This window comes from Ranitomeya variabilis, chromosome 2 (assembly GCF_051348905.1).
Source record: "Ranitomeya variabilis isolate aRanVar5 chromosome 2, aRanVar5.hap1, whole genome shotgun sequence".
NCBI lineage: Eukaryota > Metazoa > Chordata > Amphibia > Anura > Dendrobatidae > Ranitomeya > Ranitomeya variabilis.
The window spans coordinates 424,190,055-424,262,143 of record NC_135233.1 but is presented as its reverse complement, the minus strand read 5'-3'; the positions used below and the strand labels follow the sequence as shown (position 1 = coordinate 424,262,143).

General features: G+C 48.3%; 1 protein-coding gene and 1 long non-coding RNA gene across 2 annotated transcripts; one reads left to right on the top strand and one right to left on the bottom strand.

The window, feature by feature from the left end:
• Nucleotides 1-13,145: 13,145 nt before the first annotated feature.
• On the bottom strand, nucleotides 13,146-42,067 carry OLFML1 (olfactomedin like 1). The gene is made up of 3 exons (XM_077286654.1): nucleotides 41,774-42,067; nucleotides 30,624-30,912; nucleotides 13,146-14,064 (listed from the first exon to the last, which is right to left on the bottom strand). Exons 1-3 carry the CDS (start codon nucleotides 41,936-41,938, stop codon nucleotides 13,280-13,282), a joined length of 1,239 nt encoding a protein of 412 aa, XP_077142769.1. The 5' UTR covers nucleotides 41,939-42,067; the 3' UTR covers nucleotides 13,146-13,279.
• On the top strand, nucleotides 31,510-66,390 carry LOC143806352 (uncharacterized). Its single transcript, XR_013221439.1, has 3 exons — nucleotides 31,510-31,608; nucleotides 41,404-41,490; nucleotides 65,262-66,390. It is a non-coding gene; the product is annotated as an uncharacterized LOC143806352 (long non-coding RNA).
• Nucleotides 66,391-72,089: the final 5,699 nt, after the last annotated feature.

Here is a 72,089-nt window from a genome sequence, read left to right as displayed (position 1 = left end):
CACGCAATCTTCGATCCACCCAAGATATCCTTCTCTCCTCCACACTTATTCGTTCCTCACACAACCACCTCCAAGGTTTCTCCTGAATATCCCCCTGGAATTCCACGACTCAACATATCCAACTATACATCACACTCGTATCCTTCAGACGGAACCTGAAAACCCATCTCTTCAGAAAAGCTTACAACCTGCAATAACCATTCTGCCTCACCACCACCCGAGCTGCCGCCTCACCACCGTCTCGCCCATCATTGCCCATTTCACCACCTCCAGCATTTCCTCCCCCCAGTCCCATCATTGCCCTTTTCACCACATCCATCGTTTCCTCCTCTACCACCATCCCCATCATTGCCCATTCAACCACTTCCATCATTTCCTCCTCCCCCACCATCCCCATCATTGCTCTCTCCCTGTCCGCCCCATCATTGCCCTCTCCTCTCCCACCATTGCTCTTTCCCCGTCAGCCCCATCATTGCCCTCTCCTCCTCCACCATCCCCACCATTGCTCTCTCCCCATCAGCCCCATCATTGCCCTCTCCTCCTCCACCATCCCCATCATTGCTCTCTCCCGTCTGCCCCATCATTGCCCTCTCCTCCCCCACCATCCTTATCATTGCTCTCTCCACGTCAGCCCCATCATTGCCCTCTCCTCCTCCACCATCCTGACCATTGCTCTCTCTCCATCAGCCCCATCATTGACCTCTCCTCCTCCACCATCCCCATCATTGCTCTCTCCCGTCAGCCCCATCATTGCCCTCTCCTCCCCCACCATCCCCATCATTGCTTTCTCCCCGTCAGCCCCATCATTGCCCTCTCCTCCACCACCAACCCATCATTGCTCTCTCCCGTCAGCCCCATCATTGCCCTCTCTTCCTCCACCATCCCCATCATTGCCCTCTCCCCAGCAGCCCCATCATTGTCCTCTCCTCCCCACCATTGCTCTCTCCCCCCCACCATTGCTTTCTCCCCGTCAGCCCCATCATTGCCCTCTCCTCCTCCACCATCCCCATCATTGCCCTCTCCCCGTCAGCCCCATCATTGCCCTCTCCTCCCCGCCCCATCATTGCCCTCTCCTCCTCCACTATCCCCATCATTGCCCTCTCCTCCCCCACTATCCCCATCATTGCCCTCTCCTCCCCCTACAAACACACACACACCATTTACTTTTCTGCACATTCCCCTGAAGTGCAGCACACACAGACACACACACACACACTCCTCTCACCTCTCCTCGGGCTCTGCCGCAGCATCTCCATCGCCTTCCTCTGACACAGCCGGCCGCTGAATGATGACGTCATCCAGCGGAGCATCTGTGTGAGAGGAAGTGCGGGCAGGAAGACAGATAGCTGCAGCTCTGCTGCTATTTTGTCTTGTAGGCAGCGGAGCTGCAGGGATCTCTCCCTGCCCACCACAGCCACCCTGCAGGGCCCCCTCTACATCTCTGCAAATGTTGGGAGCCGGCGCTCTGCAGCTTCTCTGTGACGGCTGTCAGCTTGACAGTTGGCATAGAGAACAGCTGACTCCCAGACCGGGTGCGGCAGAATGCAGCCGCCGGGGGAGACACTGCGGACCACCACAGTAGGCGGCCCGACTGCGCCGCCCTGCCAGCTGCACCCGGGGCACATGCCCCGGCTGCCCCTCCTAGATACGCCACTGATCAGAGCACCCCTATCATCAGTGCTGTAAGATGAGAATGCCTCATTATCAGTGCCATCAGAGGGCCCCATCATCAGTGCTGTAAGATAAGAATGCCTCACTATCAGCGCCATCAGAGGGCCCCCATCATCAGTGCCATAAGAATGCCTCATTATCAGTGCCATCATATTGTATGGGGGAACAAAGGGGAGTTTATTCTACCGGGGCATAAGTACTGAATGAGGACACAATGTAATATTGTAAAGGAGCTATAGGAGCACAATGTAGGTGCTATTACGGTATGGAGGCATAGAGGGGGCACTATATACAACTGTGCGACTGTAAGGGATGAACTGTTAGTTATGGGGGGCACAAATCTAGTATATGGCAATGGGGGTAGAATTATTACTGTCAAGGGTACTATACAGTTTGTTCAGAGGTGAGTGAGAAGTGGAGACGGGAGAATCGACATGCCGGACGGTGGTCCATTAGCCTGGTCAGTACTTCGAGACCCCTGGCTGGGAGACCTGCAGATCTTTTTACCTCCTGACTTCTGGGTTCCTCTTGATTTGCCAGGGCTGGTGCGGCGTCATCATTGTGTCGTGATGCTCATATGGCGTCTTGTCAGCCTAGGTACTCAAGTAAGAGCAGGGAATGCCAGGAGGAAAGCGGTCACAGACTACTGACCTGCAAAATGGAGCGGGTTCCCGAGAATCAATTCTCCCATCTCTAGTGAGAAGAATACTGAAAAAGAAAGATTTGTGTCTGCAGAAACAAGAAGAAGTTGTCATGGTGTTCTGGGCTGGACGGAGAAGAGCAGGGAAAATTAAGTGCTATGATCAGAGAGAACCAGTCACTGGATTTATCTGTAGAATATACACCTATATGGTTTACAACTGGTGTCTGCCATTATATGGTCACTGTATGCCAGTAATGTCGGTGTTAGTACGGTGGTCTTTATTAATGATATGTGGTCACGATGAGGCGGTATTCTGTGTTCCTTATATAGCTGTAGTGTTGGCAGTACTGGTCTCAGTACCCGGGGTTTTGTACAGAATGGCGGTATTTGTTACTTGTAGGGTATTATCTGATGTCGGTGTTAGTCCGGTGGTCTTTACTAATGATCAGTAGGTTGGTGGTAATATGTGGTCACGATGAGGCGGTATTCTGTGTTTCTTATATAGCTGTAGTGTTGGCAGTACTGGTCTTAGTACCCAGGGTTGTGTACAGTATGGCGGTATTTGTTACTTGTAGGGTATTACCTGATGAATCTATAACTCTGTTGTATTTATATATACTGTGTTATTTTTTGAGGGAGCGAGAACTTTTCTTTACAGACCCAAAACAAAGCCTCAGGGTCTGACACATGCAAGCACCAATCTGGTGGAGTGGCATTTCAAGAAGTGGTCCTGGGGCCCATTGAATATGGGAGGGATGGAGCGCCGAAGGAATATACTAATGTATCACAGTGACAAGCACGCTGCTCAAGTCACCTGACCGCTGCAGCCAATCACAGGCCACAGAGGTGCAGCGGCTGGTGGATCGGTAACACTGTCGCTTCCTGTCTCTGCTTCAATCATCTTCTTGCGCAGGCGCAGTAGCTCCACACTCACTTCCGGTCACATGACCGGACGGCGCGACTTGAAAAGGGCTCCTCCTCCGGTGCAGTATACACACGCTGCACCACCGCGCCTCTGCTCCGCAGGACCACTGCGCCACCAATCCCAGTAAGTACCGTGTTATCGCTCACTGGAACTCTAGCGATATCACATGCAATATGCTCACCCTGACCATTCTACCTACCATAGCACAGCTGACATAGGCAGGACAACGCTTCCCTGGCTTGCTGCTCCTATTCCTCGCAGTACGCATATACTGCACTAGCACGCCGTTACGCCTGCAGGACTACTGCGCCACCAATCTCTGTAAGTACTGCTTTGTACATCCACCACTCACTCGGACCCTAGCGCCAACATATACTATATCCTCACCCTGACCACTTTTACCCACTATAGCTCAGTGGTCACAGTCAGGACAGCGCTCCCGTGGCTTACCGCAAACTTCTCCTGGATCGTCCATTTAATTGGTATATATTTTTTCTTTCTTTTTTCTTCTTTTTTTCTTTTTCCCCTTCTTCATCTTCTTACCCTCGGTCACGTCATATCACATCGTTGAGAGATGCACCATTTTAGATTATATTAAAGTTTCTGTTTCTAACGCTACACTTGGCCAATGATGTCTAGATTATCGTCTTAAACAACTCTTCCCCTTATCCTTTTATCTTTAGGACATACATGATCAATTTGAGATATTCCAAAAAAACGGTGCCAATAATCTTTCGGTGACCATAAAGGGTATGCTCCTTATCTATTGAATCTATATTGAATTTTAATTATCCTTGGAATTTATGTTCTATGTCAACTTCTGTACTATCGATACCCATGATCTTTTGTTCTTCGATGTCGCCAGCCTAAATGCATTTACATATTTACGCCCACATGAACCTGGATATACTGGCTCTCTTACATTTTGTAAATATTCTGTATATTTGTGTATGAAATATCCTGATTGTATATATTGTTTTATTTTCCAGCGACTATGTGATAAAGGCCGAGGTCCGGCCGAAACGTCAAAAATTGTCGCTTCACCCACCACCGTTAATAAAATTTATTCACTTGAAAGCACATTTTTCCATTGAGTGCAGTGATTCTATATTTACTTCTGCTTCAATCATGATTCGGCCTTTGCCGGATCCAGGTGGGTGCCGGCAGGTGAGTATTACTGGGTTTGTTACATTTTACATATAGAGTTTTATTTTGCCAGGAAAATTCCTTTAAATTTTCAAAAAAGAAGCTGCTCCCCTGGAAAGACTCTGTTCTGACTCACAGCAGGAGATCCCATCTATGATGTCCATCGACCTTTTTACTTCTGCTTCCATGGCTATATCTAGAGACTCATCTATCCTCGGGGTGGTTTATGTCGCTTCACACCAACTGTTGACAGAGCACAAGTTTTGCCAAGACCCCCACCGCATTTCCTTTCCATGAATTCCTCATCCAGTGTATTTAAGGCGAGTAATGAAGCAGGATCAGGTGTCCTGCAGAACGTCCCGTCAACTGTCACTTACGAAGGTCCCGTCCTCTGAGTGTGATACTGTTACTCGTGGACGGGGCTGTGTCCCATGAAATTGCTGCTAAATATATACATGACGTCTTTGGAAATATATGTCCAGTATTAGTTGCTGGATTTTTGGGGAAATGCTTCGGAGTATAAAGCTGTATTCCAGGATCCTCAGGTCTCTTATGAAAATCTGAACTTCCAATTTCCACCACAAGAGGGAACAATCTGTCTGCGATGGAAGGTGGCGGGCGTCAGGAGCAACAACACTTCTGTAAGTCTGCAACTAGGGAAAACACTTGGCCAAGACGATGGCTGAGAAGGGCTTGGGCCACAGAAGGAGGTGGCCTGGAACATGCAGGAACGTGGTGCAAGGCTCAGAAGCAGAATAGAAGTGCCAGGCATAATGCCATTTTGGTCAGTGCAAGCATGTGGGACCCTGCATGAGATAGGGCAGAGGAGTCTGTATGGGGCGGCAGAAGCATGGCTGTGGGGGCTTGTGGCACAAGAGGAAATCTGGGGGGACGAGGGGAACTAAGACCTACAGAAAGAGATGGCTGTGGGAGAAGCGTGGAACGCCAGAGACCAAGTGCACCATAGTGAGTGCTGCCAAAGATCTAGCAGGTCAAAGATGGAGGGTCCCCACCTGATGCCACAGAGACGGCTGGAAGAGTAGGGTGATATGGTGTTTGGATCTAGTTGGGGATTACACCATTTCTTCCCCTAAGACAAGCTGAGTGATTGGCGGAGGCTCCGGGGTGGGTCATTGCAGCTTTGTGAGAAAGCAACATACGTCTAATGCCATACAGAGGAACCAAGATGGCGGTCTACAGAGTACCGCAGCCCGGACAACAGATACTGACCGTCCATGTAACCGTGAGGACCGTTCCATGCACCTACATGCACACACCAGCCGGCTCTCGTTGGCTAAGTCCCCGATAGGCATTGCCCATCGTAGGATTATTGCCACAGTGCCGCGTTTCGTGCTGATTATCACAGCGACATCTTCTATTCTTTTGCTGTTAATAGCTGGCAATATTTAGTCTCCCGTAATCCCAGCCCTCAGGGCCACACATGACCTAACTGGCACCAGACTGAAGTACTGGATAGAGCAGTGTCCTCCGCTAGGGTTAACCCTTGAGCTGCTGTAGATCACACTGAATTGTTTTCTATACATTTTTAGGATTTCTTTATTGCCCCAATGGATTTTTATCATAGAAGTCAGCAATGCTGATGGGTGGGGGGTGGTGGCAACTGGGACCCTCCAGAATGTGCACAAGTCTTTGTACTCCTAGGATTCATTTCAGTTGGATCATGCTCCGTCGATCATTCCAGGCCTGGCAGCTGCCAACACTTGGACATTTCCACTACAGTGACTGTTGTGCAGCAAATCTTGTGTTGCATGACCATTGACTCAAAGGAAATCTGTCACCGGGTTCTTGCTATTTAACCTTAGAGCACCATGATAAAGGGGCAGAGAACCTGATTCCAGCGATGTGTCACCTACTGGGCTGTGTTTTATCAGTAGATTATCACTACAGGACAAATGGTCTCGTGCCTCCCAGTCCAACCACACCCCACCTCTGATTAGCAGCTGTCAATACACAGCGTACAAATCTGCAAATCAGTGATGTGGGCGGAGTTATACAGGGCTCAGCATTCCGAGCTCTGCTAGATCTGTAGCAGAGAAATCTATGATTCTATCACAACTGCTGAACCCAGTAAACTAAGTGACACATTGCTGGAACCAGGGTCTCTGTCCCTAAATTATGCTGCTGTCAGATTATATAGCAAAAAGATTCCCTTTAAAGGATCCAGTTTCCCTATAATATAATATGGACTGGACTGTGCGGGTTACAAAACCCTTTTAATACCAGACGGGGATTTTCCTTGGATGATGCATTTCAGTTAGCATGGCCGCTGCTGATAATTTATACCCAAGACTAATCATCCATAGCTGGCATCTAGAGAGGACAGACCCAGCGTCAGTCCTTGCTGTGAATGTCACCAGTTCTTCACTTACTGCCCACGATGGCCGCAGAGGTCACACAATTACCTGCTGTCCTGTATATGGGCACCCGCCGTGCAGCGCTAAGTGGGAAGGGCTCCGGTACATATTTTAGCCACATAGAGCAGAGGTGTCAAACTGCATTCCTCGAGGGCCGCCAACAGGTCATGTTTTCAGGATTTCCTTGTATTGCACAGGTGATAATTTAATCACCTGCACAGAATGATTCCAGCACTTTGTGGAATGCTAAGGAAATCCTGAAAACATGACCTGTTGTATAAAACAAACAAGAATGGAGTACATGTCCGAAAATAGTTACATAATACTTTATTAAGTTACAAAAATGACAACAACCATATAGCAGATTACTTTATAAAAATTGCAAACAGTTTCAGACAGAGATAGGTAGCACAGTCCAAAAAACAGTGCAGCTCACAACTGATGCCATATACAAAAAATCAAGTGCATAGTGCAATGGATAATACAGGCACTGAACCGGAGATCACATGGGACCGTATAGGAAGGTGCAATTAGCCCTGTACACAGGCTCGTACGCTCACTAATCATACAATCAATCCCATTCCCGGATTCTTACCCAGATGCTGGCATCAGAACTGGACCACACCGTTGCCCCAACGCGCGTTTCGCGTCGGCTTCGTCAGCCCCCTCTATGGCATCAGTTGTGAGCTGCACTGTTATTTTTATAAAGTAATCTGCTATATGGTTGTTGTCATTTTTGTAACTTAATAAAGTATTATGTAACTATTTTCGGACATGTACTCCATTCTTGTTTGTTTTATAAATCCTGGTTGTAGGAGTGTCCTTGTTTCTTTAATTATGTCTCCTCTGTAGGCTCCCCCACTGTGGTTGTGAGCATGTGGGAGAATATTAGACTTTTATCTTTCATTTTGGGTTTGTTCTATTGAACATGACCTGTTGGCGGCCCTCGAGGAATGCAGTTTGACACCTCTGACATAGAGGGGCACGGAATAGCCGGCGCGACCCACCACTCATCAGTGAATAAAATCCCCTTTATCTTCATCCAAAGTAATGCGGAGTATTGGGAAAGGCAGGCAGCATTAGATGTCACTAGATGGCAGTGAATTTCTGCACATATCCTGCGGTATTATCACTCTGCTTGTCATATGGGGTAACTAGATGACGGTGTTATCTGTGACCGGTCACTGCACGTCCCCGCGAGTCACTGGAGCCACCTCTGTCCGCACTAGAGGTCGCTGATCAGTGATTACCTGCACCTCTGTCAGCACGACCATGTGGTCAGCACGACCATGCGGTCAGCACGACTATGCGGTCAGCACGACTATGTGGTCAGCACGACTATGCGGTCAGCACGACTATGTGGTCAGCACGACTATGCGGTCAGCACATCTCTGTGGGCTATTGCTGCATTCTCACATGGCACCCAGGCCTATTTATATATCTGCTGCAGAAGAAGAAGGGCACTGTCATCATCAACAGGACGTTCTGCCCCTTGGAAAATTATCTTTGCGCTATAACATACCTTTACACATTCATCCAGTACTGAGACGTCGTTGCGTGCGCTCTCCCTGTACTTCGACATCACTGTGTGCGCTGTGCCTGTAATGTGCCACCGTTGCGTGCGCTCTGCCTGTAATGCGACGCCGCTGCGTGCACTCTGCCTGTAATGCGACGCCGCTGCGTGCGCTCTGCCTGTAATGCGACGCCGCTGCGTGCGCTCTGCCTGTAATGAGACGCCGCTGCGTGCACTCTGCCTGTAATGAGACGCCGCTGCGTGCGCTCTGCCTGTAATGCAACGCCGCTGCGTGCGCTCTGCCTGTAATGCAACGCCGCTGTGTGCGCTCTGCCTGCAATGTGACGCCGCTGTGTGCGCTCTGCCTGTAATGCGACGCAGCTGTGTGCGCTGTGCTGTATTGTGACATCGCTATATTATCTCTATGCTGTGATATCAAGTGCACTCTCCCTGCACTGCGACATCACTGTGTGTATTATGTCTATGCTGTGACATCACTGTGAGCGCTGTGTGTATTATCCCTGTATAAGACATTGCTGCATGCATTCTGTGTACTGTGACATCACAGTGTGCTTTATCTCTATGCTGTGCTATCACTGTGTGCGCTGTGTGTATTATCCCTGTATTGTGACATCGCTGTGTGTATTATCTCTATGCTGTGACATCACTGTGTGTATTATCCTTGTACTGTGACATCACTGTGTATTATCCCTGTATAACACATTGTTGCATGCATTCTCTGTACTGTGACATCACTGTGTGCATTATCCCTATGCAGTGATATTGCAGTGTGCGCTCTCCCTGTGTGTTTCTCTCATCACTGTGAATATATTATAAATGGAACAACCCTTCAAGGCCTCCTTCCAACATAGTTTTATGGAGCAGTTTTTAATTTTGAATTGTCAAACAATGTTATGCCTTTTTTCCCCCATTTGAAAGACAGCACTCGGAGCATTCTGTGGTTGGAATAAAACCCAGGGAACTTAGAAAGGCACCAAGTGAGAACTCCCACCTCACACACCATATAAAAGGTACCATTTTCCTAACTTCCCTTCTCTTTTTAGCTTATACAAGCAGCATGTTTTGGCAAAACAAAAAAGTGCAGCAAATAAACCATCCACAATAATTCGGACAGTTTTGTTGTGGATTTGACATTGTGAATTTTCTCGGAAAAGAACGTAAAACACTTAGGGCTAAGAAATCTGCAGTTGGGAATTTTACTGTGGATGGAAGGACAAATCTTCTACATTACATGGGGAAGTGTGGACACTGAAGACAACAGTAGAAAATGCAAATAATCTGCAAAAAACGCAAAGCAACGAACACGCTGAGAATGTCAGACTCCGCTCCGTATGGCCAAATCTGCACGGGCCAAGTCCTCAGCATTTGGATGAAGACGACAAAGCCTCATTGACATTGATCTAGAAATTGGGGCAGAATCCAGAATCCAAACCTGCGTCAATCTCCGCCACACACACGGCACTTACCCTAATACGGCGGTGTGTCCGAGTGCCGATATGGTGGGACGCACAGCTGGTCCATAAGAACACTGCCGTCTTCCTGGGGATCTTCAGGGTCGTTTTCCTATAGCGCTGCTGTGTTTAAATCACTTTTTTAGGAAAATTTTAAAATTCCGTCCCTTGTTCTTTTCAAGGCAGCGCATTTATAAACCAGCCTTCACTTCCCATCAGGTTGTTGGGTCACATTGTAACAGGTGTTTGGACTTTGCAGCATTTGTGCAGAGTTGGTGCCAGTGTAATAAAGACGTGAACAGAGGAGACACTATAATCCCCAGGTCGGGTCTGACCTACTAATCCCATAAATCGCAGTCTGCTGCTCTCTATAACGCAGCCCTCTGTGCAGGCAGCGCAGATTCGTTACAATGTATCACTGGGGGTCACATGACTTCCGCATGGAACGTTCAGCTCCCAGCGTTCTACAAAGTGAACTCACCCGTGATGTCACCGCTGCCCAGGTGCTGAGCCCCCCGAGGCACTGGCCGGAGCCCCCTCCTCGCCCCTATCACACACTTGGCTCATACTATGTTTTTGGCGTTTGACATTGGCTTCTCTGCTCCTGGCCTGTGGGGGGCGCTGCTGCTATCACTGACTTTTAGACAAGGTCATAATGATTCTGTCCTCTATATAGTGAAAATGTAATAATTGGGCGGGGTAGAGGGGCTTCCTGTAAATGGGTCATTAGTGGGAGTGATAGAGGTTGTTGGGTCCTGGGCATGCACCCTGGATTTTTAGAATCTGAGCTACCGCAGTGCAGAGCGCGAGAGATGCCCAACAAGTGCCAGGATTTGTAAAACTCATCTGTACACTAGTCTAAAATGTGGCTGTATGGCGGATAACTTCGCCAGATCCACAGGGTCAAGCATCTGTGCAAACGGTACGGATTTGGTGCAGAAATTTCTGCATCTCTTGGCCGGAAAAATGCAGAGAGAAATACGCACGTATTTGCTACATTTTTTTGTGTTTTTTTTACATGCACTTTTGGTGCAGATTTTTTCCCCACTCATTAGTATGGCTGAAATAATTGACACAATGCAGATTTAAATCCGCAAGTCAAAAGTAAGCAACAAGCAACGTGTGCAGGAGACTTCGGGAATCGCATTCACTTTTGCATCGGGAAACCCTTCAGGTTTTGTGACAAATCTGCACAGAAAAAAGCGGCAAAAATGCAATGTGTGCACACAGCCTTAGCAGATTTGCTGCAGTTTTCTGTGTGTATTTGCTGCGAATTGTATCCTTTGCATTGCATAAAATGAAATCCGCATCAAATATTCTGATCAAAGAATTGACAATCTGCGGAATTTAAAATCTGCACCTCCTGTCAATTTCCACTCAGAAATTTTCAGTGCTGTGTAAATTTCCAGATAAATTTGTGAAGAAAATCCACAACGTGTTAATGTAACCTGCAACCATGTTCACAGGACCAATGCTATTAAATATTTGCAATAATTGGGGCCCATAAGCAGCAAGTTACCCCCCCTGGCACAGGTATGGCACCACCCAAAGTGATGGTCAATTATTTAGACACTGAAACATCACTTCCACTGTCTATGGATGGCTGAATAGAATTTTATCCCTGCCAGGTATTAGTTTTATATCTTCATGATGGGATCTAGACGGTTACTGGCGCTCTTGGGTAAAGGATATGAGAGGATATATGCCTTCCCGGCAGTCCTGGATGAGTAGCGGTACCATTCTTAGGCTGTGTGCACACGATGCAGAATTTGTGCGGATCTGCAGCGGATTTTTCTGCGCAGAAACGCTGCAGTTCCGCACAGTGATTTACAGTACAATGGAAATCAATAGAAAACATGCTGTGCTAATGGTGCGGAAAAATCCGCATGAAAACCACTGCGGATCAAAAGAAGGAGCATGCTACTTTTTTTTTGTACGGAACTACAGCGTTTCTGACCCCTTCCATAATAGAAATCCGCAGGGGTAAAAAACACAGAAAATCTGCATCAATTCCGCATCAAAACCGCACAAAATCCGCATAAAATCTGCGGCAAATCTGCACCTGCGTTTTCTGCCAGGAGATGCAGATTTTGTGTGGAAAATTCTGCACCCCAATCCTCAACGTGTGCACATCGCCTTAGAACATGTGATTGCCAGTTCAGCAATTACTTGAAATTGTTAACGATTAACCGAGGGCAAAACCGCAATTAAGAAATCACAATCACTTACAGCCAAATGGAATAATACCGTACGGATTTTATTATCACGTAGGACGTCGCATGCAGTTTGTAGGGATTGTTGCAGCCGTTTTTCATGACCTTGTAAGATTTCCTGAATATATAGTGGATAAAGCCCCGGCTGACTATATGTCTGACCTTTCACCATAGAACATGCACGTTCCCTACTGTGGCCACTGGCTGCAGGATCTAAATAATGTTTTGGTCTTTTCCGCCATCTTGTGGTTTGTATCAGAAATGTACTTGGATCTGGAAGATGCTCAATGTTCACTAAGGAGGATGAAAAATTGGATACAGCGAGGAACCAGTGCCGACACCACATTCAGGTACATGGCGGTGTTCACCGTAGATATCCCCAGGAACGGCTGCTGAAAACACCATGGGCCGATTTATTAGGATTGGTACTTCAAACTGAAATGCTCCAAAATTATTAAGCGGCAACATCCTCTTAAAAAAAAGCAACAACTTGGCACATCTTGGGCTCTTTTGAAGCTACTGATCAAGTTTCCCAAAATGTCCAAGATGTTCCCAGAAAAAGGGTAGACCTCCCGCCACCGACTATGGGGATTGCTGAGAAACCCATGACCAACATTGCCGGCGGAAGAAGAAGAACACTCTCAGTCCGGTCACACAGTTCTCTCTGACCTTTACCATAGTCATATCTGACCCTTAGTAAGGGCGATTAATGTGTGATAGTCGGTAATTCCACCCTGTGGACCCCCACCATCAGCAGTATCAGTCACAATGGCGTCCATGCATCTGCAGCTCAAGGATAGAACGAGCTGCGGTAGCCAAATGCACCTGGATGCTGCTGTGTCCGGTACTGTGGGTAGGGGATAACTAACGATTTCAGGAATATCCCTTTAACTATGCACACTTAGCTATAATCTGTTATGAAAGATACAAGGAATCTATTATATTTTTATGAAACTGGCACAAATCGTGCTGAAGGTCAAGCTGCAGATGTTCCATTTAGTTTTTAAACAAGGTAACTAAACTTTTTTCACTATTTTTGATCAGTGGAGGTCCAGGTCCAAGACCCCCAACTGATGGCTAAAACCCCTTGGTGGGGTGGGAGCACTATAGAGCGGTGCGCTGACCCCTGGACCTTCTATTATCTGGCACACCTCACGTGAGTGTAATCTAAGTCCTTCAGTCATTGGTTTCAGCGATTGTGGAGATCTCGGGATCCAGACTCCTAACGCTCAACGTTATGAAACAGGCTGTCACTTATCATGTAACCTATCCACAATGATTTCACAGTTTGCCCCAATTTTCCTCATTTTTTTCCTGTATCTCACATATGTTCAACCTTCTTCTTGGACTCGAATGTATAGACAGTTTGGTATCCGTCATCCCAGGCGTAGAGCTTCTGGTCTCTTGGGTTGTAGTGCACGGAGGAATGGCTGCTGTACCTCTTTGGGAAGTATAGAGTAGGGATCTCCTGAGCATCGATGAGATCCGAGGTGTCGTAGATGCAATCGATGTGGGATCTGCCCCCGCTTGGACTATTATACATGACATACAGCGTTCCACAGATGACAAATGCGGCTTCGGCATTATTGCTGCTGCAGGTGGTGTTCCACAGCTGCTTAGCCTCCATTTTGCTGTGGTCTATCTTGGTGAGTACAATGTCCTCGCCATTGGTGGAATCTGTATGGATGGCCCAGAGACCTTGTTCATCCATGGCAAGGTCGATCTTCGTGTATGCTGAAAGCCCATAAGGTGAGACCTGCCCGGCTCCTCCTATATTCATGGACTGCGTCACGTTGGTTAGGACGTTGTATTTCACAATTTCATCCAAGGTTTCATTTTTGTGGAAGAAGACGTAGTCATTGTAGACATGGAGACCCGTTCCCTGCCAGGAGAAAGGTAGCTTTATATTTTCCGCTTTTCGGAGATAGTCCCGGCTGGTGAAGTCTTCGGTGTTTGAGAATTCTAGCAGAGCGTTGTTACTGGAATCGGTAAAGAAGTAGATGTTGTCCACGTTGTCACCAGTGTTCTTCATCCACGCGCCCACCGCCCCTCCGGCCTTCTTCACAGTCTTTTGAGATTTGATTTGAGCCAACATTGTATTACAGCCTGAAATAAGGGAACGTAAAAATGATATTTGACATCTTGTTTCTATGTTCGTCCGCACGAGCCTTTATTCACAGAATACCACAGTATAAAAAGGCGTTTTACTCGCTCAGTATGGAAAATGTAATAAAAGTACAGATGATATAAAACAATATCATATAGGGCCATGCATTGTAGGGATGTCAGCTGCTCCTGATTCATGAAGAGGTGCGCCACACCAGAAATCTTACTCCAGTCAGGGACTAGAATGAGGTTTCTAGCATAGGGAATGTCACCACTCATCCTGAATTAGATGAGCTGTGGAGTCACGCTCCCGCCGTGCCACCACTCATATTGGTGGAGATGAAAGAAACTGGTGTGGAAGCAACAAAAGTTGCAGAATTGTTGCACAACTCTGACGTGCACCAAAATTTTGCAACTTTTCAAAGCAATTTATGCCAGAATTCTCATAAAATTGTTTAATGAAATGGGGCCTTTTTGTTTTGTTTTTTTTTATACATGATATATGCCTGGAGTATGTATAATTTAGTTATTTTTCTTTCAATCTCTAATGCTGAGCTGTGAGTTCTGACTTCTTCATACTACTGATGAATTACCCTACAAATGGCTGCTGCATTTCCTGCCTCAGCTTTTATACTGACTGATAGCTCCACCTGATTGGCTGTGCCATATCATGTGATGTGAAGGCTGCAAGGCATTATGGGGAAGCCAACATGGGTGCACCTGAGGTCATTCTGTGCTTGGTGTAATTTTCTGCAAAGTATAAAATGGTGGCAGACATTTTTTTTGTTGATCCACATGAATCAAATGTCAAATTGTTTGGATTTGCCCGGTCCAGCGAATTTCATAAAATGCTAAATGCATTTGATTGACATAAAATTGATTTGCTCATTTCCAATGGTGACTCGTCTCTTCTTCTCAGCTCACTCCTCCATGTTTTATTAGAAGAGGAGGAGAGACCACCGCAGCCAACTCAGGTGACCCGTCATCTCTATGTACAGTGCCTACAAGTAGTAGTCAACCCCCTACAGATTTAGCAGGTTTACACATTTGGAATTAACTTGGCATTGTGACATTTGGACTGTAGATCAGCCTGGAAGTGTGAAATGCACTGCAGCAAAAAAGAATGTTATTTCTTTGTTTATTTTTTTTTTAAATTGGGAAAAGTTTTTTCAGAGGGTCATTTATTATTCAACCCCTCAACCCACCAGAATTCTGTTTGGTTCCCCTAAAGTATTAAGAAGTAGTTCAGGCACAAAGAACAATGAGCTTCACATGTTTGGATTAATCATCTCTTTTTCCAGCCTTTTCTGACTATTTAAGACCCTCCCCAAACTTGTGAACAGCACTCAAACATGGTCAACATGGGGAAGACAAAGGAGCATTCCAAGGCCATCAGAGACAAGATCGTGGAGGGTCACAAGGCTGGCAAGGGGTACAAAACCCTTTCCAAGGAGTTGGGCCTACCTGTCTCCACTGTTGGGAGCATCATCCGGAAGTGGAAGGCTTATGGAACTACTGTTAGCCTTCCATGGCCTGGACAGTCTTTGAAAGTTTCCTCCCGTGCCGAGGCCAGGCTTGTCCGAAGAGTCAAGGCTAACCCAAGGACAACAAGGAAGGAGCTCCAGGAAGATCTCATGGCAGTGGGGACATTGGTTTCAGTCAATACCATGACCCTGGTATTGTCGAAGCCTCTTGGGAAAGAGGGAGATACCTCCACCCAAACCCATTCTCCCAATTAAGACAGAGACAAAAGTTTCTTTGGAATTATGTAGGCCACAGCAGCCTGTTTATTAAACAAAACAACAGTTAACAATTAGTGTAAAAGCATACATTTCAAAAATTAGGGGAAGTCCTTGGAGCCCAAAAGAATCAGGTGATTTTAACCATACCGCGAACATACTCAAACCATATTTTACTCCCAGCCGTTGTAAGCCTGGCTCGGGAGCACCAAAAACCCCACAAGAGGGTTCACTGTTCGCGGTAAAAACGTGAGATCCGACCACCCCAGCCGGAACTCCCCACCACCAATCACCAGATCCGAAACATAATAAACTTCAAAACAGAGGAGCCATATACCTATGGACCCCCAAAACCAATTTCCACCAACTCCAAGGACTCCCCCCAACAGCCCCGGCCGCAATGACCCGAAAAGAACCATATGAATACTATAACTACCCGCTCACCGCGAGTAATGTAACCCCACAGAAACACAAACCAAAAAAGGGGCGGGAGGGAGGGATGCTTCCAGTGCTGGTGAGCGGGAACTAACCGGCCCCCGCCCCCTGACACTTCCCTAACCCTCTCTTTCACTAGCCCCACCCCCGCCCCCCTAATACTGGTAACCCTTTCTGCCCCACCCCCTCCTCTCCAACCCATTGTCATGCTGGCCTTCGCTTAGCCGTGGGGGGGAGGGGGCGGCTCGCTCCGGCCTGTCCTTGACCCTGGTATTGTCGAAGCCTCTTGGGAAAGAGGGAGATACCTCCACCCAAACCCATTCTCCCAATTAAGACAGAGACAAAAGTTTCTTTGGAATTATGTAGGCCACAGCAGCCTGTTTATTAAACAAAACAACAGTTAACAATTAGTGTAAAAGCATACATTTCAAAAATTAGGGGAAGTCCTTGGAGCCCAAAAGAATCAGGTGATTTTAACCATACCGCGAACATACTCAAACCATATTTTACTCCCAGCCGTTGTAAGCCTGGCTCGGGAGCACCAAAAACCCCACAAGAGGGTTCACTGTTCGCGGTAAAAACGTGAGATCCGACCACCCCAGCCGGAACTCCCCACCACCAATCACCAGATCCGAAACATAATAAACTTCAAAACAGAGGAGCCATATACCTATGGACCCCCAAAACCAATTTCCACCAACTCCAAGGACTCCCCCCAACAGCCACAACGAGAGGCCTTTGAACACCTTAAAGGCCCGAGACCCCACCAGACCGAAAAGCTATGGCCTTCTCAATGCCCTCCTGTAACCCGAGAGCCCAAAAATCCATTCCGACAGCATTCAAATGAACGCCGTCCGCCAACCAATACTCCCCCTGTCCTGATTCCAATTCAAAATGTCTGACCGCCGCGCCCCCATTCCTAACCACAAAGGCAGACACCGCCCTGTTCACCTTTATGCGGGCCTTATCAATTTTTTGCAAAGACCGCATGTGCTTCTGTAGCGCCCCCACTGCCGCAGGGCCGAGGGGTACCCGGTACCGGGCCTCTGAGTCTCTGCTCTGGGGTTGTCACGGTGGCTAGGCCCGGTCCGTGACCCTGCTGAGGGGCGTACAGTAATAAATGATGGTGGTGGTGATGTTGGAGTGGTGCGGTGCAGTAAATAACGAGGACACCAGGTTGCAGTCTCTTTACCTCTTTACTGAAGATCTCTGGGTCCTCAGTCCGGAGTCCAGATAGCCAGGCTGCGCAAGTCCGGCCGGTCCAATGGCACCTCCAGAGTTCTCTTAGCAGGTGGAAATCTGTGCCTTCCTTCTAGCGCTATGTGTTGCGGTCCTTCCCTGCTGTGCTTACGGAAAGTCCCCACAACTGTTGTGTCCGTTTCTTAAATTCCCTCACAACTCAATTAGATGATGTTCTGCTAATTCTCCATTCCTCCCTGATGTTGCGGTCAGAACGGCACCCGTTTGACGGGTAGGCTCGGAGCTCTTCCGGGACCCTAGAGTCGCCCCTCTCCACAAGTTGCCCCCCAAGACTGCATAGGTGATTTAAGTGAGACAGCCCGCCTTAGACTGACTGTCCTGCCGCTGTTTAGAGTATTGCTTGAAGCTGAATATTGTAATACTCCCTCGGCGTTCCGGCCGCCGGTTGTGCGCCTCAGTAGGACGTTGCCTCGGTCTTACAGCATGACCCCTACTGGTATTCTCCTTGTCGCTTTGATCTCGTTTCTCACTCAGCACAATCTATCTCGCTTCCAATCCCTTCTTGGGCACCGCCGCTATAGTGAGCAGACACGGTCCCGTTGCTTTCTCTCTAATTGCCAAGTCTCTGCCAGGATCCCACCCCTGACAGAGACCCTACCGAATCTTCTCCCGCAACACCTTCTGCCACAAGGTGTTGCCTGGTTCCAACCCAGTCAGCTTTCTGTCTAACTTCCTGCCTGACCCCCAGTTTTACCAGTGTGTGAGGAATGGCCTAATGAATAGAACCCTTAGCTCCCCCTGGAGGCCCGGCGGTGAAATGTATTGGTGTCTGTGTTACCTGATCAGATGAACTCCTTCAGTGCCATCAGATGTACCATAGCTCCCCTTAGTGGCGGAGCCACAGTACTGCAACGACCAGGACTCTGGGGTGCTGCACTCCCCCCCGGTTAAATCCAGTACTCCGGGACTGGGAAGAAAACAACAATACAGATTAGCAAAAAGACATACAATTTGTTGAGTGCAATAACAATAAGTATACTTGAGTAGAGCTTCCCTTTATGGGAGGTGAGGACACTTGAACGTTACAAACATGGTTAAATATCATAGCAACATGCTATAAATAACTTCTCTTACCCAACCGGGTATTCTACTTAGTACAAATTCTTGAACAATAATTTAACATTGCCTTTAAGGATGCGCACTCTAAATCCGCTAAAGACCTTCTTATAATCACATTATAAGGTAATTTAACTTTTACATTCTCCTTCTTCAAATCTGCAGGACCGCTTGTCCTAACGGCGCCAGACCTACTGCCTCTCCTTTCTTACAGGACCGCTCCTTTCAGCCCGAGCCTTCTGTCTTTTCAACTACTATACACAGTATAGAACATAACATACTTTCAGTTTAAGAGCACTGAGCCATCTCTGTATGGCTCCTAGGAGGACTCAGGGTTCACCTTCTGTCCTCATTTTCTATCAACATTATCAAACATTTTCTATAAAACATTAAACCTTCTCATTACTTTCTTACTGACATGTATGCAGGACACTACGTCTACCCCTACGGGCCCACTGCATCCTTCTCCTAGCTTTCACTTTCTTTCGAGGAACATTATCAGCATTTCTTTACAATTAACTAGTTGGATACATATAACTTTCTCATGCAAACATTATCATCACTTTCTTTCGTCAAAACATTATTGCTACTCGTCTTAAAGCAATATCACTATTTAAGTGCAACAAATGGACATCCCCTTTAAGAGGGGACCAAGTCTCTATGAGGTAGCGTATCTTCTCAAGCTACCAGTCCATACTCAGCAAAGGTTCCAGTGTGGTATCTTCACAAAGAGTCCTTTTTGAAGTAAAACCAGTAGGAAGCACCTTTAAGAAGGCGCAAACTATTTACAAAAAGTTTGTATCATGCACTGTTCATGATTACGGCAGTTCTGGAAACTTTGTGCAAAACTTGGAAAATCAAACAAAACAATAGGGATCCCGGGTCAACAAAGGGATCCCTTTAAAAGTTAACCCTGAACGGGTTTAGCAGCAAAACAGTGAAACAGTAACTATATACATACTCATGGTATCGAGGTTTATCCTCATAGCAAATCACAAGACATCAGCCGAAAGTGGGTACCTTCCGACTGTGCAGGCTTTGATCCTAGGTCAGCAGCTGATGCCGCACCAGTATCACTGGCGGATTTCCCTGGTGCAGTCAGGCCACCCGATGTCTGGACCCGAAGGCGGACTCTAGCCGCCAGCTCAGTTGCTGCAATGAGACGTACGGCGGCAATATTGGTAAGATCCGTCACGTCTGGTTCCATCATGGTTGAAGTAGCAGATGACGCTTCGCCCAGCTCACACCGGCGCACATCCCGGGCATACCACCCGTATGCATTCCGATGACGGGTGTAGGTCACCGGATCCCCCCTCTGCAATGGATCGCCACTTCGGCCGCAGCAGGGAGTCTTCACGTTGCAGCTGGCAACGAAGACATCAGTTAGTAGCCCCGGTTCCTGTATGGAGCCCCATCCCCTCTTCGGGTGGAAGGCCAACACAGTGCCTCGCCTCACCATGTCCCTGTCATCACATGCAAGAGGCGATTGCTGTACCCTCGGTGGGTCAGTCAGCTTCGCCTCTTTTTGCCGTTTCCAATGTAGGATCAAGCATTGTTTGTATTGTTCCCAGGTAAGTACAGCAAGGGTGAATCCTTCTTCCCGAGCTCCATCGGGCCCAACCCGGGGGGTATCCCATTGGAGAGTCACCCCGTCTGGGCCCACGTCTACGGGTTCCCCCATCCTAGTCGGCAGCGGTGGTACCAGCTTCCCCATCGCATCGGGAGGTAACACCACTAGCTCTGCCGAGAGGAGACGGCTTTTACTGGGGTGAGGGTCGGTCGCGGGAGCGGGATCGAGCGGGGGAGCAGGGGCGCCTTCCGTACCTGCGCCTGATGTGGTTCCACCGATGTCGATCCGGTCCGTTGACGGGGACACTGGAATCGGCTGCAGCCCGGACCGCGGCTCCTCCAATGTGGTCCCCGGATGCGGCTCCGCCCACCATGGTTCCTCCTCCGCTAGCTCCGAGGTCGGGATGGGTAGGCTCGTCTCCGCTGCTGGTTCCAAGGAATTCAGGCATACCTCCCAACCGTCCCGGATCCCGCGGGACTGTCCTGATTTTGACAGTCTGCCCCGGGATCCTGGGAGGGACATTAGTTGTCCCGCACTGGTTGGGAGGTGTACATATCACCCAGTCCCTGAGCCCCTGCACCCGCCCGCAGACTAGAGAACTGCAGCATATTGGCTGCTCTGTGCGCACAGGCTCAGGACCTGTGATGAAGTCACAGGATGGGAGGAGTCAGGGGGTCACATGATCGGGAGGACCTCCGTGTACAGGACTCTGCTGGTTGTCATGACGCTGAAAGGTAAGCATGTGTGAGGTCAGGAGGTGTTTACAGTGTGGATGTAGCAGAGTCATGTGTGTATAAGGTGTATGGAGCAGAGCCATGTGTGTACGGAGTGGAGCCGTATGTGTACGAGGTGTATGTAGCGGAGCCGCATGTGCAAGGTGTATGGAGCAGAGCCGTGTGTGTACGAGGTGTATGGAGCAGAGCAGCATGTGCAATGTGTACGGAGCGGAGCCGTGTGTGTGCGAGGTGTACGGAGTGGAGCCGTGTGTGTATGAGGTGTACGGAGGGGAGCCGTGTGTATGAGGTGTACGGAGCGGAGCCACGTGTGCTAGGTGTATGGAGCGCAGTCGTGTGTGTTCGAGGTGTATGGAGCGGAGCCGCAAGTGCAGGGTGTATGGAGCGCAGTCGTGTGTGTATGGAGCGGAGCTGTGTGTGTACGAGGTGTACGGAGCGGAGCCGCATGTGCAAGGTGTATGGAGCGCAGTCATGTGTGTACGACGTGTATGGAGCAGAGCCATGTGTGTACGACGTGTATGGAGCAGAGCCATGTGTGTACGAGGTGTACGGAGTGGAGCCGTGTGTGTACGAGGTGTACGGAGTGGAGCCGTGTGTGTACGAGGTGTACGGAGTGGAGCCGTGTGTGTACGAGGTGTATGGAGCGGAGCCGTGTGTGTATGAGGTGTACGAAGCGGAGACGTGTGTGCACGAGGTGTACGAAGCGGAGACGTGTGTGTACGAGGTGTACGAAGCGGAGACGTGTGTGTACGAGGTGTATGGAGTGGAGCCGTGTGTGTACGGAGCAGAGCCGCATGTGCAAGGTGTATGGAGCAGAGTCGTGTATGTACAAGGTGTATGGAGCGGAGTCGCATGTGTACGAGGTGTACGGAGCGGACGCTGGCTGTGTCGGATCGGAGCAGATATTGCTTCTCGCTCTGACACTGACTGGCACAGGAGACACGGAGGTCTTTATCAGTGGCGTATCACAGCTGCAGCGACGTGAGCAGTCAGCGGCACAGCTGGATGACACCATTCAGCGCCGTGGGAGTGGAAGCTGCCGGCTGCTGCGAGGGAGCGCGGTGAAAGGTGTTTGTGTGTAGTGATGGAGAAGGCAATGATGGGGGTGGGGTAACCATGTGTGGCCATTATACTGCACCCAGCATTGTGTGGGGCCATTATACTATACCCAGCATCGTGTGGGGCCATTATACTATACCCAGCATCGTGTGGGGCCATTATACTGTACAAAGCATCATGTGGCGCCATTATACTGTATGGACCATCACGTGGGGCAAGTATACTGTACGCAGAATCATGTGGGGCCATTATACAGTATGGAGCATAATGTGGCCAATGGCCATTGTACAGTATGGAGCGTCATGTGTGACCATTGTACAGTATAGAGCGTCGTGTGTGGCCATTGTACACTATGGAGCGTCGTGTGTGGCCATTGTACACTATGGAGCGTCGTGTGTGGCCACTGTACAGTATGGAGCGTCGTGTGTGGCCACTGTACAGTATGGAGCGTCGTGTGTGGCCACTGTACAGTATGGAGCGTCGTGTGTGGCCATTGTACACTATGGAGCGTCGTGTGTGGCCATTGTACACTATGGAGCGTCGTGTGTGGCCATTGTACACTATGGAGCGTCGTGTGTGGCCATTGTACAATATGGAGCGTCATGTGTGGTCATATTTTTTTGTTCATAATTATTGTTAACGAAACATTGTGATCAGAAGTGCTAAATGGGTGTGGTTGGGGCGTGGCTAGTTGTGAAATGGGTGTGGCCTAAATTTTGCCGCGCCGCTGACTTTGTCCCTCTTTCCCGTCCCCGAAAGTTGGGAGGTATGATTCAGGTCCTTCCGCTGCAGGGGACATGGGTCCGCCTCCGGTGGATGAGAGCAAGCCGGGATTACTCCTTCCTCGTTCAGGCACTTGCTGTTCATCACCGCTGTCTGATAGTCGGTGGCAGTGCATGCACCTGGCCCCGCCATTTCTCCAGTGTCGGGCTCCTTCTTCACCTCGTTCCCGCCGTTGCAAATCAGGGGGCGGTTCTTCTCTGCTGCTGGGTAGGTCGTCCTCTCGCAGCAGGAGTCGGAGGGGGCGGTCACTACTTCTGGCGCCCCTTTGGTAGTCTCCTCCCATGGCACGCCCTTCTTCTCCCTCTGCGCTCCCCGTGGCGCTGCAATGGCGGTGACTTTTGGCGGGAGTTTTGGCGGTAAATGGTGCAGCACAGTCTTTTCAATAAAGTACAGTCCAAGCACGATAAATCACAGTTCCAAGGCACACATGACCTGATTTTTCAGGCTTAAGTAGATCCTGTTCGTGACGCCAAGTTGTAGCGCCCCCACTGCCGCAGGGCCGAGGGGTACCCGGTACCGGGCCTCTGAGTCTCTGCTCTGGGGTTGTCACGGTAGCTAGGCCCGGTCCGTGACCCTGCTGAGGGGCGTACAGTAATAAATGATGGTGGTGGTGATGTTGGAGTGGTGCGGTGCAGTAAATAACGAGGACACCAGGTTGCAGTCTCTTTACCTCTTTACTGAAGATCTCTGGGTCCTCAGTCCAGATTCCGGATAGCCAGGCTGCGCAAGTCCGGCCGGTCCAATGGCACCTCCAGAGTTCTCTTAGCAGGTGGAAATCTGTGCCTTCCTTCTAGCGCTATGTGTTGCGGTCCTTCCCTGCTGTGCTTACGGAAAGTCCCCACAACTGTTGTGTCCGTTTCTTAAATTCCCTCACAACTCAATTAGATGATGTTCTGCTAATTCTCCGTTCCTCCCTGATGTTGCGGTCAGAACGGCACCCGTTTGACGGGTAGGCTCGGAGCTCTTCCGGGACCCTAGAGTCGCCCCTCTCCACAAGTTGCCCCCCAAGACTGCATAGGTGATTTAAGTGAGACAGCCCGCCTTAGACTGACTGTCCTGCCGCTGTTTAGAGTATTGCTTGAAGCTGAATATTGTAATACTCCCTCGGCGTTCCGGCCGCCGGTTGTGCGCCTCAGTAGGATGTTGCCTCGGTCTTACAGCATGACCCCTACTGGTATTCTCCTTGTCGCTTTGATCTCGTTTCTCACTCAGCACAATCTATCTCACTTCCAATCCCTTCTTGGGCACCGCCGCTATACTGAGCAGGCACGGTCCCGTTGCTTTCTCTCTAATTGCCAAGTCTCTGCCAGGATCCCACCCCTGACAGAGACCCTACCGAATCTTCTCCCGCAACACCTTCTGCCACAAGGTGTTGCCTGGTTCCAACCCAGTCAGCTTTCTGTCTAACTTCCTGCCTGACCCCCAGTTTTACCAGTGTGTGAGGAGTGGCCTAATGAATAGAACCCTTAGCTCCCCCTGGAGGCCCGGCGGTGAAATGTATTGGTGTCTGTGATACCTGATCAGATGAACTCCTTCAGTGCCATCAGACGTACCATAGCTCCCATTAGTGGCGGAGCCACAGTACTGCAATGACCAGGACTCTGGGGCGCTGCACTTCCACCGTTTCCGCGGCACAATTTCCGACCAGACGATAATCAATCCCGGGTACAAAACCCACAAACGCAAACAGTCCTGTTTTATGTCTCTAACTAACTCCCGAAACGGTCGGACCCCGAGATCGTTACCCCCCACGTGTAACACCAAAATGTCGGGGGCTCTGTCCAGTCTCACGCTGCTCTGCTCCTGCAACACGTGATTCCAGGCCATACCCCGAAAACCGAGCCACCGGAGAACTGCGACGCTTCGATCAAAGCCCAGTTGCCTGCCCTCCGTCCGAACGTCGGCTCGCAGAGCTCCCCAATGCACGTACGAGTGACCAAGAATCCACACCAATAAACCTCGGTGACCTGAAAAACAAAATACAAACTTAACAACTGTCCACAACTGCAGCAAAACGCTCCATCAAGCCTATAAGACCCCATCGACCACCCCTTGTGGCCGCACATAACTCCTAAAGCGGTTGGAGCGCCACCTACCGATCCTACGAATGGCGGAATCCCCCAATCCCCCAATTGCTGCTTCAGTTGCGGCTCCTATCCGGAACGAGTGAGGGGCGAAGCAAGCCCCATCCAAACCCACCGAGGAAATCGCCTTTTTGAAGACCGCCGTAAACTGGTATCGAGACAAGCAGGAACCGTCCTGGTGACATAACAAAGCCCCATCCCGCCTAGGCCGCAGGCCCCAAAAGATGCTAAGGCAAGAGACTGGACACATGACGGACCCCGCAACTGAGCCCACCACAATTCTGCTGCCTCGCCCCTCCTGATCCGACTTTGACCGTCGCAACCATATCTCCGCCTGGCCGTCAGCTAACAATACGTCCCTGGCCAATAAACCCCCCGGCCCTTTTTTGTTTGGTGCCACCAACTCTCCAACTCTAAAAGCCCCAAAAAAGGCCAATGAAAACGCCAGCCGAAATAAACAAAGCTCAAAAAAACGAGGAACACAGTGAAGACAATGCTTCGCCCAATTCTTCCAAAATGATAAAAGACACAGGCCGCCTTGAATCTGTTCCTCTGGGCTGTCGCCTAAAATCTTTCACAGCCCTCTGCACCAAAAAGGACTTGGTGATATCGTCCAGACACCGTAATTTGCAACCAAAGGCCAAAGCCGCCATGACTCTTGACACTTTTGCAGTAGACCGACCCGCTGATGCCCCCCGGCTCAACCATGACAATAGGATCCCGATCTGATCCTGGTGGCTCCAACCACCAGAAGCCGCCGCTAGCAAAACCTCCCACTCCCGCCAAATTGCCTGATAAGCCTCCCAGGTTCTGGGAGCCAATGACGACTTAATCAATGCCTGAGCGTCCCGGACACCGCTAGCCAAAGTTCTGGAGGGCACTCCAAACCGACCATCTCCGCCTCCGGGGCCAATGACCGAAAGCGATCGAACTGTAAACGAGAAAGAGAGTCAGCGATAGAGTTATGAACTGCGACGCTGTAACATGCGTGTTCAAAGTCAAACACAACAGCACCAAACGCCATAACACGCAAACCACCGGAGGCGATGATGCCGACAAACTATTAATCGCGCACACCACCCCCATGTTATCGCAGCGAAAACGAACGCGCCTGTTCCGAAAATCATCTTGCCACAAATGCACAGATACCAAGATGGGGAAAATCTCCAGGAGAGCAATGTTAAGAACTAAACCGGTAGAAATCCAACTCGCAGGCCACTTTGCCGCACACCATTGCCCTTGAAAATATGCTCCAAAACCGGAACCTCCGGCTGCGTCAGTGAATAATTCCAACGACTCGTTGTCAATCACACCCGCCATAAACAACGACCTACCGTTATATGACTTCAGGAACTCACTCCACACTGCCAAATCCTCCTTGTGCTCAGCTGATAATCGCACGAAATGGTGAGGAGCCTTAACTCCCGCCATAGCGCTAGCCATCCTCCTAGAAAAAACTCGCCCCATTGGCATGACACGACAAGCGAAATTAAGTTTACCGAGCAGCGATTGCATGTCCCGCAACAGCAACTTACGCAGGCGACCAATCCGCACGACATCTTCCTGCAGGCCCGACAATTTGTCCTCAGGCAAACGAAACTCCCACCGCACGGTATCAATGACTATGCCTAAGAAACACAAGCACGTACTCGGGCCTTCCGTCTTACCAGGGGCCAGCGGGACCCCGAACCGCAAAGCCACCCATTCAATCGCACTCAAAATCCTTGCACAGCAATCGGACCCCGCCGGGCCGATGCACAAAAAATCATCTAGGTAGTGTAGAACCGCATCATAACCAGACACGTCCCGTGCCACCCATTCCAAAAAAGAACTAAACGCCTCGAACAGAGCACAAGACAGCGAACAACCCATGGGCAAACATCTGTCAACAAAAAACTTATCCTCCCAAAAACATCCAAGAAGTCTAACGCTAGACGGATGAACCGGCAACAATCGAAAAGCGGATTCTATGTCCGTCTTTGCAAGCAGGGCGCCTCTTCCGCATCTCTGCACCCAAACTACCGCTTCATCAAACGATGCGTAAACCACCGAGCACAACTCAGGATCGATGCCATCGTTCACCGACCTACCCTTAGGATACGACAGGTGCTGAATAAGGCGAAATTTACCCGCTTCCTTCTTAGGGACCACCCCCAGGGGTGAAACAACTAAATCCTCAAACGGAGCGTGGTCAAAAGGGCCAGCCATGCGGCCTAGAGCCACCTCCTTACGCAACTTCTCTGAAACCACCTCAGAGTGTACCAATGCTGAATGCAAATTTTTTCTAACATCGGGAACCACAAAGGGAGGTGCCGGAATTACAAAACCTTCCGTAAAACCGGACAATAACAGTGCCGCCTTTTCCTTATCCGGGTAGCTACTTAGATAAGGGACCATCCTTTCCACCATCACCGGAGTCTCCCCCATGGGAATTACCTGAACCTGATTTTGCCTTGCCCTTCTTGAAGCATTTCGCGGCTCCGTGGGAGGAACCGCTGCAGTGTGAGCACAAATGTTTAAATCTACAATTGCTTCCAAATTTACACTGTCCCTCATTAAATTGCCAGCAGACGCCCAACTTCTGTCCGCCTGCCTGACCGGCGTTGCCTGAGGAGCCCCCTGCACCAGACTGAGATCCATGGCCGGACCCGCCGGCCCCCCCTTGAAAGGGATGGCCGAACGTGTACTGCGCCATCACGCGCAACCAAAGACCAATATCTTTCTGATCCCACCTAATGGCCGGCCGCACAGCTTTTCTCTGCCTAAACTGCTCATCGTACCTCAGCCACGCCTGACCGCCATACACCCTATGAGCCTCACCGATGGAGTCCATGTAGCAAAATAGCCCCGAGCAATTCTCTGGAGCCTTCTCGCCAATAACACTGGCCAAAATGGCAAAAGCCTGAAGCCAATTTGCAAAAGTCTGGGGAATCAAACGCCAACGCCGTTTTTCTTCCTCCTCCTTCTTTAAATCCTCCTTCTTCCCCTTGTCAATGTTAAATTTCTCTAGGGGGAGCAGTGAAAAAATTTCAACGTATTCGCCCTTGCTAATCTTCTCCCTGACCTCTTTCTTAAGATGCGCCCCCAGCGGGCCCTCAAAACACACGTATACTTCGCCGTGCGCCCTATCATCTAAATGGACCCTACACTCCTTCTCCTTCTCGGTCTGCACAGAAACCGAAACTGGCTCCGCAACCTCAGCCTGCACTGCTGCTGCACTAACCGGACACCGTGACACACCAGACCAAGCACCCAGAAAACCCTGCGGAGCCACATCACGATCCAATCTATTTAGCAGGTTCTGCACATTAACCAAAAGCTCCCGTACCCCTGCCGCTTCACCGCCGCCTGCTACCCCTGCTGCAGGAACGCCGCTAAGCGCTCCCTGACCCCCACTAAGCGCAGGCGCACTAGCATCAGAAGAACACACACGAGACACAGACGCATACTCACTGGGCTGCAAGGGATCTGTGGTCCCTCCAGCTGGAGTGCTGGTATCCGGACGTCCACGGACGGACCAATCCGCCACCGGCCCGTCCAACGATGTGCCTTGGAGGCGTCCGTCAGACCCGCTGCTCCGGGACGCCGCTGGCCCGTGGGACCCCAGATTCGGACTCCACGCGATGGGGGGAGACGCCGCCTGGACTGGCGAGGGCACATCCTGCTGACCGGCGCTAGCCACACTCCAGGCCGCCGCAGGAGACTGTCCGCGCCAAAGCCCTGGAGCAGGGGGACCCCCCGCCGCTGGTGAAGGGGCCGACCCAGCGCCGTCCTGCCTCGGGCCGCCCGCCCCGCTTCCATCCACCGCTCCTCTGGACCCCGCTTGCACCGCCGAGGCAGGCCGCGCGGCGGGACCGGCACCGCCGCGGCCTCCCGCTGCTCTAGGCCCCAAGCGCTGCCCGGCGCGTCTTGGCTCCGCCCCCACCGCACCACGAGGTGAGGGCCTCGCAACCGCCGCTGCGCCACGCCTGGCAGTCGGATTCCTCCCAGGCCGGGGCCTGCTCGCCGCTGCTCTTACCGGCGCCCGGCCTGGAGGGTCCCGTGAGGGGCTCCTACGCCTGCGGGGGGCGCTAGGCCCAGGATCCGGCGATAGGCGCTCGGGGGGCCGTGTCCGCCGAGCCCGCCGATCGAGGTGGGGGACAGCCGGCGGGGATCCACTGCCGCCGGCGCCGCCATCCAGCAGGTGGGCAACCTGTGCCTCCAGCCATCCAGGGGGCCTGGCTGGAGGCTGCAGCCGCCCTCAGGCTCTGCAACACCGCATCCACACTGGACGTGATGCTTCTGCTTCCAGTGCTGGTGAGCGGGAACTAACCGGCCCCCGCCCCCTGACACTTCCCTAACCCTCTCTTCCACTAGCCCCACCCCCTAATACTGGTAACCCTTTCAGCCCCACCCCCTCCTCTCCAACCCATTGTCATGCTGGCCTTCGCTTAGCCGTGGGGGGGAGGGGGCGGCTCGCTCCGGCCTGTCCTTAAGTAACATACTCCACCGCAATGGTCTCCGTTCCAGACGAGCCCGTAAGGTACCTTTACTTTCAAAGCGTCATGTCAAGGCTCGTCTACAGTTTGCTCATGTTCACTTGGAGGACTCTGAGACTGACTGGTTCAAGGTTCTCTGGTCTGATGAGACCAAGATCAAGATCTTTGGTGCCAACCACACACGTGACATTTGGAGACTGGATGGCACTGCATACGACCCCAAGAATACCATCCCTACAGTCAAGCATGGTGGTGGCAGCATCATGCTGTGGGGCTGTTTCTCAGCCAAGGGGCCTGGCCATCTGGTCCGCATCCATGGGAAGATGGATAGCACGGCCAACCTGGAGATTTTGGCCAAGAACCTCCGCTCCTCCATCAAGGATCTTAAGATGGGTCGTCATTTCATCTTCCAACAAGACAACGACCCAAAGCACACAGCCAAGAAAACCAAGGCCTGGTTCAAGAGGCAAAAAATCAAGGTGTTGCAGTGGCCTAGTCAGTCTCCTGACCTTAACCCAATTGAAAACTTGTGGAAGGAGCTCAAGATTAAAGTCCACATGAGACACCCAAAGAACCTAGATAACTTGGAGAAGATCTGCATGGAGGAGTGGGCCAAGATAACTCCAGAGACCTGTGCCGGCCTGATCAGGTCTTATAAAAGACGATTATTAGCTGTAATTGCAAGCAAAGGTTATTCCACAAAATATTAAACCTAGGGGTTGAATAATAATTGACCCACACTTTTATGTTTAAAATTTATAAAAATTTAACTGAGCAACAACACTTTTTAATTTGTAAGATTTATGCATCTGTTAATACATCCTGCTCTTGTTTGAAGTTTGAAGGCTCTAACTTATTTGCATCTTATTAAACCTGCTAAATCTGCAGGGGGTTGAATACTACTTGTAGGCACTGTACATCGTTAAACCACAAGTAATTTAGTCGCACTAGGCAAAGAGCTGGCTTGTGCCACCACCCTGGCTGGTGCTGGAGATCAATGGAGGCTTGTCTGTGGCTAAAGTTACAGCTTATTATGGTCAACCTGGTTGTGGCTCCTCCCTGGGGCCCAAAAGTGTGACCACGAGGGTGCCAGAGTCTCTAGATGTGCAAAATGTCACTTCACTGCCAACTCCACTACCAATTGGGAAGCACCAATGAGCGCCTCTTCTTTTTGGAGGGGTGCAGTAAGAGCTTTTGCAGAGCACAACAGGTGAGATGTGCTCTGCATAGGCAGCGACCAAGATGACAACCCTCTGCCTGATCAAGGGAGCTTTGTAATTTCAGTTACTGCCTATGCAGAGTGCAGCAGCCTTTAGCAAACTCAGTTTTATTGCTGCTCTCTGCAACAAAGACGTACGTACCTGTACTCGGCTTCAGCTGCAATTTTTTTTTCTCCTCTGCTTTTTCCACCACTTCCTTCTCCACTAAGTGTTCGTCAACCTCCATGTGGGTGTTGGAGGACACGGTGCTCTCCAGGTAGTCAATGTCCCACTCGGCTCTCTCCAGTCTCGCCCACAGACTCTCCATTTCATTCTTCACTTCATGTTTGTAGCGGCTGAAACGATCCAGGCGTGACATCAGCTTGTGGGACATTTCTTTGAATTCGTGCATGTATTGCTGAATATCTTGCTCGCATTTGTAAAGTTTGTCCTAGAATGGGGAAGAAATGATTGAAAAAAAAATTAAATGGTCCCTGTAGGTCCAGATAAGGCTAGTTTCACACTAGCGTTAACTGCAATACGTCGCAAATGCGTCGTTTTGCCGAAAATACGCATCCAGCAAAAGTTCTTGCTGGATACGTTTTTTCGTCATAGACTAACATTAGCGACGCATTTGCGACGCATTTGCGACGCATTGCCAAACGTCGCGTCCGTTTTGCGACGCTTGGGCGTGTGGTAGCGGACCGTCGGGAGAAAAAAACCTTACATGTAACGTTTTTTGCTCCCAACGGTCCGCTTTTTCCGACCGCACATGCGCGGCCGGAACTCCACCCCCATATCCCCGCACTTCCCCGCACCTCACAATGGGGCAGCGGAAGCGTGGGAAAAATGCATCCGCTGCCCCCGTTGTGCGGCGGAGACCACACTAGCGTCGGGAACGTCGGCCCGACGCACAGCGACGGGTTGTTCCCGACGCTAGTGTAAAACTAGCCTAACTTGGCCCGAGTTAGTAGATACTGTGTGTAGACTAGTTATTTATAAACTATGTTGTCTCACCCTAGAAAAATCACTAATATGTGCTCTCCCTAGGAGGAGCCAAACATACTGTGAAGTGACGGAGAGAACGTTCCAGCACCTATAGTACTGGCAGAATGCTGTCGAAAAGGAATTGCTCACTGACATGGTGGTAAGTTACATTGCATGAGAAAAAGTATCATTCAAGGACATATTAAACTGGTGTGTGCACTAAAAGCTATTTAATGTGTCATTATGGGGGCAGCAAGACCATGATCCTGAGGGGGTCAATGTAAATCCAATATTTGCACAATTTAGGATTAAAAAGAAACTCAGATAACTCTTTCATTCTCTCATACGTTCTTTAATTTTTTTGCCGACTGCTGATAAGGTAGGATTAAACAAGTGGGCGGGGCTTAACATTAATGGTCTCCAACTGCACATAGAGCGGTGGGGAGAGGCTCCTGCTGCAGCCACAAGCAGAGACAGGATTGGGAGAAAGAAAATGTGCACATTGTTGGTCTCCTGGGATACAGAGCAACTTTATATATCTCGTAGTTTTTATTGTGAGTTGGAAATGAGGGGATTTCTGTCTCTTTAGAGGGATTGTATAGGATCAGAAAATCATTTCTGCTCCCACCAGTCCTTGGTTTGTGTCTGGCACTTACAGCTCAGCTCTAGTGAAGTGTATGGGACTGTGCTGCAATACCACACACAACCTATAGGCTGCGGTCCTGTTGTTTAAAAAAAAAAATTAGCCATGCTTCTGTGATTCAAGTGTCCGGGCTCCAGCAACAGGTCCTGCACGTTCCTGCCCTGGCCACTGTCTCACTTGGCGTGCACCTTAGAATCACCTTCTTAGGCCTTATTATGCTGGGGCTGTTAACGACACACCGCTTGAGGTTTTATTTTTAGGTAGTTCGACTTGTTCACAATTACCATCTTTCTGGACTCCTCTGTTGTGTGCCTCCTGACAATCTCAATGCATCCATTCCGCTGAACTCCATCAGATAACAGTTGTGTTCCAAATGTGTCTTACAAACTTGGCATGCTTAGCATGTCAATCTCTGCAAGAAGAAATTATACTTCTTGGAAATTTGGAAAACACATTCCATTCAACTCCGATGTTCCAAGGTGCCTGTCCACATACTCAGCTCTACTGTTTCAAGGTGCCTGTCCACATACTCAGCTCCTCTTTTCCAAGCTGCATGTCCACATACTCAGATCTGCTGTTCCAAGGTGCCTGTCCACATACTCCGCTGTTCCAAGGTGTCTGTCCACATACTCAGCACTGCTGTTCCAAGGTGCCTGTCCACATACTCAGCTCTACTGTTTCAAGGTGCCTGTCCACATACTCAGCTCCTCTTTTCCAAGCTGCATGTCCACATACTCAGATCTGCTGTTCCAAGGTGCCTGTCCACATACTCCGCTGTTCCAAGGTGTCTGTCCACATACTCAGCACTGCTGTTCCAAGGTGCCTGTCCACATACTCAGCTCTGCTGTTCCAAGGTGCCTGTCCACATACTCCGCTGTTCCAAGGTGTCTGTCCACATACTCAGCACTGCTGTTCCAAGGTGCATGTCCACATACTCAGCTCTGCTGTTCCAAGGTGCCTGTCAACATACTCCGCTGTTCCAGGATGCTTGTCTGCATACTCAGCTCTACTGTTTCAAGGTGCAGCATGTCCACATACTCAACTCCGCTGTTCCAAGGTGTTTGTCCACATACTCAACTCCGCTGTTCCAAGTTGCATGTCCACATACTCAACTCCGCTGTTCCAAGGTGCATGTCCACATACTCAACTCCGCTGTTCCAAGGTGCCTATCCACATACTCAGCTCCTCTGTTCCAAGGTGCATGTCCACATACTCAGCTCTGCTGTTCCAAGGTGCCTGTCCACATACTCCGCTGTTCAAAGGTGTCTGTGCACATACTCAGCTCTGCTGTTCCAAGGTGCCTATCCACATACTCAGCTCCTCTGTTCCAAGGTGCATGTCCACATACTCAGCTCTGCTGTTCCAGGGTGCTTGTCCACATACTCCGCTGTTCCAAGGTGTCTGTCCACATACTCAGCTCTGCTGTTCCAAGGTGCCTGTCCACATACTCAACTCCACTGTTCCAAGGTGCATGTCCACATACTCAGCTCTGCTGTTCCAGGATGCTTGTCTGCATACTCAGCTGTACTGTTTCAAGGTGCCTGTCCACATACTCAGCTCCTCTTTTCCAAGGTGCATGTCCACATACTCAACTCCGCTGTTCCAAGGTGTCTATCTACATACTCAGCTCTGCTGTTCCCAGGTGCCTGTCCACATACTCAGCTCCACTGTTCCAAGGTGCATGTCCACTTATTCAGCTCTGCTGTTCCAAGGTGTCTGTCCACATACTCCGCTGTTCCAAGGTGTCTGTCCACATACTCAACTCCGCTGTTCCAGGGTGCTTGTCTGCATACTCAGCTTTGCTGTTCCAAGGTGCCTGTCCACATACTCAGTTCCTCTGTTCCAAGGTGCATGTCCACATACTCAGTTCCTCTGTTCCAAGGTGCATGTCCACATATTCAGCTCTGCTGTTCCAAGGTGCATGTCCACATACTCTGCTGTTCCAAGGTGTCTGTCCACATACTCAGCTCTACTGTTCCAAGGTGCATGTCCACATACTCAGCTCTGCTGTTCCAGGATGCTTTTCTGCATAATCAGCTCTACTGTTTCAAGGTGCCTGTCCACATACTCAGCTCTGCTGTTCCAAGGTGCCTATCCACATACTCAGCTCCTCTGTTCCAAGGTGCAAGTCCACATACTCAGCTCTGCTGTTCCAAGGTGCATGTCCACATACTCAGCTCCTCTGTCCCAAGGTGCCTGTCCACATACTCAGCTTCGCTGTTCCAAGGTGCATGTCCACATACTCTGCTGTTCCAAGGTGTCTGTCCACATACTCAGCTCTACTGTTCCAAGGTGCATGTCCACATACTCAGCTCTGCTGTTCCAGGATGCTTTTCTGCATAATCAGCTCTACTGTTTCAAGGTGCCTGTCCACATACTCAGCTCCTCTTTTCCAAGGTGCCTATCCACATACTCAGCTCCTCTGTTCCAAGGTGCATGTCCACATACTCAGCTCTGCTGTTCCAAGGTGCATGTCCACATACTCAGCTCCTCTGTTCCAAGGTGCCTGTCCACATACTCAGCTCCGCTGTTCCAAGGTGCATGTCCACATACTCTGCTGTTCCAAGGTGTCTGTCCACATACTCAGCTCTACTGTTCCAAGGTGCCTGTCCACATACTCAACTCCGTTGGTCCAAGGTGCATGTCCACATACTCAACCCTGCTGTTCCAGGATGCTTGCCTGCATACTCAGCTCTACTGTTTCAAGGCGCCTGTCCACATACTCAGCTCCTCTTTTCCAAGGTGCATGTCCACATACACAACTCCACTGTTCCAAGGTGTCTGTCCACATACTCAGCTCTGCTGTTCCAAGGTGCCTGTCCACATACTCAACTCCACTGTTCCAAGGTGTCTGTCCACATACTCAGCTCTGCTGTTCCAAGGTGTTTGTCCACATACTCAACTCCGCTGTTCCAAGTTGCATGTCCACATACTCAACTCCGCTGTTCCAAGGTGCATGTCCACATACTCAACTCCGCTGTTCCAAGGTGCCTATCCACATACTCAGCTCCTCTGTTCCAAGGTGCATGTCCACATACTCAGCTCTGCTGTTCCAAGGTGCCTGTCCACATACTCCGCTGTTCAAAGGTGTCTGTGCACATACTCAGCTCTGCTGTTCCAAGGTGCCTATCCACATACTCAGCTCCTCTGTTCCAAGGTGCATGTCCACATACTCAGCTCTGCTGTTCCAGGGTGCTTGTCCACATACTCCGCTGTTCCAAGGTGTCTGTCCACATACTCAGCTCTGCTGTTCCAAGGTGCCTGTCCACATACTCAACTCCACTGTTCCAAGGTGCATGTCCACATACTCAGCTCTGCTGTTCCAGGATGCTTGTCTGCATACTCAGCTGTACTGTTTCAAGGTGCCTGTCCACATACTCAGCTCCTCTTTTCCAAGGTGCATGTCCACATACTCAACTCCGCTGTTCCAAGGTGTCTATCTACATACTCAGCTCTGCTGTTCCCAGGTGCCTGTCCACATACTCAGCTCCACTGTTCCAAGGTGCATGTCCACTTATTCAGCTCTGCTGTTCCAAGGTGTCTGTCCACATACTCCGCTGTTCCAAGGTGTCTGTCCACATACTCAACTCCGCTGTTCCAGGGTGCTTGTCTGCATACTCAGCTTTGCTGTTCCAAGGTGCCTGTCCACATACTCAGTTCCTCTGTTCCAAGGTGCATGTCCACATACTCAGTTCCTCTGTTCCAAGGTGCATGTCCACATATTCAGCTCTGCTGTTCCAAGGTGCATGTCCACATACTCTGCTGTTCCAAGGTGTCTGTCCACATACTCAGCTCTACTGTTCCAAGGTGCATGTCCACATACTCAGCTCTGCTGTTCCAGGATGCTTTTCTGCATAATCAGCTCTACTGTTTCAAGGTGCCTGTCCACATACTCAGCTCTGCTGTTCCAAGGTGCCTATCCACATACTCAGCTCCTCTGTTCCAAGGTGCAAGTCCACATACTCAGCTCTGCTGTTCCAAGGTGCATGTCCACATACTCAGCTCCTCTGTCCCAAGGTGCCTGTCCACATACTCAGCTTCGCTGTTCCAAGGTGCATGTCCACATACTCTGCTGTTCCAAGGTGTCTGTCCACATACTCAGCTCTACTGTTCCAAGGTGCATGTCCACATACTCAGCTCTGCTGTTCCAGGATGCTTTTCTGCATAATCAGCTCTACTGTTTCAAGGTGCCTGTCCACATACTCAGCTCCTCTTTTCCAAGGTGCCTATCCACATACTCAGCTCCTCTGTTCCAAGGTGCATGTCCACATACTCAGCTCTGCTGTTCCAAGGTGCATGTCCACATACTCAGCTCCTCTGTTCCAAGGTGCCTGTCCACATACTCAGCTCCGCTGTTCCAAGGTGCATGTCCACATACTCTGCTGTTCCAAGGTGTCTGTCCACATACTCAGCTCTACTGTTCCAAGGTGCCTGTCCACATACTCAACTCCGTTGGTCCAAGGTGCATGTCCACATACTCAACCCTGCTGTTCCAGGATGCTTGCCTGCATACTCAGCTCTACTGTTTCAAGGCGCCTGTCCACATACTCAGCTCCTCTTTTCCAAGGTGCATGTCCACATACACAACTCCACTGTTCCAAGGTGTCTGTCCACATACTCAGCTCTGCTGTTCCAAGGTGCCTGTCCACATACTCAACTCTGCTGTTCCAAGGTGCATGTCCACATACTCAACTCTGCTGTTCCAGGATGCTTGTCTGCATACTCAGCTCTACTGTTCCAAGGTGTCTATCCACATACTCAGCTCTGCTGTTCCAAGGTGCCTGTCCACATACACAGCTCCTCTGTTCCAAGGTGCCTGTCCACATACTCAGTTCTGCTGTTCCAAGGTGCCTGTCCACATACTCAACTCTGCTGTTCCAAGGTGTCTCTCCACATATTCAGCTCTGCTGTTCCAAGGTGCATGTCCACATACTCAGCTCTGCTGTTCCAGGATGCTTGTCTGCATACTCAGCTCTACTGTTTCAAGGTGCTTCCCTGCAGCATGTCCAGCTATGCTATTACCCTCCTCATACAGCCTTTCCAGTTCAGCTGCCCTCTGGTCTGTACTGCTCCTACAGGACCACATCTTAAACAAACCACCTCACCAGGTGAGCCATAACAGGTTCTTGTCCTGTACTATGGCCCCTCTTATTTCTTTAAGCAGTTGGAGGGAGGCTGCCCCTGCTTTAGTCCTCGCTGGTTTTCCAGACAGAGCCCTCCATTGCTGAGCTCACTGTACAGAGAGCTGTAAGGCTATGCGCACACGTTGCGGATTTGCCTCTGAAATTTTTTGTGCGGATTCTGCATCTCTTGGCAGAAAACGCAGGTGCGGATTTGATGCGTATTTTATGTGGATTTTATGCAGATTTACTGCGGATTCTGTGCGGATTTTTCCACACCATTAGCACAGCAATTATTTTTCCATTGATTTACATTGTACTGTAAATCACTTGCGGATCTGCAGCGTTTCTGCTTGGGAAAAAACATTGCAGACCCGCAGTAACTCCGCAACGTGTGCACATAGCCTTAGGCCGGCGTCACACTGGCGAGTTTTACGGACGTATGAGCGCAGAAAATACACCCGTAAAATATGCATAACACACGGCCCAATGATTCTCTATGGCCCAGCTCCTATCAGCCATATTTTACCGATCCGTATTATACGGTCTTCTACGGCCGTACAAAATCGCAGCATGCTGCGTTTGTCACCGTAATGCGCAAAAAAAATCGCCAATGAAAGTCTATGGGGGCGAGAAAAATACGGATTACACACGGACCAGCAGTGTGACTTGCGAGAAATACGCACCGGTGTAAGGGTACGTGTCCACGGTCAGGAAACACTGCGTGTTTGACGCTGCGCAGAGCTGCAGCGTCAAACACGCAGCGTCCAGATGTTCCAGCATAGTGGAGGGCATTTTATGAAATCCCGTGTCCACTATGCGTGGAAACACGCATCCGGCTTCCCTGCGACTCCGGACATGCTGCGCGTCTTTTCAGATCGCAGCATGTCCGTTTACCTTGCGGGGACGCTGCGTCCCCGCAAGGCATAACACAGGGCTCTATGGCGAGGGGTGCGATGATCCCGGATGTGTACAGTTAACACATCCGGCATCATCGCGTCCCAGAAGGGGGCGGGGTTTAGCGCCGAGCGGATTTGCCGCTCCGACGATACCGCTGGCCATCCTGACCGTGGACACGTACCCTTAGAGAGAAAAGCCGGTAATTCAATTGCCGGCTTTTCATTTCTCCTTCACAAACCCAACATGATATGAGACATGGTTTACATACAGTAAACCATCTCATACCCTTTATTTTTTTTGCATATTCCACACTACTAATGTTAGTAGTGTGTATGTGCAAAATTTTGGCACTGTAGCTGCTAAAACAAAGGGTTAAATGGCGGAAAAAATTGGCGTGGGCTCCCGCGCAATTTTCTCCGCCAGAGTGGTAAAGCCAGTGACTGAGGGCAGATAATAATAGCCTAGAGAGGGTCCATAGATATTGGTCCCCCCCTGGCTACAAACATCTGCCCCCCGCCACCCCAGAAAAGGCACATCTGGAAGATGCACCTATTCTGGCACTTGGCCACTCTCTTCCCACTCCCCTGTAGCGGTGGGATATGGGGTAATGAAGGGTTAATGTCACCTTGCTATTGTAAGGTGACATTAAGCCAGATTAATAATGGAGAGGCGTCAATTATGACACCTATCCATTATTAATCCAATAGTACGAAATGGTTAATAAAACACACACACATTATTACAAAGTCCTTTAATGAAATAAAGACACATGTTGTTGTAATATTTTATTACTCTCTTAATCCAGCTGAAGACCCTCGTTCTGTAACAAAGGAAAAATAAATCAACAATATCTCATACCTTCCGATGATCAGTCACGTCCCACGAAGTAAATCCATCTGAAGGGGTTAAATCATTTTATAGCCAGGAGCTGTGCTAAAGCAGTGCTCGTGCCTGTACAACCCCGGGTACTGAATGGAAAGCAGGGTGATCTGTAGTTACCTTGAGTCGCGGTGAGGCGCCCCCTGCTGGATGTCCTCATGAACTGGAGCCTGGTAAAAGTTCCCACGCTCGAGTTCATAGGAGGACATCCAGCAGAGGGCGCCTCACGGCAACTCAAGGTAACTACAGGTCACCCTGCACTCCATTCATTCCCTGGGTCTTACAACCATGAGCAGTGCTTTAGTACAGCTCCTGGCTGTAAATTGATTTAACCCCTTCAGATGGATTTACTTCGTGGGACGTGACTGATCATCGGAAGGTATGAGCTATTGTTGTTTTTTTATTTTTCCTTTGTTACAGGACGAGGGTCATTAGCTGGATTACCAGTATAATAAAATATTACAACAACCTGTGTCTTTTTTTCATTAAAGGACTTTGTAATAATGTGTGTGTGTTTTATTAACCATTTCGTACTATTGGATTAATAATGGATAGGTGTCATAATTGACGCCTCTCCATTATTAATCTGGCTTAATGTCACCTTACAATAGCAAGGTGACATTAACCCTTCATTACCCCATATCCCACCTCTACACGGGAGTGGGAAGAGAGAGGCCAAGTGCCAGAATAGGCGCATCTTCCAGATGTGCCTTTTCTGAGGTGGCTGGGGGCAGATGTTTTTAGCCAGGGGGGGCCAATAACCATGGACCCTCTCTAGGCTATTAATATCTGCCCTCAGTCACTGGCTTTACCACTCTGGCGGAGAAAACTGCGCGGGAGCCCACGCCAATTTTTTCCGCCATTTAACCCTTTATTTTAGCAGCTACAGCGCCCAAATTTTGCACATACACACTACTAACATTAGAAGTGTGGAATATGCAAAAAAATAAGGGATATGAGATGGTTTACTGTATGTAAACCAAGTCTCATATCATGTTGGGTTTGTGAAGGAGAAATGAAAAGCCGGCAATTGAATTACCGGCTTTTCACATATCTCGCGCTGAATTAAATATAAATACAGAATATATATATATATGTGTGTCTCAATGACATATATATATATATATATATATATATATACTGTATATATGTTTTAACGAACATTTGAGCACATAAATCCATTAGATGTCGGTTTTGCAAGCCTGCGAGAAAATATCGCAGTATGGATGCCATACGGATTACATACGGAGGATGCCATGCGCAAAATACGCTGACACACCCTGCCTACGGATGACATACGGATCACTATTTTGGGGACTTTTCTGCGTATTACGGCCGTAAAAAACGGACCATATTTACATACGCTGAGTGCGACGCCGGCCTTAGGCTTCTCTCTTCCCTTTTGCAGATTTGTGAGACGTTCTGACGAGTCTAACATTAGACTATGATGAAGCTGCAGAGGAGAGCAATAGACATGTTGGTGAAGACTGGTATAGCCACATGAAGCAGCAGAGGGGATAAAGCATCTAAATTGGAGTGTGCATTGAAGGGGGTAGCAGTGTAGCTGTGGCTAAGGAGACTAAAAATTAAGTAAAACATAAAAAATATTTTTAATTATAAATCACCCACCCTTTTTCACATTTGCAGAATGTTTGCAAAAGTCTGATCTCTTAGAATATAAAATTAATTAAAATCGATAAGACCTGTAAAAGGGAAAAAAATTAAAAAAATTGAAGCTCCATAATTGATTTTTTTGTCAACGTAAAAAAATAAGTTTTTAAAAATTAAAAAAAGGTTGAATTGCACTCTTTTCCCCACTACAAAAATAAAGAAATGAAAAAAAAAAAATATTTAGCTCTGTAACATTCATAAAACTCTGATTTTACAAAGTATAAAATTATTTAACCCGTGCTGAAAACAATAAAAATTGAAATGCCAAAATTACTAATTTATGGCAATCACACTTCCCCAAAACATGCAATATAAAGCAATCAAAGCACCCTTTGCACCCCAACATGGAACCAATGGTGACTGCATGTCAGCATGCAAAATGAAGCCCTTGTTTAGCTTCATCATTGGAGAAGTAATATAAAAGTTACGGGTTTCGGAAAATGGCGGCACAAGCCTTTATTTTTTCTTACAAGGTTGTTAAATTTTTTTTACTGGCTAAAAATGTTATAAAAAGAATAAATAAATCTTGTATTTCTATAACGGTACTGATCCAGAGAATCGTATTTCCAGGTCATTTTTACTCCACAATGAACACTGGAAACCCATCACACCCCATAAAATTGGTAGAACTGTGTTTTGGCTTTTTTTAAAATTATTTTCTCCCATTTGTTTTCCTGTTTGTTAATACAGTATATAGTAAAGTGAATGGTGTCATTCAAACTACAACTTGTCTCACACAAAGGAAACCCTTGTATGGCCACGGAGACGGAAAAAGAATAGTTTTGGCTTTTGCAGTGGTGAACCAAGAGGAGAGCTTCTTCACAAGCGCGTTAGTATTTGTGTTTGTTGTTTTTCTGCCTCACATTTAAGAAACATGATCTGGTAAATTAGGAATGTGTGTGTTACCTCTTGAAGCCTCTCCTGACTCCTGTACAATGAAAAGTCTGTAAAAAAAAAAACCCTCTAGAATTCTTCAAAACCTCTTCAGGAAATGGAAAAATTCTCCAAAAATTCCCTAAAAAGGAGCATTTTCTGAAGTAGTCGATTCTGAAAAAATTCTTAAAGTGTCCCTGTCAGATTTGCCAAAAGTGACACAATGGAAAATGACCTACCTCAAGAGTTAAAATTCGTTTCTCGATGTAGCGTATCAGGGGCTCCTCTTGCGTTGCAGTTTGAGGGGTCGCGTGCGCCACAAGCAGGACCACAGATAGGATTTCAAAGTAGTTATAATCCATGCTGAGCTCCTTACTGACGCTGGTGCCCGGGAGTCTTACCATATGCAGGACGCTGGGGCGCACCACAACGTACGGACTCTAAGAGGGGCTTCAAGATTCACAAAAGCTTCTCGTGGCCTCCGTTCTGATACTAACAATGTCTGATATGAATTCTTTCTGCGAGGAGCTGCCAAATGTCGTGATCATTTCCATATGTTCCGACGAGGAGCCATATCTTTACTATCTGCAACGTACGAGATTTTAGTTCTGTTCTTCATTGTAGCAGAGGAAGAAGGATACAAAGGGAGTTGTACTACAGGCAGCAGCACTTGGACGACGCTCAGCCAGTGGGATAGACATATCACATTTCCATCTCAGATTGTAGGGATGTGGGCTGAATATTAAAGGGAACCTGTCACCCAGTTTTTTCCGTATGAGATAAAAATACTGTTAAATAGGGCCTGAGCTGTGCATTACAATAGTGTATTTTGTGGACCCCGATTCCCCACCTATGCTGCCGAAATACGTTACCAAAGTAGCCGTTTTCGCCTGTCAATCAGGCTGGTCTGGTCAGATGGGCGTGGTGTCTTCCCCCAGATCTTGCTTAGTTTTCCGTTGGTGGCGTAGTGGTTTGCACATGCCCAAGTCCAGAATCCACTGCACAGGGGAGGGAAAAGAGCGAGATCTGCGCTATTCCCCTGGTGATCGGTGGGGGCGGCCATCTTCCTGTGGCCGCACGTGCGCAGATTGAGCGCTCTGCTGCCCGGTGCTTCAGGAAAATGGCCGCGGGATGCCGCGCATGCGCAGATGGAGATCGCAGCGGCCATTTTCCTGAAGCAGAGTTTGCTCTTTTCCCTCCCCTGTGCAGTGGATTCCGGACTTGGGCATGCGCAAACCACTACGCCACCAACGGAAAACTAAGCAAGATCTGGGGGAAGACACCACGCCCATCTGACCAGACCAGCCTGATTGACAGGCGAAAACGGCTACTTTGGTAACATATTTCGGCAGCATAGGTGGGGAATCGGGGTCCACAAAATACACTATTGTAATGCACAGCTCAGGCCCTATTTAACAGTATTTTTATCTCATACGGAAAAAACGGGGTGACAGGTTCCCTTTAAAGAGGTTGTAAACCATGTAAAATATCTTCAGAAGTGAAATACTTAGTGAATCTTCAACTTCTTATATATTTGTATGCTCATATGTTTGATCCAGAAATTACAAAACACTTTTGAGAACTGGCTGCACCACTAGTTCCATGGCCAAATCAATGTATCACTGAAGGGTTAGTGTATCAGGAATGAAGACTAGCAGGGTCTGACTACCGCCGATGATGCCACCCCACACCATAATCCTAGTACTGGTGTCCCCTTGTGAAGACCTCTTCATGGTGCTGCCCTCGTGGTCTCCAAACCAATCTCCGGCTATTATGGCAAGACAAGGGCGTGACTTGAAATGGATAGACCTCCATTACAGCCTCTATTTCCGTTTTGTTGTGCTCCCACTTGAGAGCAGTGGGGTGAGGAAATCTGCCTCGTAGCCTAATGTGATGCAAACTCATGGTTGCGTAGATGGTGAGGCCCATAGGCCTAGTATGTGATTTCCTGTTTCATTTGCAAACAAATTGGATCATTGATGGAACCAGTTGCCCGGCCACTTCTCCGAAGTGTCCCAGGAGACTTTTTATTCAACATGACATCCCCAAGGCAGATATTACTGGTACTACTGTGAACAGATTGAGGGGCCTAAATGTGCTCCCATGTCTGCAACGTCTCCGGACTTGACTCCATCGAGCACATTGGGGATGTCATTGATTATACTGGAGATGCCAAGTGCATTTAGCGGCAGGACCTTCCTTGGACAACTTGGTAGCAGCTGAGGCTATAAGTGCAGGAATTTCTGCATGTGGGGATTTTTTAAATACCTGTAAAAAAAGTATGGTGCAGCCAAACGGCAGATGAAGAGGTAATGTTTCAGCTTCCTGATTACATAGACAAGATGTACGTGAAGTTCTTAGTTAGGAAAAACAAGTTGTAGGTTATAGAAGCTACATAGTTACATAGTTGAAGACACAAAAGAGCACAGTGAGGTCAAAAATACTCTGTTGTAAAAAAATCACAGTAATCAGCAAGTGCTAGTCAAAAGATGTAAAGAAAACAGGGTATTTAGTTGATACGTTTTTTTGCAAAAAAATGTATACTAAGCTGCTCCACCAAATCGTCAAGGTATACCCTTATAGAGCAGTCCTATCTAATGTATAGAATCCCTATCTGATGTATTTAAAACCTGATCATCTGTATAATACCTGTATAAGCAGGGTTCAGAGAAGGACTATCCATGTGGACATGCAGGATGGAGCAGTTAAATGCAAATGACCCACAGAGGAGTGGTGGACTCCCCAGTCTTGTAGAAACAAGAGAACAATTATAGAACCAGAAACACATGGGCCACTTGCACATTGAACAAGTCTGTAGGAACCTGTTCACACCACCAGAATACTTGAAGACACAAAAGAGCACAGTGAGGTCAAAAATACTCTGTTGTAAAAAAATCACAGTAATCAGCAAGTGCTAGTCAAAAGATGTAAAGAAAACAGGGTATTTAGTTGATACGTTTTTTTGCAAAAAAATGTATACTAAGCTGCTCCACCAAATCGTCAAGGTAAACCCTTATAGAGCAGTCCTAACTAATGTATAGAATCCCTATCTGATGTATTTAAAACCTGATCATCTGTATAATACCTGTATAAGCAGGGTTCAGAGAAGGACTATCCATGTGGACATGCAGGATGGAGCAGTTAAATGCAAATGACCCACAGAGGAGTGGTGGACTCCCCAGTCTTGTAGAAACAAGAGAACAATTATAGAACCAGAAACACATGGGCCACTTGCACATTGAACAAGTCTGTAGGAACCTGTTCACACCACCAGAATACTTGAAGACACAAAAGAGCACAGTGAGGTCAAAAATACTCTGTTGTAAAAAAATCACAGTAATCAGCAAGTGCTAGTCAAAAGATGTAAAGAAAACAGGGTATTTAGTTGATACGTTTTTTTGCAAAAAAATGTATACTAAGCTGCTCCACCAAATCGTCAAGGTATACCCTTATAGAGCAGTCCTAACTAATGTATAGAATCCCTATCTGATGTATTTAAAACCTGATCATCTGTATAATACCTGTATAAGCAGGGTTCAGAGAAGGACTATCCATGTGGACATGCAGGATGGAGCAGTTAAATGCAAATGACCCACAGAGGAGTGGTGGACTCCCCAGTCTTGTAGAAACAAGAGAACAATTATAGAACCAGAAACACATGGGCCACTTGCACATTGAACAAGTCTGTAGGAACCTGTTCACACCACCAGAATACTTGAAGACACAAATGAGCACAGTGAAGTCAAAAATACTCTGTTGTAAAAAAATCACAGTAATGATGATCAGGTTTTAAATACATCAATGCATCCCATTATTTTATTTGCCTTTGTAGCAGCTGCCTGACACTGGCCACTGAATATCAGTTTGTCATCCACCCATACACCCAGGTCTTTTTCATTGACGGTTTTGCCCAGAGATTTAGAATTAAACACATAGTTATACATCTTATTACTTCTACCCAAGTGCATGACCTTACATTTATCCCCATTAAAGCTCATTTGCCATTTATCAGCCCAAGCTTCTAGTTTACATAAATCATCCTGTAATATAAAATTGTCCTCCTCTGTATTGATTACCCTGCAGAGTTTAGTGTCATCTGCAAATATTGAAATTCTACTCTGAATGCCCCCTACAAGGTAATTAATAAATATGTTAAAAAGAAGAGGGCCCAATACTGACCCCTGTGGTACCCCACTGCTAACTGCGACCCAGTCCGAGTGTGCTCCATTAATAACCACCCTTTGTTTCCTATCCCTGAGCCAGCTCTCAATCCACTTACACATATTTTCCCCTATCCCCATTATTCTCATTTTATTGAACAACCTTTTGTGTGGCACCGTATCAAAAGCTTTTGAAAAGTCCATATACACTATATCCACTGGGTCCGGAACTTACCTCTTCATAGAAGCTGATCAAATTAGTCTGACAGGAATGGTCCCTAGTAAACCCGTGCTGATACTGGGTCATGAGGTTATTCCTCTTCAGATACTCCAGTATAGCATCCCTTAGAATGTGCTCCAGGATTTTACCCACAGTAGAGGTTAAGCTTACTGGCCTATAATTTCCGAGTTCAGTTTTTGTCCCCTTTTTGAATATTGGCACCACATTTGCTATACGCCAGTCCTGTGGTACAGACCCTGTTATTATGCACTCTTTAAAGATTAAAAATAATGGTCTATCAATGACTGTACTTAATTCCTGCAGTACTCGGGGGTGTATCCCATCCGGGCCTGGAGATTTCTCAATTTTTGTGATTTTTAGACGCCGCCGTACTTCCTGCTGGGTTAAGCAGGTAACATTTAATTGGGAATTTTTATCACTAGTCATTTTGTCAGCCATGGGATTTTCTTTTGTAAATACTGATGAAAAAAAGTCAGGTATATACTGCGCACAGGTCCTATCCAGGATGCTAATAAACATCTCCCATTTTCTTTGTGTACTTTTATGTCTCAGGATATCGTCCGAGTTAATTGCACCAAGATCCTCTCTCATCCATTGGAAATTTGCCCTCCTGAAGTTTTGTGTCCTTGTCACCCCTCTACTACACATCTTATTAAAGGAGACATGAAAACTTATTATTTTGTGATCACTATTCCCCAAGTGACCCCCAACCCTTATATTTGATATGCGGTCTGGCCTGTTGGTTAATATTAGGTCTAGCAGTGCCCCCCTTCTTGTTGGGTCCTGAACCAGTTGTGAAAGGTAATTGTCTCTCATAGTTGTCAAAAACCGATTACCTTTACTGGAACTGCAGGTTTCTGTTCCCCAATCTATTTCAGGGTAGTTGAAGTCCCCCATAATAATGACTTCTCCTTGGCAAGGAGAGCTAGGCAAAGTTCCAGAGAAGGTGGTTGACGTGCAGCCCTGAAGCAAATTTCAAAGAAGGGGTTCTCCACTGGTCGGACAACCAAGCAATAACCAAAGCTTCTAGTCTTAGCCACAGAAGTTCTAGGAGCAGGGGTGCATCATAAAGAAGCACTATTACAAAATAAATATCCTTGTTGTGTAGAGAACAAAAGTGAAGCGTCACCTTCTCAGTCTGAAATCATTTTTGGATGATTATGTTAACCCCAAGACAATTCCTCCTCTGTTGCCAAGAGTCTAAAGTTTAAGTATTTTGGTTTTAAGTTTGGAACAGTCCATGCAAGAGTGACCCTTCTCATCACAACATAGCCAGATTCCTTAGTCAGGTGATAGAACCTTTCGGCCGATGATAATTTCTTAGTGTTCTTGTATTGGTTCATGTGCTGGCTCTCTTTCTAGGAGATTTTGAAAACGTTCTAATATGTAGGATACGAGAATCTTGACCTTATCCACTCTTTAAAAAGTCAGACCACTTGGATGGCAAAAGAAATCCGATCATTAAGGGAAGATGACAAATCTGTACCAGGAAGCTCATCATATATCCCAGCTATAGAGACCGGCATAGAAAAAAATAAAAGGAGAGAGTAATTGTTCCAAGCCAAATCAGATTACAAGGTTTGGAACGGTATGGCTGGTGGTGTAATAGCAAGAGATTGCAACATTGCATCCATAAGAGATCATGTGCAGCTTGGAAAACCTCCTGCTGGTTCACAACGACTTGCTTAACCAGTTCAGAAAAGTCCTCTGTAACCAGCACGAATGGTCTTGAAACTGTTGCAGCTTAGGAATCGACAGTATTTTTCTCAGAATCAGTAGGAACCACAGTGATCAATAAGTTATTCCCTATCTGCAGGAGAAAACCCCTTTGTCTTAAAGCTTCCCTGTACATTATTCCTTCTTGTTCTGTGCCTCACCATCACTTGCTGATCTGCAGCTATTGGCTGATGCTGCTCCTCCCAGACGTCCTGCTCTGCCCCTGCGTAATATCTGCAGCCCGGTAATATTGATAATGCTCTACATACAAAGGGCGACTGTCATAAATGTTCCACTCAGACATATACAATGTGATAAATTGCATTTTACTTCAATAATCTACATCAATATTAAATGAATTATGTACACAGTAATATAAGCAGCCATACAGTGGGTACGGAAAGTATTCAGACCCCTTTAAATTTTTCACTCTTTGTTTCATTGAAGCCATTTGATAAATTAAAAAAAGTTAATTTTTTTCTCATTAATGTACACTCTGCACCCTATCTTCACTGAAAAATAACAGAAATGTAGAAAGTTTTGCAAATTTATTGAAAAAATTGAAAATATCCCATGGTCAAAAGTCTTCAGCCCCTTTGCTCAGTATTGAGGAGAAGCCGCTTTTGAGCTAGTACAGCCATGAGTCTTCTTGGGAATGATACAACAAGTTTTTCACCCCTGGATTTGGGGATCCTCTGCCATTCTTCCTTGCAGATCCTCTCCAGTTCCGTCAGGTTGGATGGTGAACGTTGGTGGACGCCATTTTCAGGTCTCTCCAGAGATGCTCAATTGGGTTTAGGTCAGTTCTCTGGCTGGGCCACTCAAGAATGGTCACAGAGTTGTTCCTTTGTTATTTTAGCTGTGTGCTTAGGGTCATTGTCTTGTTGGAAGGTGTACCTTTGGCCAAGTCTCAGGTCCAGAGTACTCTGGAAGAAGTTTTCATCCAGGATTTCTCTGCACTTGGCCGCATTCATGTTTCCTTCAATGATAACCAGTCGTTCTGTCCTTGCAGCTGAAAAATACCCCATAGCATGATGCTGTCACCACCATGTTTCACTGTTGGGATTGTATTGGGCAGGTGATGAGCAGTGCCTGGTTTTCTCCACACATACCGCTTAGAATTAGCACCAAAAAGGTCTATCTTCACATCATCAGACCAGAGAATTTTATTTGGCATAGTCTGGGAGTCCTTCAAGTGTTTTTAGCAAACTCTATGCGGCTTCCATATGTCTTGCACTGAGGAGAGGCTTCCGTTGGGTCACCCTGCCATAAAGGTAATACTGGTGGAGGCTGCAGCGATAGTTGACTTTGTGGAACTGTCTCCCATCTCACTACTGCATCTCTGGAGCTCAGCCACAGTGATCTTGGGGTTCTTCTTTACCTCTCTCACCAAGGCTCTTCTCCCACGATTGCTTAGTTTGGCTGGACAGCCAGGTCTCGGAAGACTTCTGGTGGTCCCAAACTTCTTCCATTTAAGGATTATGGAGGCCACTGTGCTCTAAGGAACCTTAAGTACCGCAGAAATTCTGTTGTAACCTTGGCCAGATCTGTGCCACAATTCTGTCTCTGACCTCCTTGGCCAGTTCCTTTGACCTCATGATACTAATTTGGTCTGACAAGCACTGTGAGCTGTGAGGTCTTATATAGACAGATGTGCACCTTTCCAAATCAAGTCCTATCAGTTTAATTACACACAGCTGGACTCCAATGAAGGAGTAGAACCATCTCAAGGAGGATCACAAGGACATGTTCAGCATGGGACTTACATAGGAGTGTCTGAGCAAAGGGTCTGAAGACTTATGACCATGTGATATTTCAGTTTTTCTTTTTAATAAATTTACAAAAATTTCTACATTTCTGTTTTTCTGCAGTGTAGATGGGGTGCAGAGTGCACATTAATGAGAAAAAATGAACTTTTTTGAATTTACGAAATGGCTGCAATGAAACCAAAGAGTGAAAAATGTAAAGGGGTCTGAATACTTTCCATACCCACTGTACCCTGATGAGCAACAGAGTAACAATGTTTTGAACATTTGACTTCCAGGCTCCATATCTCACCAGCCACTAATTCTTCAAATGTGAGACGACCATTATTTTATGGACAATCATCTTGTCTATCTCATACTTAAATGTGACTTGCAGCTATTTAGCATATTATTAGTTATGCAGATTCTCGTGATGTCGCTGCATTGTTACTGTTTTGTTCCTGGTGGTGGAAAGATCTTTTTCTTCCTGTACACTACAAATTACAACCTGTTCTCACATTCCCTGATAGCTCAGTGTATTATTAAGTTTATTCCCAAATGAAAAGTCACTGGTTTGAATCGAAGAGCAGCCATAAAGAAGATTTCCCAAGAAAAGAGAAACAGCATCATCCAGCTCATCGATAGCCGTATTTCGGCCAAGAAAATTTCCAAACTGCATCATGTGAGTGATATGACTATTGGAAGTGCGAAATTAAAGTCCGTCCATCCATTCAAAAGTCAAGAGGTGGAAGTCCAGGCAAAATATCAGAGTCAACAAGTCGGCTCCTCACAAGATCTGTCAGCTCAGGCGCGACACTCACGGCAGTGGAGGAGGCTGGTATGCTTCATAATAGTGAGATCACAGACGTCCATGCAAGCATTGTGCGACACAAGTGTAGCGCCCCCACTGCAGCAGGGCCGAGGGGTACCCGGTACCGGGCCTCTGAGTCTCTGCTCTGGGGGGTTGTCACGGCGGCTAGGCCTCGGTCCGTGACCCTGCCGTGGGGCGCGCAGTGAATAATAGGTGTGGATGACGGTGGTGGTGGTGCGGTGCAGTAAATAACGAAGACACCAGGTTGCAGTCTCTTTACCTCTTTACTGAAGATCTCTGGGTCCTCAGTCCAGAATACGGTTCACCAGGCTGCGCAAGTCCGGCCGGTCCAATGGCACCTCCAGAGCTCTCTTCACAGGTGGAAATCGGTGCCTTCCTTCTAGCGCTATGTGTTGTGGTCCTCCCCTGCTGTGCTTACGGAAAGTCCCCACAACCGTTGTGTCTGTTTCTTAAGTTCCCTCACAACTCGATTAAATGATGTTCTTCTAATCCTCCGTCCCTCCCTGATGTTCTGGTTGGGACGGCACCCGTTTGACGGGTAGGCTCGGAGCTCTTCCGGGACCCTAGAGTCGCCCCTCTCCACAAGGTGCCCCCCAAGACTTCATAGGTGATTTGTGTGAGACAGCCCGCCTTAGACTGACTGCCCTGCCGCTGTTTAGAGTATTGCTTGAAGCTGAATGTTAAAATACTCTCTCGGCGTTCCGGCCACCGGTAGTGCGCCTCAGTAGGGTGTTGCTCCGGTCTTACAGCACGACCCCTACTGGTATTCTCCTATCGCTTGATCTCGTTTCTCACTCAGCACAATCTATCTCTCTTCTAATCCTTTCTTGGGCACCGCCGCTACCCGGAGCAGGCGCGGTCCCTTTACGTTCTTTCTCGTTGCCAAGCCTCTGTCAGGATCCCACCCCTGACAGAGACCCTACTGTCTCTTCCTCCACAACACCCTCTGCCACCAGGTGTTGCTTCGTCCAATCCAGTCAGCTTTCTGATCTAACTTCCTGCCTGACCCCCAGTTTACCCACTATGGTGGGGAGTGGCCTAATGAATAGCACCCTTAGCTCCCCCCGGAGGCCCAGCTGTGAAATGTATTGGTGTCTGTGATACCTGATCAGATGAACTCCTTCAGTGCCATCAGGCGTACCATAGCTCCCCTTAGTGGCGGAGCCACAGTACTGCAACGACCAGGACTCTGGGGCGCTGCACTCCCCCCTGGTTAAACACAGTACTCCGGGACTGGGAAGAAAACAACAATACAAGTTAGCAAAAAGACATACAATTTTGTTGAGTGTAATAACAATAAGTATACTTGAACAGAGCTTCCCTTTATGGGAGGTGAGAACACTTGAACGTTACAAACATGGTTAAATATCATAGCAACATGCTATAATTAGCTTTTCTTACCCAACCGGGTATTCTACTAAGTGCAAAATTGTTGAACAATAATTTAACGTTGCCTTTAAGGACATACACTCTGCATCCACTAAAGACCTTCCTATAATCACATTATAAGGCAATTTGACTTTTACATTCTCCTACTTTGGATCTGCAGGACCGCCTGTCCTAACGGCACCAGACCTTCTGCTTTCTCCTTTCTTTTACAGGGCCGCCCCGTTCAGCCAGGGCCTACTGCCTTTTCAACTACTATACACAGTATAGAACATAACATTACTTTCAGTTTTAGAGCACTGAGCCATCTCTTCATGACTCCTATGAGGACTCAGGGTTTACCTTCTATCCCCATTAACTATCAACATTATCACAACACTTTCTATTAAACATTAGGCCTTCTCATCTTTCTTACTATCATGCATGCTGGACACCACGTCTACCTCTACGGGCCCACTGCATCTTTCTTCACAATTAACTAGTTGAATACATATAACTTTCTCATGCAAACATTATCATCACTTTTCTTTCATCAGAATTATTGCTACTTGTCTTAAAGCAATATTACTATCGAAGCGCAGCAAATGAACATCCCCTTTAAGAGGGGACCAAGTCTCTGTGAGGTAGCGTATCTTCTCAAGCTACCAGTCCATACTCAGCAAAGGTTCCAATGCGGTATCTTCACAAAGAGTCCTTCTTTAAGTAAAACCAGTAGGGAGCGCCTTTAATAAGGTGCAAACTATATACAAGAAGTTCTGATCATGCACTGTTCATGATTTCAGCAGTTTTTAAATAACGTAGAAAAATAGAAAATAACCAAAAACAATAGGGATCCCGGGTCAACAAAGGGATCCCTTTAAGAGTTTACCCCGAGCGGGTTTAGCAGCCAAACAGGAAAACAGTAACTATTTACATTGCTCAGTGTATCGAGGTTTAGTTGGACGGCTTCCAGGGCTGCACCTGGCACTTAACCCCTCTTGGCCTGGGCAAAGTGAGGTCCAGGGTTACACCCAGTGCTGGACAAACGCCGTTAATCCGTCTTGCATGTACTGTTAAATCGTGCGCAGCGATGGAGGTCTGCGCAGCTTGAGCATGGACATCTGCTGCAGCAGAGGTAGCGGCTGCTGCAAGATCAGTCACTGGGATGGAGTCAGCAGCTGTGGCACTAGCAGTCACTGGAGTGGTGTCAGTTGTCAGGGCAGGGTCGTCCTTCATACCTGCTTCAGATGCGGTCCCTCCGGTGCCGGTCTGCTCCGTCTCCGCTGGGGTCTGGAACGCTAGCTGCAGGGCCTTGCGCGGCGGCGTTGTCATCTCCGTTTGCAGCACCTCGCTTTCCGGCAGGGCCTTGCTTTCTGGCTTCAGAGTGCTGGGACTTCTTTCCTGCTCCGGACCAGATGAGGCTGCCGACGGATGTCTGGTGAGGCTCCTGATGATGGCCTTCTTCCACCCGGCCTCAGTGCTCAACTGCGTCCGCCGGGGTCGGTCGCTGAGCTCGTCCACTCCGGCCTGCAGGCATTCAGCATCAGCGGTGGAGGCCTGGTTGCGGTGCCCCTCCGGGTGGCTGGGGGAGTCCTCTGCTCCGACCCCACTCTCCGGCTCCGGGCGGCTCGCCATGGCGTCCTCCATGTCGCTCACTTCTTCTTCCTGGTCCTTTTCCCGCTCTCTCCTTCGTGGGCGGTTTCGTTTTCTCTGTCTTTGCCCACCATTGAGGATCAGGAGGCGGATCTCGGCTGCTGACGGACACGTCCTCAAGGGGCCGATATATTTAGCCTGGGCGGCCATCGTCTTTCGCGCTCTTCAGCTTGTTCACGCACACTTCCACGCCCTTCTTCTTCTCCTGCGCTCTCCTTAGCGCTGTAATGGCGGCGGTTTTGGCGCGAACTTTTGGCGGCAAGTGACAATCCACAGTCTTTGCAATAAAGTACAGTCCAAGCACAACAAATCACAGTTCCAAGGCACACATGACCTGATTCTTCAGGCTTAAGTAGATCCTGTTCGTGACGCCAAGTTGTAGCGCCCCCACTGCCGCAGGGCCGAGGGGTACCCGGTACCGGGCCTCTGAGTCTCTGCTCTGGGGGGTTGTCACGGCGGCTAGGCCTCGGTCCGTGACCCTGCCGTGGGGCGCGCAGTGAATAATAGGTGTGGATGACGGTGGTGGTGGTGCGGTGCAGTAAATAACGAAGACACCAGGTTGCAGTCTCTTTACCTCTTTACTGAAGATCTCTGGGTCCTCAGTCCAGAATACGGTTCACCAGGCTGCGCAAGTCCGGCCGGTCCAATGGCACCTCCAGAGCTCTCTTCACAGGTGGAAATCGGTGCCTTCCTTCTAGCGCTATGTGTTGTGGTCCTCCCCTGCTGTGCTTACGGAAAGTCCCCACAACCGTTGTGTCTGTTTCTTAAGTTCCCTCACAACTCGATTAAATGATGTTCTTCTAATCCTCCGTCCCTCCCTGATGTTCTGGTTGGGACGGCACCCGTTTGACGGGTAGGCTCGGAGCTGTTCCGGGACCCTAGAGTCGCCCCTCTCCACAAGGTGCCCCCCAAGACTTCATAGGTGATTTGTGTGAGACAGCCCGCCTTAGACTGACTGCCCTGCCGCTGTTTAGAGTATTGCTTGAAGCTGAATGTTAAAATACTCTCTCGGCGTTCCGGCCACCGGTAGTGCGCCTCAGTAGGGTGTTGCTCCAGTCTTACAGCACGACTCCTACTGGTATTCTCCTATCGCTTGATCTCGTTTCTCACTCAGCACAATTTATCTCTCTTCTAATCCTTTCTTGGGCACCGCCGCTACCCGGAGCAGGCGCGGTCCCTTTACGTTCTTTCTCGTTGCCAAGCCTCTGTCAGGATCCCACCCCTGACAGAGACCCTACTGTCTCTTCCTCCACAACACCCTCTGCCACCAGGTGTTGCTTCGTCCAATCCAGTCAGCTTTCTGATCTAACTTCCTGCCTGACCCCCAGTTTACCCACTATGGTGGGGAGTGGCCTAATGAATAGCACCCTTAGCTCCCCCCGGAGGCCCAGCTGTGAAATGTATTGGTGTCTGTGATACCTGATCAGATGAACTCCTTCAGTGCCATCAGGCGTACCATAGCTCCCCTTAGTGGCGGAGCCACAGTACTGCAACGACCAGGACTCTGGGGCGCTGCACAAGCTACATAGGTCTAGATTTATGGCCCAAAAAAAGGTGAAGACGCCCGACTTCTATATCGCCATAAGAAGTCCCTATAGGGGGAGTGCTGCCTTATATACAGGATCTGCCTATAGCGGGGTGCTGCCTTATATACAGGATCTGCCTATAGGGGGGAGTGCTGCCTTATATACAGGATCTGCCTATAGGGGGGAGTGCTGCCTTATATACAGGATCTGCCTATAGGGGGGGTGCTGCCTTATATATAGGATCTGCCTATAGGGGGGGTGCTGCCTTATATATAGGATCTGCCTACGGGGGGGGAGTGCTGCCTTATATACAGGATCTGCCTACGGGGGGGAGTGCTGCCTTATATACAGGATCTGCCTAAAGGGGGGGGGAGTGCTGCCTTATATACAGGATCTGCCTAAAGGGGGGGAGTGCTGCCTTATATACAGGATCTGCCTACGGGGGGGAGTGCTGCCTTATATACAGGATCTGCCTAAAGGGGGGGGGGAGTGCTGCCTTATATACAGGATCTGCCTAAAGGGGGGGGAGTGCTGCCTTATATACAGGATCTGCCTACGGGGGGGAGTGCTGCCTTATATACAGGATCTGCCTAAAGGGGGGGAGTGCTGCCTTATATACAGGATCTGCCTAAAGGGGGGGAGTGCTGCCTTATATACAGGATCTGCTTATAGGGGGGAGTGCTGCCTTATTCTACAGGATCTGCCTATAGGGTGGAGTGCTGCCTCATATACAGGATCTGCCTATAGGGGGAGTGCTGCCTTATATACAGGATCTGCCTATAGGGGGGAGTGCTGCCTTATTCTACAGCATCTGCCTATAGGGGGAGTGCTGCCTTATATATAGTATCTGCCTATAGGGGGAGCGCTGCCTTATATACAGGATCTGCCTATAGGGGGGAGTGCTGCCTTATATACAGGATCTGCCTATAGGGGGAGTGCTGCCTTATATACAGGATCTGCCTATAGCGGGGTGCTGCCTTATATACAGGATCTGCCTATAGGGGGGAGTGCTGCCTTATATACAGGATCTGCCTATAGGGGGGAGTGCTGCCTTATATACAGGATCTGTCCATAGGGGGGTGCTGCCTTATATATAGGATCTGCCTATAGGGGGGGTGCTGCCTTATATATAGGATCTGCCTATAGGGGGAGTGCTGCCTTATATACAGGATCTGCCTTTGGGGGGGAGTGCTGCCTTATATACAGGATCTGCCTAAAAGGGGGGAGTGCTGCCTTATTCTACAGGATCTGCCTATAGGGGAGGGAGTGCTGCCTTATGTACAGGAGATGCTTATAGGGGGGAGTGCTGCCTTATTCTACAGGATCTGCCTATAGGGGGAGTGCTGACTCATATACAGGATCTGCCTATAGGGGGAGTGCTGCCTTATTTACAGGATCTGCCTATAGGGGGGAGTGCTGCCTTATATACAGGATCTGCCTATAGGGGGGAGTGCTGCCTTATATATAGTATCTGCCTATAGGGGGGAGTGCTGCCTTATAAACAGGATCTGCCTATAGGGGGGAGTGCTGCTTTATTCTACAGGATCTGCCTATAGGGGGGGAGTACTGCTTTACATACAGGATCTGCCTATAGGGGGGAGTGCTGCCTTATTCTACAGGATCTGCCTATAGGGGGGAGTGCTGCTTTATTCTACAAGATCTGCCTATAAGAGGGGGAGTGCTGCCTTACATACAGGATCTGCCTATAGAAGGGAGTGCTGCCTTATATACAGGATCTGCCTATGGGGGTGCTGCCTTATATACAGGATCTGCCGTTAGGGGGGAGTGCTGCCTTGTATACAGCATCTGCCTATAGTGCCTATAGGGGGGAGTGCTGCCTTATATACAGGATCTGCCTATAGGGGGGGAGTGCTGCCTTATATACAGGATCTGCCTATAGGGGAGAGTGCTGTCTTATATACAGGATCTGCCTATAGGGGTGCTGCGTTATATATAGGATCTGCCTATAGGGGGAGTGCTGCCTTATATACAGGATCTGCCTATAGAGGGAGTGCTGCCTTATATACAGGATCTGCCTATAGGGGGGAGTGCTGACTCATATACAGGATCTGCCTATTGGGGGAGTGCTGCCTTATTTACAGGATCTGCCTATAGGGGGGAGTGCTGCCTTATATACAGGATCTGCCTATAGGGGGGAGTGCTGCCTTATTCTACAGGATCTGCCTATAGGTGGAGGGAGTGCTGCTTTATTCTACAGGATCTGCCTATAGGGGGGGGAGTACTGCTTTACATACAGGATCTGCCTATAGGGGGGAGTGCTGCCTTATTCTACAGGATCTGCCTATAGGGGGGGAGTGCTGCTTTATTCTACAGGATCTGCCTATAAGGGGGGGGAGTGCTGCCTTACATACAGGATCTGCCTATAGGGGGGAGTGCTGCCTTGTATACAGGATCTGCCTATGGGGGGGGGTGCTGCCTTATATACCGGATCTGCCTATAGGGGGGAGTGCTGCCTTATATACAGCATCTGCCTATAGGGGGGAGTGCTGCCTTATATACAGGATCTGCCTATAGGGGGGAGTGCTGCCTTATATACAGGATCTGCCTGTAGCGGGGTGCTGACTTATATACAGGATCTGCCTATAGGGGGGAGTGCTGCCTTATATACAGGATCTGCCTATAGGGGGGAGTGCTGCCTTATATACAGGATCTGCCTATAGGGGGGGTGCTGCCTTATATATAGGATCTGCCTATAGGGGGGGTGCTGCCTTATATATAGGATCTGCCTACGGGGGGGGGAGTGCTGCCTTATATACAGGATCTGCCTACGGGGGGAAGTGCTGCCTTATATACAGGATCTGCCTAAAGGGGGGGGAGTGCTGCCTTATATACAGGATCTGCCTAAAGGGGGGGAGTGCTGCCTTATATACAGGATCTGCCTAAAGGGGGGGAGTGCTGCCTTATATACAGGATCTGCTTATAGGGGGGAGTGCTGCCTTATTCTACAGGATCTGCCTATAGGGTGGAGTGCTGCCTCATATACAGGATCTGCCTATAGGGGGAGTGCTGCCTTATATACAGGATCTGCCTATAGGGGGGAGTGCTGCCTTATTCTACAGCATCTGCCTATAGGGGGGAGTGCTGCCTTATATATAGTATCTGCCTATAGGGGGAGCGCTGCCTTATATACAGGATCTGCCTATAGGGGGAAGTGCTGCCTTATATACAGGATCTGCCTATAGGGGGAGTGCTGCCTTATATACAGGATCTGCCTATAGCGGGGTGCTGCCTTATATACAGGATCTGCCTATAGGGGGGGAGTGCTGCCTTATATACAGGATCTGCCTATAGGGGGGAGTGCTGCCTTATATACAGGATCTGTCTATAGGGGGGGGTGCTGCCTTATATATAGGATCTGCCTATAGGTGGGGTGCTGCCTTATATACAGGATCTGCCTTTGGGGGGGGGAGTGCTGCCTTATATACAGGATCTGCCTAAAAGGGGGGAGTGCTGCCTTATTCTACAGGATCTGCCTATAGGGGAGGGAGTGCTGCCTTATATACAGGAGATGCTTATAGGGGCGAGTGCTGCCTTATTCTACAGGATCTGCCTATAGGGGGAGTGCTGCCTTATTTACAGGATCTGCCTATAGGGGGGAGTGCTGCCTTATATACAGGATCTGCCTATAGGGGGAGTGCTGCCTTATATATAGTATCTGCCTATAGGGGGGAGTGCTGCCTTATAAACAGGATCTGCCTATAGGGGGGAGTGCTGCTTTATTCTACAGGATCTGCCTATAGGGGGGGGGAGTACTGCTTTACATGCAGGATCTGCCTATAGGGGGGAGTGCTGCCTTATTCTACAGGATCTGTGTTGTGAATTCGCTTTTTACTCCCTCTAGTGGTCACTAGTTTTTTGGACTCTGGTTTTTCTGTCATCCCTTTTATCCGCACCTGGGTCGTTAGTTAGGGGTGTTGCTATATAAGCTCCTTGGACCTTCAGTTCAATGCCTGGCAACGTAGTTATCAGAGCTAGTCTTCTGTGCTCTTGTCTACTGATCCTGGTTCCAGTTATATCAGCTAAGTCTGCCTTTTGCTTTTGCTATTGGTTTTTGGTTTTTGTATTTTTGTCCAGCTTGTTCCTATCTATATCCTGACCTTTGCTGGAAGCTCTGGGAGGCTGGTGTTCTCCCCCCGGACCGTTAGACGGTTCGGGGGTTCTTGAATTTCCAGTGTGGATTTTGATAGGGTTTTTGTTGACCATATAAGTTACCTTTACTTTATTCTGCTATCAGTAAGCGGGCCTCTCTGTGCTAAATCTGGTTCATTTCTGTGTTTGTCATTTCCTCTTACCTCACCGTTATTATTTGTGGGGGGCTTCTATCCAGCTTTGGGGTCCCTTTCTCTGGAGGCAAGAAAGGTCTTTTATTTTCCTCTACTAGGGGTAGCTACTAGCTAGATTCTCCGGCTGGAGCGTGTCATCTAGAACCATCGTAGGAATGATCCCCGGCTGCTTCTAGTGTTGGCGTTAGGAGTAGATATATGGTCAACCCAGTTACCACTGTCCTATGAGCTGTATTTTTGTATGCTGCAGACTTCTACGTTCCTCTGAGACCCTCGCCATTGGGGTCATAACAGTTTGCCAGGCCAGTATTAAATGTTCATGCATTGCAGAAGAGGGATTATAAGAAAGAAGATTCTGAGTTTTTTTTTTTTTCTTCTTCCCCTTTACCTCAGAGTGGCTATGCTTGCTGCAGACATGAATGTCCAGACCTTGATTACAAGTGTGGACCAGCTGGCTACTCGTGTGCAGGGCATACAAGACTATGTTATCAGAAATCCTAGGTCAGAACCTAAAATACCGATTCCTGAACTATTTTCCGGAGACAGGTTTAAGTTTAGGAATTTTGTGAATAATTGTAAATTGTTTTTGTCCCTGAGACCCTGTTCATCTGGAGACTCTGCTCAGCAAGTAAAAATTGTAATTTCGTTCTTACGGAGCGACCCTCAGGATTGGGCTTTTTCGCTGGCGCCAGGAGATCCGGCATTGGCTGATATTGATGCGTTTTTCCTGGCGCTCGGGTTGCTTTATGAGGAACCCAATCTTGAGATTCAGGCAGAAAAGGCCTTGCTGGCTATGTCTCAGGGGCAGGACGAGGCTGAAGTGTATTGCCAAAAATTTCGTAAATGGTCCGTGCTGACACATTGGAACGAGTGTGCATTGGCCGCTAACTTTAGAAATGGCCTTTCTGAAGCCATTAAGAATGTTATGGTGGGTTTTCCCATTCCCACAGGTCTGAATGATACTATGGCACTGGCTATTCAAATTGACCGGCGGTTGCGGGAGCGCAAAACCGCAAATCCCCTCATGGTGTTGTCTGAACAGACACCTAATTCTGTGCAATGTGATAGAAAAACCGCAAATTCCCTCATGGTGTTGTCTGAACAGACACCTGATTTAATGCAATGTGATAGAATCCTGACTAGAAATGAGCGCAAAATTCATAGACGCCGGAATGGCTTGTGCTACTACTGTGGTGATTCTACACATGTTATCTCAGCATGCTCTAAACGTATAGCTAAGGTTGTTAGTCCTGTCACCGTTGGTAATTTGCAACCTAAATTTATTCTGTCTGTAACTTTGATTTGCTCACTGTCGTCTTATCCTGTCATGGCGTTTGTAGATTCAGGTGCTGCCCTGAGTCTTATGGATCTGTCATTTGCTAAGCGCTGTGGTTTTACTCTTGAACCATTAGAAATTCCTATTCCTCTTAGGGGTATTGATGCTACGCCATTGGCAGCAAATAAACCGCAGTATTGGACACAGGTTACCATGTGCATGACTCCTGAACACCGCGAGGTGATACGTTTCCTGGTTTTACATAAAATGCATGATTTGGTTGTTTTAGGGCTGCCATGGTTACAGACCCATAATCCAGTCCTGGACTGGAAGGCTATGTCAGTCTCAAGTTGGGGCTGTCGTGGTATTCATGGGGATTCCCTGCCTGTGTCTATTGCTTCTTCTACGCCTTCGGAAGTTCCTGAGTATTTGTCTGATTATCAGGATGTCTTCAGTGAGTCTGAGTCCAGTGCTCTGCCTCCTCACAGGGACTGTGACTGTGCTATAGATTTGATCCCAGGCAGTAAGTTTCCTAAGGGAAGACTGTTTAATCTGTCGGTACCTGAACATACCGCTATGCGTTCATATATCAAGGAGTCTCTGGAGAAAGGACATATTCGTCCGTCTTCTTCCCCTCTTGGTGCGGGATTCTTTTTTGTGGCAAAAAAGGACGGATCTTTGAGGCCTTGTATTGATTATCGGCTTTTAAATAAGATCACTGTCAAATTTCAGTATCCTTTACCGCTGTTGTCTGACTTGTTTGCCCGGATTAAGGGTGCCAAGTGGTTCACCAAGATAGACCTTCGTGGTGCGTACAACCTTGTGCGCATTAAGCAAGGTGATGAGTGGAAAACCGCATTCAATACGCCCGAAGGTCATTTTGAGTACTTGGTGATGCCTTTTGGGCTCTCCAATGCGCCTTCAGTTTTTCAGTCCTTTATGCATGACATCTTCCGGAAGTATCTGGATAAATTTTTGATTGTTTATCTGGATGATATTTTGGTTTTTTCCGATAATTGGGATTCGCATGTGGAGCAGGTCAGGTTGGTCTTTAAAATTTTGCGTGAAAATTCTTTGTTTGTCAAGGGCTCAAAGTGTCTCTTTGGTGTACAGAAGGTTCCCTTTTTGGGGTTCATTTTTTCCCCTTCTGCTGTGGAGATGGACCCAGTCAAGGTCCGAGCTATTCTTGATTGGACTCAGCCCTCGTCAGTTAAGAGTCTTCAGAAGTTCTTGGGTTTCGCTAACTTCTACCGTCGTTTTATCGCTAATTTTTCTAGCATTGTGAAACCTTTGACGGATATGACCAAGAAGGGCTCCGATGTAGCCAACTGGGCTCCTGCTGCCGTGGAGGCTTTCCAGGAGTTGAAGCGCCGGTTTACTTCGGCGCCTGTTTTGTGCCAGCCCGATGTCTCACTTCCCTTTCAGGTTGAGGTGGATGCTTCAGAGATTGGAGCAGGGGCCGTTTTGTCGCAGAGAGGCCCTGGTTGCTCTGTTATGAAACCTTGTGCATTTTTCTCTAGGAAGTTTTCGCCTGCCGAGCGAAATTATGATGTGGGCAATCGGGAGTTGTTGGCCATGAAATGGGCATTTGAGGAGTGGCGTCATTGGCTCGAGGGTGCTAAGCATCGTGTGGTGGTCTTGACTGATCACAAAAATCTGATGTATCTCGAGGCTGCTAAACGCCTTAATCCGAGACAGGCCCGCTGGTCATTGTTTTTCTCCCGCTTTGATTTTGTTGTCTCGTATTTACCAGGTTCAAAGAATGTGAAGGCCGATGCTCTTTCTAGGAGCTTTGTGCCTGATGCTCCTGAAGTCGCTGATCCTGTTGGTATTCTTAAAGATGGAGTTATTTTGTCAGCTATTTCTCCTGATCTGCGACGTGTGTTGCAGAGATTTCAGGCGGATAGGCCTGAGTCTTGTCCACCTGACAGACTGTTTGTCCCGGATAAGTGGACCAGCAGAGTCATTTCCGAGGTTCATTCCTCGGTGTTGGCAGGTCACCCGGGAATTTTTGGCACCAGAGATCTGGTGGCCAGGTCCTTTTGGTGGCCTTCTTTGTCAAAGGATGTGCGGTCATTTGTGCAGTCCTGTGGGACTTGTGCTCGAGCTAAGCCTTGCTGTTCTCGTGCCAGCGGTTTGCTCTTGCCCTTGCCTGTCCCGAAGAGACCTTGGACACATATCTCCATGGATTTCATTTCTGATCTTCCGCTATCTCAGGGTATGTCCGTTATCTGGGTGATATGTGATCGCTTCTCCAAGATGGTCCATTTGGTTCCTTTGCCTAAGCTGCCTTCCTCTTCCGATCTGGTTCCTGTGTTTTTCCAGAACGTGGTTCGTTTGCACGGCATCCCTGAGAATATTGTGTCAGACAGAGGATCCCAGTTCGTTTCCAGGTTCTGGCGATCCTTTTGTAGTAGGATGGGCATTGATTTATCGTTTTCGTCTGCTTTCCATCCTCAGACTAATGGACAGACGGAGCGAACCAATCAGACTTTGGAGGCTTATTTGAGGTGTTTTGTCTCGGCTGATCAGGACGATTGGGTGACATTCTTGCCGTTGGCTGAGTTTGCCCTTAATAATCGGGCTAGTTCCGCCACCTTGGTTTCGCCTTTTTTCTGCAACTCTGGTTTCCATCCCCGCTTTTCTTCGGGTCATGTGGAGTCTTCTGACTGTCCTGGGGTGGATTCTCTGGTGGATAGGTTGCAGCGGATTTGGAATCATGTGGTGGACAACTTGAAGTTGTCACAGGAGAGGGCTCAGCGCTTTGCCAACCGACGCCGCGGTGTGGGTCCCCGACTACGCGTTGGGGATTTGGTATGGCTTTCTTCCCGCTTTATTCCTATGAAGGTCTCCTCTCCCAAATTTAAACCTCGTTTTATTGGGCCTTACAAGATATTGGAAATCCTTAATCCTGTATCTTTTCGTCTGGATCTTCCTGTGTCGTTTGCTATTCACAATGTATTTCATAGGTCCTTGTTGCGGCGGTACATTGTGCCTGTAGTTCCTTCTGCTGAGCCTCCTGCTCCGGTGTTGGTTGAGGGCGAGTTGGAGTACGTGGTGGAGAAGATCTTGGATTCTCGCCTCTCCAGGCGGAGGCTTCAGTACCTGGTCAAGTGGAAGGGCTATGGTCAGGAGGATAATTCCTGGGTGGTCGCCTCTGATGTTCATGCGGCCGATTTAGTTCGTGCCTTTCATGCCGCTCATCCTGATCGCCCTGGTGGTCGTGGTGAGGGTTCGGTGACCCCTCACTAAGGGGGGGGTACTGTTGTGAATTTGCTTTTTACTCCCTCTAGTGGTCACTAGTTTTTTGGACTCTGGTTTTTCTGTCATCCCTTTTATCCGCACCTGGGTCGTTAGTTAGGGGTGTTGCTATATAAGCTCCTTGGACCTTCAGTTCAATGCCTGGCAACGTAGTTATCAGAGCTAGTCTTCTGTGCTCTTGTCTACTGATCCTGGTTCCAGTTATATCAGCTAAGTCTGCCTTTTGCTTTTGCTATTGGTTTTTGGTTTTTGGGGCGGACCATGTGCTGTGCTGGTTAAGATATATAGATGATGTCCTCTTTTTGTGGGGGGGTACGGCGCAGCAGCTCGGGGATTTTATGGGCCATCTTAATGACAATTCTATTAATATCAAATTAACATACAATTGTGATCTGGAACATATTGACTTTCTGGATGTCAGGCTGGAGGTCGACAGCACCCGCCGGGTCCAGACTGACGTTCATAGAAAGTCTACAGCAGTAAATGCTTTGCTGCATGCAAATTCCGCTCACAATCCCACCACCATTGGGGCCATCCCGGTCGGACAGTTCCTAAGGGTGAGGCGTATTTGCTCAACAGATGACAGATTTTTTGCACAGGCGGCTGACCTTGAAGGGCGATTCAGGGATCGGGGCTATAGTGGCAGAAGTATTAGACGGGGTTTTAATAGAGCAAGAAGGACACCCCGTAGGGATCTTTTATATACCACCTGCAATGATCGCAGCAAAAAATCGGATGATGGTACAATTAGGTATATTACCACCTACAACCACGAATGGTCCAATATGAGGGATATACTGAAAAGACATTGGCCGGTACTATTGACGGAGCCGGCACTGGCCCAGGTTTTGGGTAAATTCCCACATATGACAGCTAAAAGATCCCCTAATTTGAATAATATGCTCGTACGCAGCCACTATGTGCCTTCTATAATTAACCCGTTCAGTACAAGGGGTCCTCTTCTGGGTTCGTACCAATGTGGTCATTGTTTGGCATGTGCTAACATCACACGCGCTACTACCTTTTTATCTTCTGATGGGAAAAAAGAGTTTTCCATCAGGCAGCGTATCACATGTGGCACCACCAATGTGGTGTATTATGCCACATGTGGTTGCTCCTTGATCTACATTGGGTTGACATCCAGGGAGTTGCGTGTACGTGTCCGTGAACACGTCAGGGACATAGGTGCTGCTAAAACAGTAGAAGATGACTCTGACCTGAAGACAATCCCGCGCCATTTCAAACAGTTCCATGGCTGTAACGCGGGTACTCTGCAGGTCAGAGGCATCGAGAGTATCCATCTTGGTGTGCGGGGGGGTAACTATAAAAAAATCCTCGCCCAGCGGGAAGCAGGGTGGATTGTCCGTATAGATACATTGACACCAAAGGGACTGAATGAATATTTGACTTTCTCCCCTTTCCTTTAAGCATAAATATGCATTATTATCATTATTATCATTATTTTTTGCCTTTCTTTTGTCGATTTCCTTTGCTGGTCTCCTTCTCCTGTGTATGTTATTCTTCCCTCCACAAATATCTTTCCCCCTTGAGTGGATACCCCCTTGGGATCCTTGTGTTAGTGTTTTTATTGCATTTTAATCAATTTTTCTTTCATTTTTGCACATTTCTTTTACATCACAATATTTAGGGCTGAGGTGGTGATGGCCCTCATTTCATATAACATCGAGGTCACCGTATTTCAGCTGATCATCTAACAAGACCGCTATGGATGTCTTCATCAACATTGAATGAACCACTTGTGACATCCATGTCTCATTTTTCGAGTCGCCTTGAACTTTAACTTTCTTATGAGAGCTTTATCTATTTATGTATGTTGTCCTTCATATGTCTACCCCTTTATGATATACGGCATGACAGATTATGGTTCTTTTCAATGTTGTTTTTTCTATTGTTCTATCTATGTTTACCATTGTATCCAGGTCTTGATATCAGTATTTTATATGTATGGCTCCTACGGTGGAGCGCATGCGCTGCAGGCCCGGCCCGGCCACCCGTCGCGACGGCGTCTACAATGCTCTGCGCGTGCGCACTGGGGATCTCTTTCCCCAGGCGCCCCCGCGGGCATGACGCCTGCCGTGACGTCTGGCCTGGCTGTCAATGCGCGCATGCGCTCCTTTACACCGCCGGGACTGTTACATCCTCATGCCTGTGTCTTACCTCACCCTTCTACCCACCGCTGCGGCCGCGGTCCTGCACCTTGCGCGTGCCCCGTGTTTACATCCTGGGAGCGCGCGCTGATGCATGGCGCGGTTTGCGGGGCGGGGTGCAGCCTGGGATAGACGCATGCTCCGTACACATTGCCACCATTGGCTTATACCTGTCAGGTGATTAAACTCCGGTCATTTACCGGATGTACTTAAGGGGCTCCTCATGCACCTTAGCTCTATCTCCCCTTGATAAAGCCATCTTCTTGTGGGCGAAACGCGCGTCGGGGCGTTTTTTATGTGGACCCCATCCGGTGTGCCCTGTCTCGGAGTCTCTGAACTGGTAAGCGCTGCAATCTGCACCTCCTCATTTTCATGCCACATGGCGTTTTAGTGTCTTGATAGGTATACCTATTGCTCATAAGCAGTGTGACCATATATATGGTTAACTTATGCAGCGGTCTCTGTTCACAGCGCACACCGGTGGGTGGTTTCTCACTCTCTTTTTTAACCTCCTTGAGCACTGTACTTTTCTTGAATATTTTTATGTATATTTTCAGCTACTAAGCGTGTTAATTATATGCTATTTAATAAAGTATTTTCCATTTGTTTAATACCCACGGTCTCCTATGGTTCTCTTTTCTTCAATGGTTTTTGGTTTTTGTATTTTTGTCCAGCTTGTTCCTATCTATATCCTGACCTTTGCTGGAAGCTCTGGGAGGCTGGTGTTCTCCCCCCGGACCGTTAGACGGTTCGGGGGTTCTTGAATTTCCAGTGTGGATTTTGATAGGGTTTTTGTTGACCATATAAGTTACCTTTACTTTATTCTGCTATCAGTAAGCGGGCCTCTCTGTGCTAAATCTGGTTCATTTCTGTGTTTGTCATTTCCTCTTACCTCACCGTTATTATTTGTGGGGGGCTTCTATCCAGCTTTGGGGTCCCTTTCTCTGGAGGCAAGAAAGGTCTTTTATTTTCCTCTACTAGGGGTAGCTAGATTCTCCGGCTGGAGCGTGTCATCTAGAACCATCGTAGGAATGATCCCCGGCTGCTTCTAGTGTTGGCGTTAGGAGTAGATATATGGTCAACCCAGTTACCACTGTCCTATGAGCTGTATTTTTGTATGCTGCAGACTTCTACGTTCCTCTGAGACCCTCGCCATTGGGGTCATAACAGATCTGCCTATAGGGGGGGGGAGTGCTGCTTTATTCTACAGGATCTGCCTATAAGGGGGGGAGTGCTGCCTTACATACAGGATCTGCCTATAGGGGGGAGTGCTGCCTTGTATACAGGATCTGCCTATAGGGGGGAGTGCTGCCTTGTATACAGCATCTGCCTATAGTGCCTATAGGGGGGAGTGCTGCCTTATATACAGGATCTGCCTATAGGGGGGGAGTGCTGCCTTATATACAGGATCTGCCTATAGGGGAGAGTGCTGTCTTATATACAGGATCTGCCTATAGGGGGGTGCTGCGTTATATATAGGATCTGCCTATAGGGGGAGTGCTGCCTTATATACAGGATCTGCCTATAGAGGGAGTGCTGCCTTATATACAGGATCTGCCTATAGGGGGGAGTGCTGACTCATATACAGGATCTGCCTATTGGGGGAGTGCTGCCTTATTTACAGGATCTGCCTATAGGGGGGAGTGCTGCCTTATTTACAGGATCTGCCTATAGGGGGAGTGCTGCCTTATATACAGGATCTGCCTGTAGGGGGGAGTGCTGACTCATATACAGGATCTGCCTATTGGGGGAGTGCTGCCTTATTTACAGGATCTGCCTATAGGGGGGAGTGCTGCCTTATTTACAGGATCTGCCTATAGGGGGAGTGCTGCCTTATATACAGGATCTGCCTATAGGGGGGAGTGCTGCCTTATATATAGTATCTGCCTATAGGGGGAGTGCTGCCTTATAAACTGGATCTGCCTATAGGGGGAAGTGCTGCCTTATTCTACAGGATCTGCCTATAGGGGGGAGTGCTGCTTTATTCTACAGGATCTGCCTATAGGGGGGGAGTACTGCTTTATTCTACAGGATCTGCCTATAGAGGGGAGTGCTGCCTTATATACAGGATCTGCCTATGGGGGGTGCTGCCTTATATACAGGATCTACCTATAGGGGGGAGTGCTGCCTTATATACAGAATATGCCTATGGGGGGAGTGCTGCCTTATATACAGGATCTGCCTATAGGGGGGCAGTGCTGCCTTATATACAGGATCTGCCTATAGGGGAGAGTGCTGCCTTATATACAGGATCTGCCTATAGGGGGGTGCTGCCTTATATATAGGATTTGCCTATAGGGGGAGTGCTGCCTTATATACAGAATATGCCTATGGGGGGAGTGCTGCCTTATATACAGGATCTGCCTAAAGGGGGGGGGGGAGTGCTGCCTTTTTCTACAGGATCTGCCTATAGGGGAGGGAGTGCTGCCTTAGGCTACGTTCACATTCGCGTCTTTGGACGCGTCGTCGCCGCAACGCACGACGCAACAAAAACGCATGGAAAACGCATGTTTTTTTTACGCATGCGTTCAACGCATGCGTCGGAAACCGCTGCGTTTTTTTATAAAACCTTTGCGTTTTTATCAAAAACGCAGCGTTTTCAGACGCATGCATTTTCCTAAAGTGATGTCATTCTTCAAAAAAAAAAAAACCCAAATAGTGTCTAGACACTAGATCAAGACCACCCATGGCTAGAAGAGGGTGGGTGTAATGTAATTGTGTATATATACACTGGCAGAGATGAATTCCTCCCATTTTGCTTGTGTTTCCAGCATCATAATGGAGCGTCCAATGGAGAGTATCTACATGGATATGGAGGTGGATTTTGCCTTGGCTAATGCCTATGCTATTGCCTATTACCAGCAAAGGAAAAGGGATAAACGGAGAAAGAGTCATCGGCGCTTTTGGCTACACCCTATCGTTGAAGTCCGGGCGAGCCGTGGAGCCTACCATTGTTTGTTTGGCGAGCTAAATGACAACCTGGACAAATATTTTGAGTATACCAGGATGTCTCAAGACAGCTTCCGCTATCTGCTGCGTCTGGTGGAAGGAGCCATTACCAGGCAGGACACACAGCTCCGGAGATCAATTTCTGCAGAGGAACGGCTGCTGGTGACTCTACGGTACGTAATGTAGGTCTTTGAATGACTGTGATATGTTCTTCCCTTTTTTTTTTCTTTTTTTTTAATTTGTTTCGGGCTGGGTATGGTCAATGTAATTTTAATTATTACAGTGTACTTTAATGTAATTTCTTTATTTTTCTTCTTGGCAGTTTCCTGGCTACCGGAGAGACCTTGAGATCCCTGTATTTCCAATTCAGGATTGGAGTCTCCACACTTTCGGGAATTATTGCCGACACATGCCATGCTTTGTGGGACAATCTCCGTGATGAATTTTTACCAATCCCTACCACAGAAATATGGGAGAACGCAAAGAAATTTGAACAACTGTGTTCTTTCCCTAACTGTATTGGAGCTGTGGATGGGAAGCACATTAGGATTACAAAGCCTGCAAAAAGTGGATCTCTGTTTTTCATTTACAAAAAATATTTTTCCACCGTGCTCATGGCAATTGCAGGTGCGGACTGCAGGTTTCTGGCCGTGGACATTGGAGCGTTTGGCTGTGCAAATGACTCACGGACATTTAAGGAGTCTGATATGGGCCAAAGGTTATATGGGAACCATTTTAATTTCCCCCAGCCACGATCTCTTCCCAACACTGAAGGCCCAGCAATGCCATTTGTTGTGGTTGGGGATGAGGCATTTCAAATGTGTGCCTGAAACCCTACTCCAGTCGGGGCTTAGACCACACAAAAAGTATTTTTAATTACAGACTGTCCAGGGCCAGAAGAACTGTGGAGTGCGCCTTTGGCATCCTGGTCTCCAAATGGCGGATTTTAGGATCCGCCATTAATCTGAAAATTGAGACAGTGAATGAGGTGATGAAGGCTTGTGTGGTTCTCCACAATTTTATTATGGCCAAAGAGAGACTGAACGTGGAACTTGATGAACCCATACCAAACCCATTGCCCGATTACCAAGATCATCCTCTGAGGACAACTGTTGAAATTGCGCAGATGAGGGATGGATTTGCTTCCTATTTTGTATCTGATGTTGGACGTGTGTCATGGCAAGATACCATGGTGTAGTGCTTATGTTTTGTACTGTCATACTTTATTATTCAGCTTTCAAATTAAAAATAATACCTTTAGTGCTAAACGAAAAAAGGGTATAATGACAACACAAGAATTCTACACTATTATGTCCAATAAAGTTCAACAGTAGGTGCCTAATGTTCTGTTATTTTAAATTAGCCATCTACCTATATTTTCTAAATGTTTGTGTTTTGACTAAACTTACTTTAATGTGCCCTACAACTTGCTATCCCTTTTTTTCAAATGTTTTGTTTTAATAAAAATTTTTTTTACACTTCTCCAAAGTCCATTTGCCTACCAACTCCTGTCAAACTTGGTAAAAAAATGCCGAAAATGTTCGGAAGTGTTCACCAGCTCCCATATTTACTCAGCAAAAACAACACACTGTTGTTGACATGGCTGTGTGTTCGATAGTTGAGCGAACTTCATCGGCTCCCTCCTTGGCTAACTGTTAAGCTTCCAGACTAGTTGCATAGGGAACACGGCTTCATTGAGCGCTCTGGCTGATCAACTTTATTCACCCACCGCAGGAGCATGTGTCGCGGCAGTGTGACAGGCAGTACACATGCATGGCGAGGCCAACAAATAGGCTTCGGTTGCTCATGTGTTGTGCCAGTCACACAGCCTTGGAACATGCGGCAGCGATGCCGGAAAAAAGCAGACAGATCAACCGCACACACGGAGCCGGGTCCATATGCAAGTACTTGGAAAGTGTTTAGCCTGGCAAGGAGGGAGGCGATCTTGTTCGCTCCACTCTTGCGAGTCAAAACTATTGAATTCAGGATGCACAAATACATCCTGATTCAAATAGTGTTGTCACTTGGCCACGTGAACATTGCAAGCACCTCACCAGAGCCAAGACCTTAAGGTACCGTCACACATAACGATTTTTTTAACGATATCGTTGCTACCTCACCAAAAAGCGTGATGTTGCACCGATATCGTTAACAAAATAGTTATGTATCAAGGTACCTTTACTATACCTTTCTTGTAAGTATACAATCTAATCGTGTTAGTGTTTGTAAACACCTTATAGAACAAAGAGAGACACCCAAAAAAAATTAACAAATGAGAAAATAGTGTCTGACATTGCATATCCGAGGTGTTTAAAACACAAAATGTGTGTAGACGGCGCACGGTGTGAGTTGCCGATAAGTTTAGTTAACAATAAATACAAGTATTATTTGAACAAAAAAATTTTTATTTGGGGACAACAGAAAGAAAAGGGGGGAAGCAAACTATGGTGTATCAATAGATGCTATCAAAGAAGATTGGTAGGTCCCTGCTTGTGAATGGCGAGAGGGGGAGGAAGAGGAGGATAACGAGGATCCATAAGCTAGTAGACTGGAGGGCAAATCAAAGCCCTCAACATCAGCTGGGGAAGACACAGCAACCTCTGTAGGGGAGGGAGGAGGCAAAATCAGTCTGCTTGATCTTGAATGGCTCTGGCTGCTCCTGCTGCGGCTAGAACCCTGCCGCGATGTTGGTGTCTGTGTTGGAGCAGCCAGAGCCGCATTAGATGTTCTCTTTCTCTTTGCCTTCCTCCTAGCTTCTCCCGCGGCGGCTTCCCCAGCATGACGGGTACGGTAGGTTGAGGGCCTAGCAGGACTCGGCGGCTCGATGTGATGGTGTCTGTCGTGGCATCCCTGGGCACACGGACCTCGGTGGAGTGGCTCTGCAGCAGGAGTCGGAGTCATGCTAGCCAGCGATGGTACTACAGGCATTGTAGTCGCTGACTGCATGACCCGAGCCTGCTGCAGAGCCCTCACGTAGGCAGTGTTGCAGGCCTGCATCACCGAAATCTGGAGTTCCGGCGTAAGGTGTTCCACCATGCCCTTCGCAATGGCACTAAAAAAATGTTTTGCCGGCCTTGAGAGCTCGGATTCCATAGTTTCAAGGCGCCGGTCGATATTGGACAGAACAGTGTCCATTCTATCGCCCAGCGTCTTGAAACTATTCTGGAAGACCGTGCCCAGATGCAAAAATTCGGGCATTAGCGGCCTGTCCGAGGCCCGCTGACGCTGGCGGGAATAGCCAAACGAAGGAGCGGCAGAGGCCTCGGCCAGGGGAACACCTGATGGACCGGCTGCCGGTTCACCAGAAAGTGGTACAAGCCTGCTCTCGCTGTGGGATGGCTGTGACGGGTCAGATGGCG

Coding starts and splice junctions, on each gene's coding strand:
- OLFML1 (XM_077286654.1), bottom strand. CDS start 41,938: ATGGTAAGACTCCCGGGCACCAGCGTCAGTAAGGAGCTCAGCATGGAT. Junction 30,913..41,773: donor AACGAATTTTAACTCTTGAG/GTAGGTCATTTT, acceptor TCCCCATTCTAG/GACAAACTTTACAAATGCGA. Junction 14,065..30,623: donor GCAGCTGAAGCCGAGTACAG/GTACGTACGTCT, acceptor CCCTTATTTCAG/GCTGTAATACAATGTTGGCT.